Source organism: Cynoglossus semilaevis, chromosome 8 (assembly GCF_000523025.1).
Source record: "Cynoglossus semilaevis isolate Cse_v1.0 chromosome 8, Cse_v1.0, whole genome shotgun sequence".
NCBI classification, from domain to species: Eukaryota; Metazoa; Chordata; class Actinopteri; order Pleuronectiformes; family Cynoglossidae; genus Cynoglossus; species Cynoglossus semilaevis.
In genome coordinates, this window is record NC_024314.1 from 5393218 (window position 1) to 5461513 (window position 68296).

At 40.3% G+C, this 68296-nt stretch overlaps 8 protein-coding genes across 23 annotated transcripts in view; 3 read left to right on the top strand and 5 right to left on the bottom strand.

Moving 5' to 3' along the window:
* LOC103381758 (SH3 and multiple ankyrin repeat domains protein 1-like) overlaps nucleotides 1–17629 on the bottom strand; it is a 46350-nt gene extending 28721 nt beyond the window's left edge. Inside the window, 3 exon segments of the mRNA XM_025057725.1 lie at nucleotides 10386–10545; nucleotides 16975–17067; nucleotides 17523–17629. The gene's annotated coding sequence lies outside the window, so the exon portion shown is untranslated.
* Nucleotides 13040–20083, top strand: LOC103381736 (uncharacterized). Of its 3 annotated transcripts, none has more exons than XM_025057735.1 (10): nucleotides 13040–13285; nucleotides 15451–15553; nucleotides 15872–16089; nucleotides 16465–16500; nucleotides 16627–16845; nucleotides 16950–17228; nucleotides 17553–17831; nucleotides 17903–18106; nucleotides 18203–18322; nucleotides 18399–20083. In XM_025057735.1, exons 3-10 carry the CDS (start codon nucleotides 16044–16046, stop codon nucleotides 18977–18979), a joined length of 1764 nt encoding a protein of 587 aa, XP_024913503.1. In that variant the 5' UTR covers nucleotides 13040–13285; nucleotides 15451–15553; nucleotides 15872–16043; the 3' UTR covers nucleotides 18980–20083. The 3 variants fall into 3 exon arrangements, with proteins under 3 accessions (XP_024913503.1, XP_016889936.1, XP_024913504.1); XM_025057736.1 differs by having other exon boundaries at nucleotides 13041–13285; nucleotides 16465–16505; XM_017034447.2 differs by lacking the exon at nucleotides 15451–15553.
* Nucleotides 20084–22482: 2399 nt separating this feature from the next.
* On the bottom strand, nucleotides 22483–30857 carry LOC103381737 (vesicular glutamate transporter 1-like). The gene is made up of 13 exons (XM_008314244.3): nucleotides 30796–30857; nucleotides 28279–28531; nucleotides 28050–28168; nucleotides 27836–27950; nucleotides 27631–27718; nucleotides 27309–27395; nucleotides 26211–26347; nucleotides 25551–25700; nucleotides 25197–25329; nucleotides 24176–24286; nucleotides 23476–23603; nucleotides 23110–23179; nucleotides 22483–23025 (listed from the first exon to the last, which is right to left on the bottom strand). The coding sequence occupies exons 1-13, from the start codon at nucleotides 30855–30857 to the stop codon at nucleotides 22748–22750; spliced, it is 1731 nt and encodes a 576-aa protein (XP_008312466.1). The 3' UTR covers nucleotides 22483–22747.
* Nucleotides 30858–35176: 4319 nt separating this feature from the next.
* On the bottom strand, nucleotides 35177–43172 carry LOC103381738 (sodium-dependent neutral amino acid transporter B(0)AT2-like). 2 transcript variants are annotated; one of them, XM_008314246.3, is made up of 12 exons: nucleotides 43018–43172; nucleotides 40536–40755; nucleotides 40268–40425; nucleotides 40028–40148; nucleotides 39757–39926; nucleotides 39430–39540; nucleotides 39086–39327; nucleotides 38699–38882; nucleotides 38410–38611; nucleotides 37984–38143; nucleotides 37739–37901; nucleotides 35177–37075 (listed from the first exon to the last, which is right to left on the bottom strand). In XM_008314246.3, exons 2-12 carry the CDS (start codon nucleotides 40753–40755, stop codon nucleotides 36827–36829), a joined length of 1980 nt encoding a protein of 659 aa, XP_008312468.1. In that variant the 5' UTR covers nucleotides 43018–43172; the 3' UTR covers nucleotides 35177–36826. The 2 variants fall into 2 exon arrangements, with proteins under 2 accessions (XP_008312468.1, XP_008312467.1); XM_008314245.3 differs by having other exon boundaries at nucleotides 41610–43085.
* A 633-nt stretch (nucleotides 43173–43805) lies between these two features.
* eps8l1b (EPS8 signaling adaptor L1b) lies at nucleotides 43806–55642 on the top strand. 3 transcript variants are annotated; one of them, XM_008314254.3, is made up of 19 exons: nucleotides 43806–43951; nucleotides 44726–44779; nucleotides 44867–45025; nucleotides 45114–45263; nucleotides 45391–45473; nucleotides 47648–47760; nucleotides 48054–48112; nucleotides 48196–48325; nucleotides 48408–48496; nucleotides 49077–49151; nucleotides 50243–50391; nucleotides 51041–51185; nucleotides 51556–51611; nucleotides 51706–51814; nucleotides 52160–52285; nucleotides 52413–52563; nucleotides 53016–53181; nucleotides 53840–53972; nucleotides 54589–55642. In XM_008314254.3, exons 2-19 carry the CDS (start codon nucleotides 44750–44752, stop codon nucleotides 54673–54675), a joined length of 2010 nt encoding a protein of 669 aa, XP_008312476.1. In that variant the 5' UTR covers nucleotides 43806–43951; nucleotides 44726–44749; the 3' UTR covers nucleotides 54676–55642. The 3 variants fall into 3 exon arrangements, with proteins under 3 accessions (XP_008312476.1, XP_008312475.1, XP_024913064.1); XM_008314253.3 differs by having other exon boundaries at nucleotides 43808–43951; nucleotides 44600–44779; XM_025057296.1 differs by lacking the exons at nucleotides 43806–43951; nucleotides 44726–44779 and having other exon boundaries at nucleotides 44786–45025.
* On the bottom strand, nucleotides 54948–60137 carry luc7l (LUC7-like (S. cerevisiae)). 6 transcript variants are annotated; one of them, XM_025057299.1, is made up of 12 exons: nucleotides 59913–60120; nucleotides 58786–58856; nucleotides 58407–58490; nucleotides 57693–57787; nucleotides 57502–57600; nucleotides 57276–57386; nucleotides 57047–57190; nucleotides 56788–56964; nucleotides 56530–56618; nucleotides 56426–56455; nucleotides 56182–56337; nucleotides 54948–55925 (listed from the first exon to the last, which is right to left on the bottom strand). In XM_025057299.1, exons 3-12 carry the CDS (start codon nucleotides 58414–58416, stop codon nucleotides 55808–55810), a joined length of 1029 nt encoding a protein of 342 aa, XP_024913067.1. In that variant the 5' UTR covers nucleotides 58417–58490; nucleotides 58786–58856; nucleotides 59913–60120; the 3' UTR covers nucleotides 54948–55807. The 6 variants fall into 6 exon arrangements, with proteins under 6 accessions (XP_024913067.1, XP_008312473.1, XP_024913065.1 ...); XM_008314251.3 differs by having other exon boundaries at nucleotides 58383–58490; XM_025057297.1 differs by having other exon boundaries at nucleotides 57693–58490.
* A 1199-nt stretch (nucleotides 60138–61336) lies between these two features.
* On the top strand, nucleotides 61337–64346 carry cox6b1 (cytochrome c oxidase subunit 6B1). The gene is made up of 4 exons (XM_008314255.3): nucleotides 61337–61433; nucleotides 62813–62926; nucleotides 63249–63349; nucleotides 64087–64346. Exons 2-4 carry the CDS (start codon nucleotides 62821–62823, stop codon nucleotides 64138–64140), a joined length of 261 nt encoding a protein of 86 aa, XP_008312477.1. The 5' UTR covers nucleotides 61337–61433; nucleotides 62813–62820; the 3' UTR covers nucleotides 64141–64346.
* Nucleotides 64347–65133: 787 nt separating this feature from the next.
* Nucleotides 65134–68296, bottom strand: part of katnip (katanin interacting protein) — a 13052-nt gene continuing 9889 nt past the window's right edge. For all 6 annotated transcript variants that reach the window (XM_025057293.1, XM_025057292.1, XM_025057295.1 and 3 more), the window contains exons 21-28: nucleotides 68120–68286; nucleotides 67968–68038; nucleotides 67654–67764; nucleotides 67273–67412; nucleotides 67070–67171; nucleotides 66720–66880; nucleotides 66062–66147; nucleotides 65134–65971 (exon numbers count right to left, since the gene is read on the bottom strand). In XM_025057293.1, coding sequence (XP_024913061.1) covers nucleotides 65913–65971; nucleotides 66062–66147; nucleotides 66720–66880; nucleotides 67070–67171; nucleotides 67273–67412; nucleotides 67654–67764; nucleotides 67968–68038; nucleotides 68120–68286 — 897 coding nt within the window. In that variant the 3' untranslated portion in view covers nucleotides 65134–65912. The remainder of the gene's footprint in view (nucleotides 65972–66061; nucleotides 66148–66719; nucleotides 66881–67069; nucleotides 67172–67272; nucleotides 67413–67653; nucleotides 67765–67967; nucleotides 68039–68119; nucleotides 68287–68296) is intronic.

The following is a 68296-nucleotide window of genomic DNA, read 5'->3' on the forward strand; positions in this document are numbered from 1 at the left end:
AGTCATGTGCACTAATTGGTGTGCCAATAAACTAATTGATGGCACTTGTTCTAAACAAGCTGATTACTTTGACAAAGTCCACACTATAGGATTAGGATTATTTCACAGTGATGTATTCAGTACAGGTTTGCATATTACTCAGTAGTGCTGTTGGCATTATAGGTAAAACAAAATCACAATGTGAAAATATTCAATTTAATGTGAAGGTTGCTACAAAAATAAAAAAAGTGAACACAACAAACCTAAATCCATGTCTTTTTCCAACTACCTCCAAGAATACTGAAAAACTATTTAAAAAATTAAATATAATTAACATGGAGGCATATGTTGTATTCTGCTCCGTTTATCTATATAATATGTATGATGGTCTTTAATAGGAAAATATAAAAGCTCATAGTACATCTTCAAGAATCAGGAGGTTAAAAAAAATCTTTTTAATTTCAGCTCCAGCATCTCTGAGCTTCAAATTTGTCTGCATATGTCCCGCCCTGGTTTTTTTGTGGTGAAGTCTGGCTGCAGGACTTTGTCGTCATGCAAGTCTGGACCACAGCCAACATCTGCCTAATCATAGAGAGACGGCGGCTTCTCCCACAGCCTCACTGTCGGTTTGATGCTGTGAATGTAACGTCTGTTTGGAAGTCTAAAAGAATTAGATGGACCTAAACATCCATCCATCCATCTACCCACCCATCCATCCATCCATCACTGCCTAATCCTCTTCAGTGTCACAGGAGGAGGGTGAGGGTGAGGGAGGTGGGGGCAGGCAGAGAGTCTGGAGCCAATCCTAGTATGTTTAGCTCACCAGTCCATCACAAGGCCATAAAAAGAGACAACCATTCAGACTCATGTTCACACCAATACAATCCCTGAATAACAACATGGATCTGAAGGTCAACGGTCAATAAACTACTGAGTAAGTTATAACTGAAACATTGAAAAGGTGATGGTAGCTCTATTTAAAAAGAAGGTCTGCTCATTAGCTGTGTTTCCACTTCAAAACAAAAACAATACTTTGTGAATTCCTCCTCAGTTAGATGTGCAGCTGGAACAAACACAGTAGAGTTCAGAGTAGAGTTTACTGCCTTCCCTGCAGATGAATAAAGGACACGACCAGCAGTGGGTTATTGCTTCTCAGGGCCACAGCCATAAGAGGTCCAGCAGAGTGATAGTGATGGCAAATTATATTTTAGATCAAGGTTCCATGGCAGTATTATTATTGCCTAAAATTTTAAAGAGTGTCACTATAGGCCAGTGGCAACTGAAAGACTAGATATACTGCTTTAAACACACCTAAAATGCCCTCAAGAGCAATAAAAACACAATGAAGTATGGAAACAGTACATTCATTGTAATCATTGAAGCTTATTACAGCGTCTGCTTTTCACATTTGTCTTACAGACCAGTTTTTCCTAACCTTTGTTGAGCCACGGCACATACAGTATATATATCACCAGGAAAACACGAAAAACGGCACACCACCAAGCAAAAATCTCACAAAAAGTAAGTAGTTTAGTTTAAATTAGTAGTAGTTTAAATTTGACCTAATATGTACTCCTGTTTAGTTGTAGACAACACTGATATACTGGCAGGAATTGAAGCAAGACACTAACAATGATCTTCAACAGCTCTGATTATGTTCTTTTACAGTAGTTTTCATAGCCATCTGCTGCCACCTAGCAGAAGAGGTTTAATCGCTCTGCCTGTCATACATGGACGAACAAAGAAAAATTATTTGCAATAAATAAATAGCAGTTTTTGGACCAATTCACAACTAATGATCACTATTGTGCCACAGCACAGTGGTTGGAAATCACACAATTACTGTACATTATTTTTGCCCATAAATGCAAAGTGAGTTACTAATCACTGTTTCAGTCTGTATTATGACTCACCAAGTACTTTAGTGGGTCTGAAAAACAAAATCATCAACAATACTGCCACTCCTCTGACAGAACTGATTAAAATTTTACTAGAGTAAAATACAGTATACAGTATAATTAACATTTTAAATAATGCTTCACATTGACTTCAAACATATTTGGATGTCAGAAAGTAATTCAGTGATTGACTGAATATGAAAGACGTGTACTAGTCGAGGGAAAGATTTTCTGAGAAAAAAAGAAACAACGCATGTGGTGGGGAGGACAGAAGTGTGCAATGAGTTTCCCATGATGCTTTCTGAGTGACAGGGTGGGTCATTTTACCACAACCACAGTGGCTGTCAGAGCAAGTAAAATGTAAAAGGAAAAAAGAAGAAAAAAATGTTTTGTTTTTTTAAAAACACAGCGGTCCCTTGAACATAAAGGATCTTTCCACTAAAATGAGAATAAAAAAACCTTTGATAAGATTTTGTCTATTCACAGGAAACCATTAGTACCTTTCAAATAACATAAAAGAGCTCTCCTCTTAGGTTTCCTTAATCAAAGAAGACAGTCATTGATTCTTATTTTCTTTATATTCATCATCTTTGGTTTTCACTCTCTGATGTGAGCTCAAGTAAATCTCACTTGTTGTTTTGGATATTAACGCCATCACTCAAGTTGACCACGTGTACAAACAGGAGACTGATTAATGAACAAAGTCTCATCAAATATTGAACAACTCAGAGTCTGCAACGGTCCAGATAAAGAGCACAATGAACAGGCTGGGAGGAGGTGGGGGGAGGGGGCAGCAGCCAACTAATTAGGCCATAAAAGAGGAGGAGAGAGAGAATTATAGTTTGCATAATGTAGAGTAATTCGATTGGAGACACAGGTTAGAGGACATCTGTTAAGACCTTAATAAAAAGTCGGACAGGAGCACCAACAGGAGGGCACCAATTACAGGTCAAAGCAGCAAAGCAGTGTGGGTCTAGAATAAACTTTTGTTCTGTTATTTGTATGTTGGTCTCCATCTCTCAGCTTCGGGTCGATGAGTCCAATCAGGAAGCTCTGAGATGTTTGCAATTTGGACCTTTTTTAATTTAAGTAGAAGTAGTTCTGTTTAATACAGAGTTCATTAGCTTAATGAGAAGCACGGAAAGAAAAATCTTTAACTATATCGTGCATCAGGTTTCAAAATTAGCAACATTTGAACAAAATGTTCTTGAAATGCATGAATGTGACTTAAAGTTGTTGACCAGGGCTTTGACCAAAAATACGTATGAATCAACATTAGGTCAAGCAGCATTGGCTAATAAATGTGAAAGGAGTATAGCGTATATAACTCAACGTCATGAAGTTGCCTTTCTTCCTGATCCTTTGAGCTCCTCAGACAAACCGTGGATTGAAATGTTTTAACTTTAATATAACAGCATGAGAAACAGACACCTAAAGATCTGAAGATAGTGAGTTTCTGCTCCCATTGGCAAGCTCATCCACATGTTTAAATTCTTATTATTTACGGGAGAGGTGAGAGAATTTTGCCGCGAGCAGACGGTAGGCAAAAAAAAGTGACGAAATAAAGTGAATGGGAGACAAAGAGTGGGAGACTGATTAATCTTGATAAGGCAGGCAGAGACTGATGCCATGGTTAAAAGATGGATGGATGAAAAAAATATTCTTCAATTCTTTCTACATCTGCGGCATCGTCTTCATGCGTTTTTATGCAGGGAAGAGAAGACGGTGTCTCATTCGGCTGCTTAAGTCCCTGGTGTATCTGTCAACAAAATGTGGCTGCAGGCTGAAATGTCAGGTTTGAGTTTGCTGCACTGCAAATGTGAAAAAAGAAAAAAAGGTGTAAAACAATGTTGCCGGCTGCTTGTAATCTGTCAGACCTAGTTCTCTTGGTTATTTCTCCTGTGACCAACTTCTGTCTGCTCCTCTGAGTTTACAGAGGAGCAAATATGCACAATGAAATTTGTGTTGCTGAATTTATTCTGCCTCATTTTAGTGTTTTACCTCCTGTGACAAACCGACACTGCAGTGCACAGTTTGCTGTGATTGATGCAGTGTTTTGTCTCATGCTGCAGGAGTTTGTCTATTTGCTCTGAACTCAGTGAAGCACAAATATACAATGTACGATCCGAGTAATGCTGTCTACCTCTTGTCAATTCCTGTGTCCGTTTCTTTCAATTCACTCCCTCTCTATGTAGGACAGAGCATGTGTATGTATATTTTCAGTGTATCAGTCCCCGGAAAGTAGAATTGGAGAGCATCCAAGGAACAGATTGTCCCACTTTTATGTCCTGAAAAAGTGGAACGGCCAAGTTCTGTCCTCTATATCTGTGCTTTTTTCACTGGGTCCCCACCCTTCAGCCTCTTTCACTTTCAGTGACAAGACCGTCAGTGACAAGAAGCTGCTGAGAAGACTTGACGCCAATTCTGATACAGGGCCGAGTGAATGAATCACACAATTGAAATGCAAAAGCACTTGTTATGACACATGAATGGGGCCACATAGGACACACTGAATCAGGTGGTGGCAGTCTTACAGGTAACCTGAGGTGAAATAAGTGGACACTGTCCAAGACAAGTCAATTGTGACGGAACATCTATATTCTATAATCTATTCCACATTATTTGGAAAAATCAATTATTTGTGCACACTGTCAGAGTTGGCATTTGTAGGAAATAATTAAATATATGCTTAATGAAGTAGAAAAAAAAACTCCATTGACAGTCACAGGGACCTCCATTCATTTTACTGACAGATAACACCAGCAGAAACACATTAATCCTGTAAAATCTGCCACTTTTCATCTAATGAAGGACAGTGTTTAATCATCTGCATTTTTCGCTAATTTAATAAAAATTGATAGCCCTGGTAATCTGGAACAAAGTGGTTGCTTTGAATAATTACCACGTTTCCTCGTCTCACATCTGGCTCCTTCCATCAACTCTTTCTCAGCTAAAGAGCATCTTTGACAAAAGTGCACCAAGGCTCATTTTAAAGGTTACAAATTGCTCATCTGTGCTTCCGAGCATGTGTGTGCGTGTGTGTTTGCACCTGCTCTCACACTGCATCATCCCATACACACACACACACACACACACACACCAACAAACCCCACTTTGGCTCTGAAAGCTCCACAGAAACACATCTATCATGGAAACACATCTGACAGAAAGCGGCATAAAATGCCAGACCAGTCAGCCTGAGCTTAGTTGGCGGTCTTGTGTCGATCAAATTGGGCTATGTTTCCCCTCAGACTGGATATAATTGGGTCAGGGAGAGTGTGCGCTGGGGGCCTCGCCTGCTCTAAACTTGGATGGATGTGCTGGGATACTTTATTGCAGTACTAGGGTAGTAAGAGAGCAGCCCAGGTGCTTCTATGAGCTTTCCTGTACTTTCCCCAATCGATTTGTAGCCACAGATTTCCTGTGTAACTACATATGCTGAGGTTTGGCAAAGATTTTTATTCTTTTAATGACGGATGCCCTTTCCCCCCTGTTAAGCCTCTCTATTGATCAGCCACAGGGGGGCACAGAGTAAAAGCTCTCCCCGTGGACACAGCCTGGGGTGGAGAGTGTGTTAACATTTGTCATATTAAGTTTGGTTGAAAAACTCCTGGTGCTGCACCCCCCAGATCTCTTCAAAAAAGGGATGTGACCAACGCCAACAGCACTAAACACTATTCAACCAAACCTTAGACGTGGAGGACAAACTAGACTTGACCGTCATTCAAAAAGTAGAAAGAAGCAATGGATGCTAACACAAGAAAATAATGGAGTGAATATGGAAATACTAGGAGATTAGTTCTGAAATTTTAAATGTGCTATTGTCACAGCATCAGATGGCTCAGTTCTCTTGGACCTGAAATATCCCATTATTACAGAGCAGCTACCTGCTAGGAGTGCTGAGAGTTTTGCAATAAATGAAATACATTTATGGTGTAATGGGTGGTCAAAGCCTCGACTGATGCAACAGGGACTTTTTCTGAAAAAATAATGTTGATGCTATTATTATTTTACTGGCTATAAAAGAGTCCATCAACAATAAAACAAATCACCAGTCGGTGCATTAAGCAAAGACTCGCTGTGTTTTGTTTTGGAACTCCTGTTCTATAGTGGCTAAAAGAGGGAATTCTAGACATGAGGGCGGAAAAAACACTTTTATCAAGATCTTTCAAGGGCATCTTGTACCTTTTCACTGGTCTCAAAGCTCCTGGGTAAAGTCTCAGATACAGTGAAAGCAGGCCACAGACAAACTAGTCAGACACACAGTGATGAGTGCAGGCTCAAGACTTCAAGGTGGATTCAACGTCAGCCACAAAAACACTTTCCTTTAGTGACAACTTCACTTACCTTCATCTATCCATTGAGATAAAAGGTGACACTGAGGGACAAAAGTCGACAAGATACTGATAAATGCTGTTAGACACGGCCGACAGGGTGAGAACCATTTCACTGCCACGTCATTGGTCATGACACTTTACTTACCAACCGTGTCATTGAGTCTAATTGGTACCACAATAAAAGGAAAACCTTTCACCCATCACTTAACACTAGGCTACATTTGATTACAGCAGGGCATTATACAGTGGGAGAATATATGCATTCATTCACACTTAATATTTGGAGGAGATTAACATGGAAACATTATATTAGACGTTAACATGGTTCACCTCCAACATCATTATCATCATGACCTTGACAATAATCATGGATTCCTTAACGCCTGTCCAACCTTCAACGGCTCACTGCTCCAGCTTTAATCTCTAACTGTTGGAGCGAAGCCCTCTCTCTGATGTGCCCATTTCTAATCCTGTCCATTCAGGTCCCCTCCAATTAAAACCTTGGCATCTTCAAACTACACCACTTCCAGCTCCTCCCCCAGTCTTATAGACAGCAGCACTGTCTTCATGTTATACTTCAAGGCTGTAACATCTTGTAAACCTCATGTTCTTACTCCACCTGTTACCACTACACACCTCACCTCTGACACCTCTCTCCTCCCACCAGAGCTTTCTGCTTCACCTTTTTAAATTTAGCTGTCTTTGCCCTGCTTCCAGTGGGGCTAGAGTGTCACAGTTTTAGGATTCCCTGCCTGGTACTGGGTTTGACGCCATCCGATCCAAGAGCTGGGCTACATCAGCCAACACAAGTTGGCTGATGTAGTCAGAATGTAAAGTATCATTATAATGGTGGATGTGATGCAGTTGCTGGCTTTTGTTTTCTTGCCTTTCAGCAATCCTCCGGATCTTTCCCCTGAGGGAAATCTCCCTGTATGTAATAATGAAAAGCCTGCAGAGTCGAGGCAAATAGCTCTTCTCTGCTGCTCCATCTTAATGAGCAGAACTCTGTCACTACTCCAAACACCAATTAGAAGTCAATTGGAAAAATCATATTTGAGAAAAGAACTTCAATTTGAACATGAAATTATTTCCTCATCCAATGCCATTACTTAAAAGAGTCAGATATGGCAGTTTAAAGTCCTTAAATTGTGTGTTTCTTCCTGCATCCAATTATTTTTGATTTCTGTGTATTGTATAGTGGCAAATAGTTCAAAACTCCAACAGGACAAACTTCTATTTCTTCTGACTTTTGCAATTCCCTGTTCCCAAACGGACACAGCAGCAGCTCACAGTTCTGTTCCTCCACAGTAGTCAGCGGTCATTTTCTCTCGGCATGTCCTACACTCTCTCCATACCAAACCCCTGAGGATTCCCGGTGCATATAGCATTGTCACACTCGCTGCACATACTGCACTGCTCATAGACTCCTGTGCTTCCTGCAGACATGAGAGGACAGAGCGGGACCAGGGGGACATGACAGCATGTCACAAGACAAGTTTTCATCCCAGCTCCAGCTGGACGTGTCACATCTTTCATCTTTAACTCCACTGTTGCTTGACTGTGTTTGTGCCCTGCTCTAATCCACACGCTCAGTGGCTGTTTGGTATTGATGACGTCCAGCAGCTGTCTTTGTTCCTTTATGATCAATTGTTCTATGTTGGTGAGGAAGCCATTAATCTTGCTGTGCCCACACTGCCCTAAATTGCTCCGTTACCTTATTTTCTTCCTTCACTAAATGAATCCCCCTCGGCGCAATACTCCAATACAAAAATATGCTTCATGGCCACTATTGCTTGTTATGTATTTTGACCGTGTGGGCCGTGTCTTAGGAGACTGTGCAGAGTCAATTATGTTATATGGAAGGTGAAAGTGCGTGCAGCAGATAAACATCAGTGGTGCAGCGTAAAACATAACATTGTGACAAGTGTTTAAACTCAGCCTGAAATTAAACGTGTTAAGGCGTATGTGCGTGCGTGCGTGCGTGTGTGTGTTGATATCGTGGTGGAGAAATATGTGCTGACAAGAAGAAGCTGTTGCTATATTTTGACATGTTTATCAGGTCACGCCAAATATTAGGTAACATCGTCATGTTTGTGTCTATAAAGAGGATCAGCAGGTATCAGAAGGTGGGATTTGTTGGTGAATGTTCAGATGCGATTCGTTGCTGGACCTGTCATGGTCAGAAACCTTCAATACAATAAATCCCCCCAGACGGAGAAGTGTGTCCTGATCTGCCTCTGCCTTTTTTGAGAGTCCCACCTTTATACCAGCTGACACCACAACCGCACAACTGACTTTGACTTGCTGCATCTCTAGCAGCATGTGAAGCGTTGGTGTTAATGAGCTCCTGTCTGTGTGTCTTTACAATAACATGTCAACTCCTCTACTCTGTGAACTAATCCCATAAAATGGAACACAAAGACTGTGTAGAAGAAATGGGATGCAGCTACCGGATACTTGTTACAAACTGTGGCAGAAAGTACATTTAAATTTAAAATTTAGAATTCAAATCACACTTTTAATTTATTAATACTTTTAAAAACTTTTAGTAGGAAATCAATTGTGAATATTAGGATATTCTCTTATAGGAGATAGCTCAATCAGCATGTGTATTCTTTATAAGCTGGGCCTCTGATGTGGGGCGGGTCTCTACTTTTCCATTAAATTATGGAAATGGAGAGATAATGGCACACGGGGACCCATCTAAGAATATCTAAGACTGTTAGCTGGCCTGTTTATGTACAGTAGGTAAAGGCTTACGCAAAGCTAGTTATATGAGCCGGCATATAGCATATCAACGTATTGGCAATTTATCAGTGGTTTGTAAAGAATCTGCAGGATCCGCAGTTCTCATGTTGTTTGTTCACCATTTCTTCCCCAATGTTCTTAGGCTTCAATTGAGGTTCAAGTCAAAAAAGTCAAATATAGTGGGTTTTTCTCCATCTACTCTTAGGTTTTCCTTGTCCCTATCAGAATTACAAAATGTAACCCCAATACTGAAATGGAGATCCAGCCTAACAGGGGCCTCACTATTAAGATTTCAAAGTCTTGTTGTCTTATCATACCTATTTAATGTATCCAGGTTGAGGCTCAGATAGGCTCAGGTAGAGTAGGTAACGTGCTGTTTCCACTGGTTGAGGGAAAAAAAGGTGTCCTTTTGTGAGTTGAGTAAAAAGAAGAATCACTTTTAGTTTGCTCCACTTGTCTGCTAACCTGCACTATGATACAGTTCCATCTTTCCTGCACGATGCCCTCCTTACTCCAGAAATCCCCACATTTTATCTGGGCTAAGGGCCAGTACAGGCGGCTGGATGATCTGCATACAGAAAGATTTAAACCCAGACCATGAGGGTGATGGATAAACTCCCTTCCCCTCTGATCAGTGGCTGATCTTCTGAGGTTTGCGAGGATCTATAACAAGTAAACCTTACCTGTTTTTCCCGTCTTCCAGGCAGTAATTACTGTATACAACAGGACATCAATTAACTTTGTAACCATGGGGGAGCAGTTGTAATACAATAATACAATGTACAGCGGTGAACCATAATGAACATGGAGCAATTAACATGAAACGGGTCTTAACGTCCCCCAGGGGATTCAATTATGGCCGTAGTGTTGGATTCAGCAGAAAAACCTCATTTAAAGAAATTAACTTTTCCACCAGAACTGTCCACCGTGTCTGCTGTGGAATGTTACGTCCAGCAACTCATATGAACAACCACAAGACAAATCTCCATAATCTTTTTTTTATCGCAGCTGCCGTAGCGTAGCTAATGAAGGGTCTGTGTTACAGCAGAGGAGTGCACTCTCACTAATCTGTCCAGAGCTGTTCCGGAGTATTGTAGTCAGTCAGACGAGGTTTTCTTTCCAGGAGCTATGATCTAATTTGTCCATTTTCTTTTCCTATGGCCCCACATTACTTTTTCCTCCTGACCTGCATAAACATCAGACACTAAATGCTGTATTTCCTGCTCTTCACTGCAGCACCCACTTATTTTAAAATCAGACTGTCACCCTCAGATACTTTTTATCAAACCAACATTTTATTCTCTGGGGGTCAAATATTTCTGACGAACACTTTATTATTATCAAAATATTTTCTAAATTTAAAGAAGCATCGACAACAGACAAATCACAGTAGTAGGAGGTAAAGATTTAAAAAAGTAAATACCTCTTTAGTCTGCAGTGGGGTTCATGTTGTTCCTGTTGTTGGATCTGCAGTGACCTCCTTGATGAGACACCCAGAGAGTAGCAACTGAGAACAGGGGGAAAATGTCCCAGTGTTGTAGAGATGGAGATGAGGAAAAATGAACCTGAATCTCTTCTGTCTCCTGCCAAAAAAAAAAAATCACATTTCAATGCCTTCTCGTCTTTACAAATGCATCAGTATGAACCAGCCTGAGCTACTGTTCTTTGCAGCCACTCTTTTCTCCTTTTCATTCACACACACACTTTCACCTACTCTGTGCCCTGGTACAGTACAACCATCTCACTCTCGTTCCCCCTCATTCTCTCTGCTGCACACACACTCTCTCTCTCTCTCTCTCTCTCTCCCTCCCTCTCTTCTCCATTCTCCTTTTCTTTGTAGTTCCTCCTAGCACCAACTCACCATCATCTGCCTGTCACTTTTGCTGCTGCTCAATTATCTCCAATTTTCTTCATTACTACCATTCACTGAGGCATTCCAATTTCTCCACCACATTCCACCATCTCTGTCCTCTGTTCACTGCCTCCTCATTATCTCTGTCACTGCATCCATCACATCCATCCCAGGTCATGGACACCCTCACATTTTTCTCTGTCATACAGAAACTGGCTGGATGGATTCAGGTCACCACACAGTTTGGGCCAGACACAGATCTGTCCATGCTTCTTTTTTCTACTTAGATGAAACTTGGTTCAAATGATGCTCTTTTTACTCAACATTCCCCAAAAGCCAAAAATGTATTCAATAATAAAATACATATATAATTTTTTCATGCCTGTTTATCCAACATTTTTTAGCCCGGCAGTACAGTCAAGCTGACTAACACTGAGTTTGCATAGCTCAACACAAAGAAAATTAAATTTGAAAAAAAAGAAAGATCCAGAAACAAAGTACAATGGTGTAATCAAGACAGGGAGATCTGTTGTCACCACCAATACTATCAACAAATCACTGTACCTGTGGATGAACAGACAACTGTTTCTGAATAAAAACAACACATGCACAATCTTCTGTTGCCTCATCATGCCGTGCTGTTGCATCTAAACAGCCCAGACTGTGAATAAAAAGACCTAACTGAGCCTCGTTGACTCTGTATGCATTATCATGATGAGCAACAAGTGCCTGTTACAGAAATGCAATAAGAAATTAAACCATAAAACGTTTACAAGAACAAAGTGGTACGTTTACAAGAGCAAAACCATAAGGATTAGGAAGTCCCAAGTTGACAAGAATAAAATGATACTTTTACAGGAATAAAGTATTAAAATTAGAGGAATACAGATGTATGACTACAAGAAAAAGAATAGATGTCGTAATTAAAGAGGAATTAAGTAATTTGTGTACCGGAATAAATTAAACCATTCACAGGGAAGTTAAAGAGAATAAATTCATAAGAGTAAAGTTGAAATATTTCATCTCCTCCATCCCCATCTTAGCCTTTTGTCCATTGGGCAGAGCCGCTGTCTCTGAAGCAAACATCATAGCAGGTCTCACTACTGCCCTATAAACCATCATGACAATGTAGTCCATTGGAAAACTAGTATTGAGCAGGAGACCTTGAGTTCAACTCGGCCTGTATAACTTTTTTTCCGCTGTAATTTCCTAGCCTTGGATCAATACTGTACATCTATCTATCTAACTCCACCTGAACACAACTGCCCAATAGGAAACAGTGTCAATCTTGCTTCACTAAAGGAAACAGGGCCAATGAGACCTTATAAATCAGATGCTTTCATATGCACATGTGGTGTCATATATACAGTACATACTGTGGGTGATGAGGTCCTTTATTATTCTGTTTTGGTGGATGTCATTTATGCAGCTGGAGTGTTTGAGTCAGAACAAGTTCTGACGCTGCTTTACAAGGCCTTTCACTGAAACATCCAGAGAAGGGCGGAGAACAAAGTCTGTTGAAACGCATTAATGTATGCAGTAGTGCACTTTACAGAAGAGAAACATGTAAGGGGAGAAAAAAATCCTGCTATCGTCCTGAAGAATAGGATGTGTCACCTTCTGAGAGCTTCAAGTATGTGCTCCAGTGTCACAGCATACACTCAGTGTTGTGTATTCACCACACCGTCGCGTGTACTTGTGCTGCCTATGCTGCCCAAAGTCCTTACTGTGAGGAAGCAGCTTTCCTCCTGCTTTCTGTGTTAATACGTCTGATGTCAATGCCAACTACAGAAAAGTGGGTCATGGGCAGATGGAGGATACAGCGAGAATGATGTCAATGTTTATTCTGCTCAGTTTTTAAGTCAGCCTTTGCTTAACTTTGGGCAAAGTGGTTTCAGGCTGAAAGGTGTAAAAGAGAGACCGGGTGAAAGGAGGGGAAAAAATATTGATTGGTGGATATGAAGCTGTGAAGAACAGACAGAGGGGCTGCTCTGGGTTTCTGCCATGAAAAGTACATTTGTCTCTACATTTAAACAATCAACCCACAGAGTAACAGTGGGTGGTGTTACCTAAATGTGGAGTTTCAAACTCAAGGCCCGGTGGCATTTAAAAAAGTCAATGCAGCAGGACATGACATCATGTATTTTATTACACAGTAAGGGCCAACTCAGAATAACAGGAAGACAGGAGAGAAGCGCAGACAGGAACTGGTCAAGCTGGGGAAATGAACATTTTTATCCGATAACTAGCCAAATGTAAGCCAAATGTTATGAAACATCATGTTTGTCTGCGCCTATAAAGAGGATCAGCATGTATCAGAAGGTGGGAAATGTTGGTCAATGTTTAGATGAGATTCCTTGTTGTCCCTCATTTGTAGACAAGTCTTTCTACAATACAACTGGTGACCCTGACGTGATTGCTTGGGTCTGCGGTCCAGTGGGGTGGACCAGCTGTGCAAAGTGTGCAACAAGGTAGGAACTTTTCCTTCTATTAATGCACATGCTTGTCCATTGCTGGCGTCCAGCCTCACCTGGTTAGCACTGAGGTCCTTGCCAAAAATTGAACAAAAGGCAGTAGGGACGTTGCTCTCACCGACTCGTTAGACTCTGCATGCAGGAACAGCTGCCAAATTAATATAAACATTGCGCTGTGTACTTGTACAAAATTGGAAACATTGGATTAGGCTGCAGCTGTGGAAACTGGCCAGAATGAGAAACTCTCAGTAGGCTCTGACTGTATACTGTATGTTGCAGTGGTGTTTGACTGGACAGAGTGATGTGTGAAAATGAGATATGATACAATGGTGAAGGTGTGTGTGTGAGCCAGCTCGCCGAAACCCCCAGCAGTGTAAAAGAGATAAGAGATAAAAAAAAGAGACGTGTGGTGAATTAGAAGCCGAACTGGAATTGGGTCTTACAACTATGGTTGGAATCAAAGTATGGAGTGACACGCGCTTTAGTATGCAAAAGCTATGTAGGACACGCGTACATGTTGACAGTAGAAACTTAGGCTGATCACCTTTGGGACTACAGGGTCAACCCTGGATTTTATTATAATATGTGAAAAGGAAATTCACTAGAACTTGAGCAAAACCTTCTGAAGAAGCCAAGGAATAAAAGTAAAAGAGAAAAAACACGAGTAAAACAAAAACACAGCGCTGGCAACTCAGATCTAAGTAAGGCTACATAAAGGTTATTCCAGTCGGCAAAGGAGAAGTATAGGGGTCCTATAGCTTATGCACACTTGTATAATGACATGTAAACTCATATAATCACTGCACAGAAAATTTACAATACAATAGTGTCTATATTAGTCTACTTTGGATTGAGTTAAAACAACACTTTTGAAAGAGTTAAATAAGACAGAGTTGAAAGAACACTCTGAGTAGTTGAAATTTAACACACAAGTGTTGAATTCACCTAACACTAGTGTGTAGTGTCAAAAATAAATACTGTCAGAATATTTTTTCAACACTGAATAGTGTTCAAGTTATATTGACACTATGGAGAGTGTTAATTATAACTCAATAGAAAAACATTTTATAGTTGATTTAATTAGAAAAATACCCCTCCCAAAAACAGTATATATATACTTGCCCTGACTAAACTGACTAAGGGCTGTGTTGGAATAAGTGCCAGAATGTTCGTGTGTGGTCTAAAGTGTCTGATATTTGTGTCCGATATCTGTTTCAACAAAGATTAAGGTTCGAATGTGAATTTTTTTTTTTTTTTTTCTGTGTTCAAATAGTAAGCTTACAAGGTTCCGTGAAAGAATAAGTTCATGGCGAAATGCAAAGACAGACCTGCTGCAGGGCAGAGCTGTGCATTAAAGTTAGAGGAAAGTGATGCAGTGCTGGACTCTAGTGGACAATCTATGTACTGTAACTGAAATACCGACGATTCCATTTGTGGTGTGTGAACCAAAAGTTTAGCGTCGTACACTATTTCCCTAGACTTTGAGCTATTTGTTACATAGCTATTTTGAAATGTGTATATCGAAAAATACTTGTTTTTTCTTATTTGAATAAATAACATTTGGCTGTTCCCAATCCATGTTTAAAAATCTATTAAATCATGTATTTTTTACTTCTATATATTAGTTCTAATACGTATTTTGTTAGTATTAGCATGCATTTCTTTTTTTAATAATATTTGAGTGGCTTTAAATCAACACTGTTGAGTCAAATGAAACTGATCAGAATCTTAAGAATAGGACACATTTACCTTAAACATTCTGTGAGTTTTTGTGTATTACATGTGGGCAGCTGACACAAGCACTGTATGTTTGTGCAAAGTGAAACTTTGAGTCAGATGATTTCTGAGAAACAGGAAACTGATCACAGTGACCTGCTCTGCCTTGTCATCTATCTATACAGGCTTGAGATATCTGTGTAATCTTGCTTGGAAATACATTTACAGAAACTAAAGAAGAAGAAGTATATTGGTTAACTTTTCTCTTAAGAAAGGAAGTTCAATTTCATCAACTTAACTTCAATGTCCTCTCATGACCTAATGGCATCAGGACAGAGGATGTTTTTATGTTTTATTGTTTTTTTTTCTTTTTCCTTTCTTTTCTTAATTAAAAAGGTTATTTGTTAAACATACATGTCAAATGGTAATTTTTTTTTAATTTATAGGTTACAAATAAAAACTTTCTTCATTAATCCCGGTTGAGGAAGTTGCTTCCAAGCAAGTCGGCAACAGAAACCATCTAAGTTAAAGGTTTCCATTCAAGTTTGGGTAAATATTTGATTTTAAAAATGTTGTTCATTTTTGAGTGAAGAACAAAGATCATATAAAACCCAACACTATCTGTATTTTTGTATTTAGTCTGCATTAGTTTGAAAACTTTGTTTTTAATGTAATCTAGCGTTAGCACTAAAGAGTATTCAGAAATCTTTTCATAGCCTCACAAATGTTGCATTCTTTATCCGTGTGATGTGATTTTCTCCTTTTTCTTCTCTGTATCAGTGTTACTGTCCTGGACACAGATAATCTTTAGTTCCCTTATTTTCCCTAATGTGTGTTGTGGTTTCACATTCTCTCTCTTCTCTCTAGCTCCATTTCACACGTAACTCTAGCTCTTAGTACTGTTGTTCCTGTACCTTATCTGGCTTCTGTCACCGACTCCCTGTGAGCAACCCGCTCACAAAGAATAAATGATCAGGCTGGTCATCAGTGTGGGTCACTTCTTCTTCTCACCTCAGTTGGACCAATGCCTTGTGTTTGAATGATGATGATGATGATGATGACTATGCGACTGCTGCTGGTAGCAGGTAAGAAGAAATGGATGATTCATATGTAGAAATAGTGACTTTACATTACTTATACTTATACAACTTTACTTATTTCTCATGTTTTAGGGGAAGCAATATTTTGACCGCACATGATGCACTTCTTAATCCTTAGTTATTGTTTAGTAATTTAAGTTAAAAAAAAACTATTTTATGGTATAGGTCCGATGTTTTTCCATGAAATCATTTTACTCGCTGTTGTGGTTTTACACAAGAACCAAAAATCAAAAAAGAAATCTAAATAAAACAAAAAGGAAATTATTATTATATATGTTGTGTCTATTAATGTTTTTTTATTGATATAAGTACATGATTCTTTTTTTTAAGTAATCACTTGTAAATTTTCCCTCATTTCAGCATTTGTGAACCTGGCAAGATGTCAAAGGCTGCAAGGTAATGTGAGTGATAAAAGCAGCTGCTAATAATGTCCATGTACAGCTTCCATTCATTGATTATTAAAAATAAATAAATAAATAAAATAATCTTTTAATAATAATGTTTTTCTTTCTGCCTTTTTAGTTTTAATGTTCCCGGAACTCCATGAAGTCTTCAGTGGAGATTTACTTTACTTGACCTGTTCGCCCGATGCAAATACTTTTATTAAATGGTACTTTAATGGTAAAGAACAGCCCCAGAATGGAACATGGAAAATTTCAGCCGCTTCACATACCCACTCTGGGGACTATGAGTGTGAGCACAACGGGCAAAAAAGCGAAATTCGGTCAATCAAAGTCTTGGGTAAATTTCCTTCTTGTGCTTGCATATTTCTATGTTTATTTTTCTGATGAGTAAAAGTGTTTTTTTTTTTGGTTTTTTTTATGGGTTTCGTTTTGTTTTTGTAGGATCTAGCCCCATGGCCTCACTCACCATCGCCACAGGCCAGCCGGTTATGATGACTGGACAATCAGTTGTGCTGCAGCTGGAAACTGAGGAAAGTCTGATGGATTGGGAGTGTAAGGTCTACAGGAGAGAAAAAAAAGAGATGAAGACCATCAAAGTCCGACACAACAACAACACAGTGATCTTTCAACCTAAAGCTCTGACTGTGCCCGAGACAATCTTCTGGTGCATCAGCAGATCTAATCATGGGAGGAGCAACCAAGTCGTAGTCAGAACCTCAGGTTGGTTTACAAATGCTTATGTCCATTCGTTTTTCAATATTAATTATGCAAATTCGTCACAAATAATCAGGTGTGAAACATACATTTACATTTTGTTATTTATTTTCTGCAATAATAAGTTTAATCTTCTTGTCACATTCAGGAACATTGATTAATCAGGATTCATTTAGATTAATCCACAACTAACCTGTGAATAATCTCTTTACAAATTATGATTCACAACCTTCCTTTGAATATATAGCATCTGTTATTACAAAAACATGAAGGAATATCTCCCCCGTTCCCCACTAACACCTTTCATTGTTTTCCACCATCTTGTCCCAGATAAGGAAGTGTCTCTGGAAATGTATCCGCTGCCTGCTGTGGTTGGAGAGAATGTGATTCTCCGGTGCCTTGTCTGGGGCACAGACCAAATCAGCAATACCGTTTTCTATAAAAATAAAGCTGTTATCTCCAACACGCACAGTTCACAACACGTAATCACTAATGTGACGGAATCAAGCCTGGGAAAATATAAATGTCAAGTCATCTACACACACGTAGCCCGCACCGGTGGACCTCCTTATATTAAAACCTCTGACCCTCAAGAACTGTTATTCGAAGGTATCAAATGTCTCCTCCTGGCCTTTTATTCAAATTTTGTTTTAATCTCTAATGGACAACTTTTTTTCCAGAACATCCTGTCAAAGCTGTTGTGTATGAAAACCAGAGCCTGTCATGTTATTGTCCACTGTGTCCCACTGGTCACATCTACAAATGGTACAACAAGAATGGTCAGCGATGGAAACGTCTGGGTATGACACCAGAATCTAGCGGCACTTATGCATGTCGAGGTGTTTGGAAGACGGGAAGGTCCTTTCTCAGCAGCTCCTACGTCTGTGAGTTTTTAAATCTCCAAATACTGTTTGTACTTCTTAAATGAGAAGTCAGTCTGTGAGAGCAGTGTCACCTGTCATTGTTTCTCCGGTTTTCAGACAGCAAAAGCCACAACAATTTGAACATTGTGCTCATCGTCTGTGGCATTCTTTGCGGCATCCTGATAATTGGAGTAGTTTTGTATCACCATTGGAAGACGAACAGACAGGACCATCCAGGTAAGTAAAAGTCACATTTTGTTCACAAGTTTTTATGTACACAGACTCAACTCAATATACCTGTCTTTCCATCAAGGACCAGAATACGAGGAAGTGGGTCTAAGAATTGTAGAAGCTGGCGAAAACAAATACGAGGCTCTGCAGAGGAAAACAGGCGACAAACAGCAAGCAGAGTACGACATCCTCACCCCAACAGGAAGTGAGAAGAGAGAGGGCAGCAATCAAAGCCCGAAAGAAGATGAGAACAAATACCAGGCACTGCAGAGGAAAACAGGTGACAAACAGCAAGCAGAGTACGACATCCTCACCCCAACAGGTAGTGAGAAGAGAGAGGGCAGCAATCAAAGCCCGAAAGAAGATGAGAACAAATACCAGGCACTGCAGAGGAAAACAGGTGACAAACAGCAAGCAGAGTACGACATCCTCACCCCAACAGGTAGTGAGAAGAGAGAGGGCAGCAATCAAAGCCCGAAAGAAGATGAGAACAAATACCAGGCACTGCAGAGGAAAACAGGTGACAAACAGCAAGCAGAGTACGACATCCTCACCCCAACGAGTAGTGAGAAGAGAGAAGGAGACTACCAAAGCCTGAACACAGAAGAAACAGCAGCAGGGGTGTATCACACCATAGGATTGGGAGAGAAGAACACTGAATAGTAAATGGACATCCTGCGTATCCATGTTTTTAAAATAAAGGGCTAGAGGAATATATTTAGTGCACCAAAGATGTCAAAATAATTTAGTAGGATGACCAACTTTCTAAAAACAAATGGAATCAATCCTAGCAGCCCTGAGGCCAGAGTCAAAAATGGAGATACACAACCATATAGACCCGCGTTCATACCATACCAAGTAATGAAATCTGCTGTAAGGCAAGACCCGTAACCACTCTGGATCAAGCCTGGTGAAAACAGCTAGATTAAAATATTTCATTTTTATATTTGCATATTTGTAATATAAAATTTTATAGTGTCAGGACAAGTTTCTTGCTTTTTGTATTTGCTATTTGCACCAAATCACACATAAATCACAAAATTCAGGTTTTTTAAATATTGTGGAGTATTTTTAGGTATTGGCGGAAAGAAAGCATCTTTAATTTTATTTTTTTTGGGGGGGGGGGGTTGCAGGCTAATGAATATGTTAATGTTTGGTCGTCATTTTGTAAAGCTATTTGTGTTTGTTGGTTATCTGTGTTTAAGTCAAGCATTTCATGAGGCTTAAAGTTTTAAATGATTATAAGAGAATGTAAATTAAATGGTTAAGCCGTGTTTCCTTAATCAGATTTTAAGTGCAGTTCTATTCTTTTTACCAACGTTTGCCTTAGCAATACATTTAACCTAACTTGTTTTTGCATAACAATAATTAATTCTATAAATATAAATCTATTTCTAGTCTTTAATTTGTGTACATTCGCCTTTTGTAAATTAAGTGCTTTGAGTAATAGCCAAAACCAAACGCAAAGAAAGCTAAATATACGACAAAACGTACAATGTAAAAGTAGTGATAGCTTATTGATGCTGCCTAAAACAAATACTTGCGACTTTATTACTGAAATATTCGAACCACACATGGTTTCACTGACAACTTACCTATGAAAAAAGACGTATATTGACTCCTAAACAAGGACAAACAATATTAAAATGTTAGCAACATAAGCTGAAGAAAAAGTCGCAAGTGCAACGAATCACGTAGGCACCAAAACGAGGAAGTAAAACTCGTAAAAAGTCGGATTTCAAAATAAAAGCGGAAGTGTATAAACAACGTGGTGTTTTATTTTTTATTTTTTTGCTTTTTTATACAATACATAATAAATTATTAAGATATATGACAATTAAATATAACCATAGGTGAAGTCCAGGAATTAAAAGGTAGCAGTTAGCAAAACAGTATGCACGGCTACTAGTTGTGACAGAAAAAAAGAGTATCAAGTACTTTTAGTCTACTTCAGTAATTATTATTAAAATTGGATGTGTAACTTTGCCCCAACATGGATATTGCTTTAATCTCTCTAATACTTAATTTTCCATTGCCATTGTGAGTGCAGAGCTGCAATCGTTACACTGCAGTATTATTAGGCATTGTGATGAATATGTCTCCCTTACGTTTTCTAAACTCACTCCCTCACCGACAGATGAAAGCCAGATAATCCCATTGATTTTCAGATATAATGACGCTGAGCCCCTGAGCTTTAGTGCTCTTTACTGGCAGGGCTGAGTGCCAAGCCCCCGAATCTCCCCTTAGTTTGGATGTACTGTAGTCAAAATCAATTTTTCTTATTTATTTTCATGCTCCTACACTTGCAATATGAAACTCTTATGTCTATCACTAATGGTGTCGGGATTCATAGAAATGTTGGTTAAACAAGATTTAGACGGTTTGGTAATTTAAAATGTGTCAAAAATATCAGATAATCATTTACATGAGGATTAAGGGTGAGGGGGAGTGACAGTATCTGAGGGACAGCTTGATATTCATAGTAGAGTCAGGAAAAGAAGATGAAGGGTAGAAGGGTGAAGGGTAGAGAGGGCAGCAATCAAAGCCTGAAAGACGATGAGAACAAATACCAGGCCCTGCAGAGGAAAACAGGCGACAAACAGCAAGCAGAGTACGACATCCTCACCTGATCATCTGATATTGAGACCTCTGTATGAAACAGCAATAAGAAGAAGTCACATGAAGAAAATGAAGAAGAAGAAGAAGAAGAAGAAGAAGAAGAAGAAGAAGAAGAAGAAGAAGAAGAAGCAGAAGAAGAAAATATGAAAATAAAACTCTAATGATAACTTCTGGTAATTTCATTACTTAATTATGGAATTACTTAATTATGGAATCCAAATACAATAATACATAATACTAGGTTTTATTACACAATTCTTCCACATGTACATGATTTTTTTTACATAAATAATTAGTGAAAGAAAACAAAACAATGAAGAAATGTCATCAAATACGACACACACAAAAAAACCTTATGTTGTACTTTTCCGCATATTAAAACTGAAATATTTTATATTTGACCTTAACATAGGCAGGACAGGAATAATACATGAGAATTCCTTTTATAAGGAAACCTGCCGGCTTCGGTTTGGAATACATCAGATATGGATCTGATTCTGGTGAGGTTTTAAAAAATCTGATTTGTACTGATTACAAATCACAGGGTCACACAAAAATGGCAAAAAAAAAGTTACTTTTGCCTGTAATGTTGCCTTAGTCTCTTCTGCACCAGTGCATCTACTGCATGAGGGTAACGCGGTTAAACTCTCAGGGTCTTTTTGAAGATCGTTCACAAAGCAGCCGTTGTTGTCAGATTAGCTCTCACTGCTTTTACCGCATATCAACAACAGTCACTGACGTATGTGTAAGAAGAAACATAACACTAGCTCGCTTGCCTTTGGGGTAATGTGGGACGGGGTGGCAGGGGAGGGGGCGGTTGGCCTTTAGTGCGGCACAGAGCAACTGGACCTAGCGTGAGTGCGCCCTTGAGTAAGGTGCTTCCCCTAAAGGGCCGATGGCAAGTGGTGTACGGCATCAGAGGAACAAAATCCAAGACAACAAGCTTTATCCACCAAAGCAGACAAACAGAGATGTCATTCAGATGTTCAGATGTTCCTGAGCAATCTGGCTGATTTCATTACCATGGCCAAGTCAACATAGATCCAAAGCTCATCTGTTTGTCATCCTCACTAAGGTGTTTGACACTTTACTTTACTTTACTCTTCCCTGTAGGCAAATCAATTTGTGTTTGTTTGTCGTGATGACAGACACAAGTAAAAGTCAAATTTGTCTACATCTGGCCACTTCCACTGATTAGATGTAGTACCATTATTTACCCCTAGTGGTCACTGTTGTTGACATCTTACTTTATAACTTTCTAATGTATGGACAAAGGATCAGCTCCAGCTCCATGGAATCTTTACCAGAATTAACAAACATTTCCTGTGACCAGAGGGCATGTACAACATTTAGAACGTTGAATGACAACCAAGAGGTGTACAATTTAAATTAAATCCTGTTATTTATTGTATGTACAGTTGTATATGTGATTACTCTACATATGAATACACACCAAGAACACCACGACTAAAACGCTCCTCCACACTGAGACTAACAAACAGCTCTAGAACTTTTGTCCTGTATAATCATATATATATATATATATATNCTGTCACACAGCGAGTCACACTCATATTACATCTACGTTTGTCTGCATTTCCACACTGCAGTCTCCTGATATTCAGTCCAGTTGTGATGATATAGTAATAGGCCTAAAGTAATGCAAAAAACACCAAACAAAAACTGTCCGTTCCCACCTCCAGCTGTGAAAGCTTCACTTTGACAGTTCTCCATGACATCAGTGTGAAACTTCACACTGTTGATGTGCAGGGTTTGTCCCACTTTAGATACCTAAAGAAGGATCTGCTGGTCTTATGTCAAATCCCGCTCCCCTTCTCCTCCATATAGGTAATTATTGGTTCCGACAGGTTGTACATACTCCTCAGTTTTGTCCCAGTCTGAGACCCATCCTCCTCCACCTCCATTGGGATCTCCCCCCTGGTTCATCGCTCCGTAGCCTGCACCTCCACTTGTGCGGTACAGCTCCTCTGTCTCATTTGCAAGTTCGTCTTCATCCAGGATGCCACACTTCTCGTCACTCAGCTGCTCAGGCTCGGCCCAAGCCTGCTTTTCTCCAGATGCAAAAAGTCCTGCAGCAGAATGATTGCAACAGAGCTGTCTACTAAACACGACACTTTGAAATATAATATCAACACTGGACAGAATATACCAACCATAGAAGATCACACCTCCATAATGTACAATGGAAGCTATTAGGAACACTCCCTGCCATTCTTCCCGAGTCTATGGATAAAGAATGAGTAAAAGATAAATGGTTAGAAATGTGAAAAAACAATGTGTTTGATTTCACATTTTGGTTTTTAAATATTTTAAACCCTGCAGTAAATCTGAGGTTTGTACTTTTCTGAGTACAAGTTAAAGCAGAAAATCACGCGGGCGATGCATCCTGGGTTGCATGTTGCTAAGCTAGAAAGTGATAATGTATGACAGTTTGAATGTTTTAAAACAGCACTGCATTACTGAGGCAAAGGGGAACAGTCCAACTGTGGTCTGCCTAGTTCAGTACATAAATGACTCACCTTGTGCTTCGTCATGGCCCCGACTATCAGAGGGCACACCATACCAGACAAGGTGCCCACACCATTGGAGATGCCCATGAGGATACTAGCATACCTTGGCGCTATGTCCAGGTGGTTCACATTGAAGCCTTTGAGAAGGAGCAAGTTTAAAATGCAAGGGTGAATCAAAATGTACAACGACATGTCTACATCTTTTGTCATGTGCTGAGGTGTGCTAATATAATTAAATGCCAGGTTTTTAGTCAAATTAGTTTAGTTCTGCAACAACTTCGATGCTAGCTTTGTCTGATTTTGTTTCTCAAAATTGAAAGATTTTTTTTAAAGGAACTGGATTTCAGCCCTTAGACTATGCAAAGCAGCACGATGTGACCGTTTATCAGAAAGAAGGAAGTAACCGAAGACTGAAATCCAGGATGTGTTATTTTTATGATATTTTTTCCCTTTGCTATAAAACCTTTTGGACTTGTATGTAGCCTTGATTATTAATTTAAGCTAAGTTTTTTATGCTTTAGTGCTTTGCAGCTGGATTAAGTCACAGTCCAGCCAGCATTTGTATGTGGGACACTGGTTGATAGAAGGTTAAAAGTTGAATCAGTCTGGGTTTAGCCACACGTATGTAATAAAGAGCAACAAGGAGACGGAAGCTACATATACATATAAGTGGCTCAGTTAGAGATTGTGATGAATGTCATGCTTTCACCTGAGATAGCAAAGCCAGAGAAGCCCACGGCCAGGACCAGGAATGTAATGGCTACACCCTTGGTGTGTGAGAAGCCCACCACCAGCAGTAGAGTGGCCTCCATCCCAAAACCTGACAGAGAGATGAGAAATGTTTACTTTACTGGGTTTATTTTTGTTTGTTAACAAATGTCCTGCCCTCAAACAGTGCAGGAAACAGAGAAACCAACAAACGGATATGTTGCTTGGACACTGGTGTTTCACTTCTCTACTGAGGTTAAAAAAAGACCCGTAGATGCAGATCTTCTGCGTCGCGGTGACTTATCATCTCTCTAATGCACGACACATTTCTCACTCTGAGAAATGTATCTGCGAAAATGTTTGACTTCCACTAAATTCATAATAAACCCTCGACTTAAGAAGCAAACATTTTAATATTGCCATGATGCAAATTAGCCGAAGGGTTTGTTAATTAGAATCCAAGAACACTTTGTTTTGAACAGTTCAGCCTTTCTTATGTATTTTACATCAGATGAGAAAAATGTGGGGAAAATGATTTGGTCTTTAAAATGTTGCGGTACCTTAATTTAGTGAAAATAGAAAGGGAGAATTTACAATTTAGTTTAAGAAAAAAAGGTCTTCATAAGTGTTGATTCAGTCCCAGGTGATTTTGTCTGAAAAAAGCCATAGAAATTAAAACAAGAAAGAACTCACTTTCTCACAAATGACAAAATAAGGAATTCATAAGATTGCAACACTGTTTTAAAGAAACAGTGTTTTTAACACCAGGTCTGTGACCCTTTAGGGATCCACAGAGGCACCACAGAGGGGTTGTAACTTTTTTCATGTTCTGCATGTTGAAATAAAATAAAATAAAATAAAAGCATGAATATATACACATGCATAAATATATATTTACATACTTTCATTTATATATTTATCTACATACTGTTTCTCTTGGTTAGCATTAAATGTTTGTGCAGTTGCTGCTGTGTTTACTATGCAATGTTTGTGGTTTCTTTTTCTGCTCGACACATTCTCACCTCCGCAGTTCATGAGTTTCCTGACGTTAGTGGTTGTCATGATGTGATTGGAACGAAGATAGTCAGCAATTTGGCCGCCAATAGGCACAATTATGGTCATGACCAGATGGGGAAGTGCAGAGACTATGCCAACCTGATGATGACAAACAAAAAATAAAGTCTCTTTGTGCAGAATATTACAAATAATTTACCTTCTAGTACCAAAAACAGAGAAGACTTTGTTATGCAATACCTACTGTACACAGTCACTGCTTTCAGTAAACGCAGAAAGCAGTGACCGTGTAGCATCATGTAATTTAATTATCTAGGGCAGAGTTAACCATCATTCCACTGCCAGTGTTTGGTTTTTGTTACCTTGCTGATCTCGAAACCAAAGACCTCCTCGAAGTACGCTGGCTGGCTGATGAGGAGCAAGTAGAAGGTCCAGCTTCTGCAGAAGTTGGCAACAATTATGGCATAGACAGGCATGGAGGAGAAGAAGGCCTTCCACGGGGTGTTGAATTTCTAACAAAATAAAAAAAAAGGTTTACATTGCAAACTGTATGACCCCTACAACACAGAAATGCTGGTGTGGCCTAATGATGGGACACAGAACCGAGTTCACTTGGCCCACATGTATTTCCATCCTAAAGCAAATTGAACTCCTTGTCAGTGTGATACAGCTCACCACTGCACACAACCAAATGTGACCTCTGTTTTAACCTATCACAAAAGTGAATAGGGGGCAGCAGTGAGTAGGGACGGTGACATGAACAGAGCACCTCAGTGGTAACTTGGCAGGTGATGGACTCGAGCTTGAAACTATCTGGACCTAAGTCCACTTCCTTAACCACTAAGCCAGCACTGCCATAAAGGTTCCAGAGAAATTTAGGGACAGCTTTTTGAGACATGGACATAGACTCTGAGTAGATTTCGAGCATGCGGGCCACTACAGTTCTTAAATAGGTCTCTCTTTGTTAGCCTAGCGTGCAGTTTTCAACAATGTAGACGCATTCAACATTGATGAATACTTACAGACACTGAATGTTGGGCCGACTCTCCGATGCTTTCCTCGATGTATTTTCTCTCCTCCTCTGTGATGGTAGGATGAGCTGCTGGACTTTCATAGGACACCAGGACCCAGAAGCAGTACCACATGATCCCAAAAGTTCCTGGTGAAGAGAAAGAAAGATGGGAAAGGAAGTGTGTAGAAAAAAATAGTCTAAAACCTGGAATAATATCTAAGCCTTTATTTATATATGTGTATGTATATGTATAAGTATAAGTCGGGGTCTTCAATATGTTGCTTGCATGCTAGCAGCAAACAGAAGAATGCAGTAATTTCAGGACAGAAAGGCACCTATGAAATAAAATGTATTATTATTATTATTATTAAAAAATAACTAGACATGCCCCAACAGGTAACAATGTTATATATAAATGTTGGACAATCGTCATGACTTGTAAACGCAGCATACATGCTGGGCAGTAGCAAACTTAGCTGTTTTAGCTTTTAAAATAATAATAATAATAATAATAATAATAATAATAATAAAATGTTTATGTATACTTTTTAATACAATTTCATCATGCTGTCACTGTAATAAAGTTTATCTATCTACCTATTCATTTTACCAATACGGTTTGCACTACATATATTTACATTTTATACATTTTTTTTGCATTTTGTTATAGCTTAATATGTTCAGGTTGTGCTTCTTCTCACTACGTCATTGTTCTTTGTTGTTTCTGTATGTGATGCTGCTGCTACACTGTCATTTCCCAGCCTGGGATCAATAAAGTATATCTATCTATCTATATCTATCTAATCCCATTTAATATCATCTTGTGTGTGCAACACATGCTGTTGCAAATTCAACCAAAACCGAGAGTTGTAAGGACTTTCTTGCCTACACGTGGCACACAAATATTATTCAATTAAATCTCGTGCTGCTTTATACCCATTGAGCCCAAATGTCACATTCGCACTTGCACAATCTTTTGTTACTTCTGCTTTTGTTCATGTTCACACCCATGTTCTGTCCACAACTTTTACAAAAATATACAGACCTAAATTGTTTGGTTTTTTTTTTTTTTTGTCTTCTGGTGGACTACAGGTCAAAGGTGACTCACCGTAGACATAGAAGACCGATGACCATCCTGAGTACTGGACCAGGATTCCAGCCAAAGGCATGGCAACCACAGCACCAGCATAAGAACCTAGAGAAAGAAAATCATCGTAACTTATTTTTTAAAATATTGTAGGCCAGAGTCTCATTCACTCAGATCATAGATATACCTCCTTTTTTTTCACACCACCACAGGCTTACCGAAACTTAGAATTCAGTAACAGTAACGGTAGTAGACTCTGGTAGAAATTTGGTGTGGTTGCTCTAGAACACCACAACACCAATGAGTAAAACGTGTCAGAAAGACATTTCTGAGAAAAACTGACCACAGAACGCTGTTGTGGCCAAACGACTTCTTTCCAGTGGTGGCGCCCACTTTGCCCAAATACCATGGCAGGCAGGATATGAGACCCCCTGTGGAGGAAAGTAGAAATTACACTTCCACCTTTTCCTCTTCATTATTTTCTATGATATTGTTTATACATTTGATTCTGTTTCAGATGGAGTTATAGAAAAGACAAAGTGGAGCACCTCCACCAGTCCTTGAAACACCCTGACAAGTATGACGCAGCCAAAGTGCATGCGGGCCGCCGCGGGTATCAGCATGTTCAGGAAAGATGTGGCCACTATAGCAAAACCAAAGACTCTAGAGGAGGGAAGAGGAATAGACAGGATGGGCTGTTAGGATACGCAGAAGAAGAGTGTGTGTTAGTGACACTGAGAAGACAGCGGTGAAACAACACACCTGTTTGCTGCAAACTTTTGACAAATGAACCCTCCTGGAATTTGGGTGACTATGTATCCCCAGAAGAAAGATCCGTGGATCATTCCTACCGTTTCTGGATCCCAGTCAAATTGAGCTTTCTGTGGGAAAAGACAACAGGGTGAAGGAAATACTGACACGATATCAGGAGACGTCTTTCACCAAACCCATGAGGACGTCTGCTGCCACAGTCCAGAAGATCTTCACTCACCACTATCACCTCCTTGTTGTCTCTGAAGACTTTGTGGCTGTTGACCATACTGACGATGGCCACGCCCAGGTTACATCTGATTCCAAAGGAGATGCAGAAGCCAATGCCAGAGAGAATGGCGATGATGTAGCGTCTGGGCAGACCGAAGCACGTGCAGTCCACCACGGGCATCTCCTTCTCCTCCACCTGCTCCGGCCGACCCTCCGCCGACAGCTCGATGGTCTCGCCATTCTCCTGCTTCTTCTCAAGAACTCTGGTGAAAAAAAAGAGAGACTCTGCAGGGTTAATTTAACAACAACAAAAAACACCACTCCAGCTGATTACACCTAACAAGGTACATGTGTGAAATCTTTGACAACAAAATAAGAAAGAAAACATATATATACATATATAAGTCTATATGTATATACATATAGACGTGTATATTATTGATTAGCTTTATTTTACAACCAACATTTTTCTTTGATGTTTAGCTCTTTTGTCTGTGACCTTCCTGCAGATGCTTAAAAAGACACGGACACTGAAGTATCGAGTGACAAACGCATTTTTGTTCCGGGGAATTCAGCTAAAAATGTCCGACATTGATCAAACTGAGAAATAACGGTGAGGCAATAATAAAACATAGAGCGAGTACAGTCTCCCTATTAGTTACTGTAAGCAGTCGATCTTCAAGACTGATCAAGTATTAATGATTCCTCTCCCTGAATTATTAATACCCCTGGCTCTCTGACTATTTTTGTCTCCCCCCTCTGTCTCCTCTCTGTCGTCAGCCTCATACCTTACACGTTATAAACCATCGTCATCTCCCTGTGACTCAGAGCTCCACATCTCAGCACATCTCTGTCCTCTTCAGCAACACTTCACCATTTTCACCCTAGTGAGTCGTTCCCTGACTTGACACGACCGCCTCTCAATTAATGGACAATCCGTTGTAATCCCTGTGTGTCACCTGACCTTTGCCCTGGTCACACTACACGTTACAGGTCTGAGTGTCCACTCTGAGCAAGGAAACAACAATGTGTTTCTTTGTCTTTGTCACAGGTCAAAGGTCGAGGGGTGAAGGTGGTTCAATCTCTGCAGAGGTGCAGCCACTCTCACAGTAAACAAATTAGCCAGTGTGCTAATGTACATTAGCCACATGTCTAATATATTTACCTACTTCAAAACAAATCAGCCAGGTTTTAGTGTTGAAGCACAGACATCAATGGTCCAAGACTAAAGTTGCTCAAAAAATTAGAAACATTTAGACAATTGATGTATTACGTCTGTGGATAATATGTAGTAGTATGTCCCTGTCCCCACAGTGTGTATGACGCCACTGTCCATGTGTAAGTAAAAGTTGCGTGCATGTCTCAGCAGCAGGAAGCAGTGCTGGCACTGAGCAAACATGGCAGCTGTGACAGTACACACCATGGAGTACCTGGGCACAAACTGCTGGTTCTTTAATATACATGAGATAGAATGACAGCTGTGAGGGCTGAAGGGGCACGGGGGTGGGGGGTGGGGAGAACAAGGGGCGGGGGTTGACCAAGGTGTGCAGCCTACAGGGATTTACATGGGCCGACAGCTTGGCCGGGCAGAGTCTATTCCTGGAGAGGATTTAAGTGTTTAGACGCTACATCAAATCCCAGGAGAGGAAGAGGAGTCCATCAATACCTTTTTACTTCCAGATACCAATCAGAGACCTGATTACCTCACACACGCAGTCCTGCAAGGTGTGCCACACACTCTTCTTCAAGCAGTGGAATTCCAGAGACGTCAACAGGAAAAAGCTAAACTTTTCCAGACTGGCTCACATTCAGACCTGAGGGTTTGAGTCGTCAAACGCAGAATAGTTTTGAATAAGAGTTCTACTGCCCCACAGTGGCAGGTGTCACACAGCTAACAGGACACACAGCTCAAACACACTCTTTGTACATTAAGAAGTGTGGAGAACATCAGCTGAAGGTCCAGAGTCTCCACACGACCTCAACATAAAGTCGTCGACACGGCGTCTGTAACACGACAACCTCACAGCGGTGCAAAAATAAATAAATAAATAAATAAATGAAGTGTTGCAGGAGCTGAATGTATTTATTGATTCCTGGGCTTCATCTTACACTGATAGAGCAGTTTGGATCCAGAATGAAATTTAATTCTGTTTATTTGTGCCTCAGAGGAAAAGGAGAAAGGAGACGCACATTCACAGTCTCATCAAAGAGTTTTCTGTATTATTATGTATTTTCTTTAAAAACCAGTTTTTCTGCATAAAAGTGATGAATAATCTATTGAGTTTTGTCATGTGATAGAGTGAGCAGCCTGAGTGAAGCAGAGGTTTAAAGAAGAGTCAGAAGTGAACAGTAGTCGAGACCCTCCGAAATAAATGAAGTGAATCCGGTTTTAGCAAAACTGCTCTTGACACCGTCCTTCAAAAAACACAAAATGACTCTTTTTGACATGAATGGCTTTGAATTCATCTTCAGCATTATTATCTCTGGTAAGCTCTTGTTGTGTAGTTGTCGTAGAGATCTTACATACCCATATATTTTGCCCAGAGTTTTGGCGGCCACGGCCTTAAACCTGTCCGGCCGGATCTCCATCCTCACGACTCCAGGATCCGACCAAAGTGCTGTCCCTCCTGAGCGCACAGCCTCCTTCTCCTCTCCTTCCCCCGCCTCGTGCTCCTCACACACACATAAATTTTGAAAAAGGAAAAACAACCCTGCTTTTCACCCAAAGCCCCTTCCTGTGGGTCTGTATTCAGAGACGTTGATTTTCCAGTGAGATAAAAACTGTCTTCAGCCTCCTGTTCTGTAGAAGCACCTGAACAAACATGTTCGGAGCCACCGTGGCAGAGTTCCTGAGGATCCTCATCAACTTCTCCACACCCACTGGTGTCCACTCAAGCCCACGTTTGGATCTGGAGGAAACTTTGGACAGAATTCATGGCAAGTAGGCGCTGTCTCTGTCCGTGGTTCTGAAAACAGATTACTGCTGCCTACGCGTTAATCTCTCCTAGTGTGAGTGTGTGTGTGTGTGTGTGTGTGTGTGTGTGTGCGTGTGTGAGTGGAAGGTGGCATGTCACTTCCTTCCTCTCAGCCCGGTGTTTTAAGTAGTGACTATTCGAGCAGCAGCTATTCTTGGAGCCCAGGAGCCGTGAATGGAGGCAGTCAGAGTAAACTCTGTCCAATCGAAGATTGCCGGCTCTATGGAACCAGGGCGGGGCAGGATGATCCCAGGACACTGCTAATGTTTCTGTGCAGGATGCAGCTCATCTGAGCCCTCAGATCAATATGTAAATAAATAAATATTAAAGGGATAGGGCTGTCCATCTGTAAAAACTTTGATTCAGATTAAACACAAAGTAGCTGTAGATTAATTACAATTGAAATTGGTCATGTTTAATCATAATGAATCAATGCAAATTGTCTCTCCTACGACTTTTGTTTCTGCATATGGCAGAAACAAAACGACAAATAACAGCAGGCAGATGTTTGTGTTTTTGTTTGTGTCTAATCCAAATGATGGAATTATTAAAATGGAAAAATGTCAAGAAAACTATATCAAAAGTTGAACTCAAATCATACCAGAAATATGTAACAATATATTTCATATTTATTCATAATATGTAACAATATTAAATTGTTTTAGGCTAGGAAGTAATAGTAAAGTTTGTTTTTAAAATTGAGGTCAGTGTTTCAAAATATGTGGAGTTTTGTTGGACGTGTTCAGATCAAAGGATGATGGAAAACATGAAGTGATCAAAGAACTAACGCAGTTCAGAGAATGTGCGACCACTGCCATCCACCACTTATGATGAGGATGAGGTTTGACTGAAACCAAACACTGTCAATATGGTGATTGCATATATTTATTGTTTTACACAGGATTTAATATTAAATCCCAGGATTAACAGACATTATTTAATGTCAGAATGAACGCTATGGTGAAAAGTGCAAACTTTTGAACAGATGCGTAGAAATGACAAACATGGGATGCACACAGAGACGTGGTGTTTGACTGAAGATGGTGCAGGAACACAGGTGAGAGATAACCAAGAACAGGTGAACGATCAGGTGAAGGTGATAAAAGTTATCTACAAGTGTCAAAGCCTTAACTATAGGTGCTGATTATCAGATACAGCTCTTCTCCAGATCCTGAGCTGATATGGTTCTGAGAGCGTGAGAGGAGAGGAAGCGAGGAGGGAAGGGCATGGCAGAGAGAGGGGGGGACAGACTGGGAGGGACAGAGATGGTGGACGCACTGGCCGACAGTGAGCCATAACCTGCCTTGCGTACGTCTATGGCGCTGGAGTTAGCAGAGGGATGAAAAAACACAGAGGGAGCGTCCATGGGGTCAGTGGTTAAATCTGCAGGCAGAAAGGTGAGAACGATGAGAAGAAAACATGTCATTTACCTTTGGTGTTGTTTTGTATTTATTTTTATTTTTATAAACAAGACCAGAGGATAGAACTTAACAAGAGTGAGATAACATTTAGCCTATGTGTGTGTGTGTGTGTGTGTGTATACACATGTCAAGATAAAAATAATTTATTTATATGACTGAAGCAAATAAAAAGTGAACTCAGTTTAATGTTTTACACCCCCCAATCACCATGCATTAGATTCTACCGCAGCCAATCAGAATCCTTCTACCTGTGTCATCGTGGAGCTGTGTGTGCAGGTACTGGTTTTTGGTGTAGAACTTGTTGTAGATGCAGTAAACTGCGGCCATCAGAGTGATGGTTCCCAAGGCTGCGGCGATGAACAGACCCACTTTGGCAGTGTCATTGTCCACATCTGTGGAGACAGACAGCGACAGTGACCAACAGAGGGCGCCTTATGTGGATGGTAACATTTTACACTTTCAAACATCTCCCGTTGTCAGTCATCCAGGTCATTTCTTTGTAAGATGTTGAGAAGTTGTTAATGAGCGTAAGAACAGAGAAAATAAACACTGTCCTCTGTACTTAAGGACTGTACGGCCTATGACGTCACTACCATACAGAGAAGAAGCAAAAAGACCTACATGCTCGCTGTGAATCCACGGGGTTGGTCTGGTCCTTTCTGAGGAGGTCCCTCAGGTGTGTTGGAGGAGCACGAGGTTCTGCTGCTGGAGCATGATGGACCTTGAGCTTCTGCTCAGCCGTCACCGTGTTCTGGGAGCTGCCCAGTGGGAACACCAGGAGGAGACAGAGAGCTGCCAGGCTTGCCATGTGGTTCCTCCACTGCTACAGCCACTGAACACAAACAAGAAACAAGTACTAAACATCACTGTTTGTACGTGTATTTGAACTGGAGCAGTGAAAAGAAGTTCAGTTGTTTATCTTTATCTCTTTATCCTAGTCTCTCTCTCCTCCCCCTCGTTCCATGTCCTCTCCTCTCTGCTTTCTCCCTAACTTTTCCAGCTCCCTTTTACTGTAGTACATGACTGTGGTCATACTGTACATCAACAAAGAAAGATGATTTTATTCTGATTCTAAACATGGTCGATCTACATATAGCGTTAGGTGTCCTCCTTTGCCACATTATCAAAATAAAACCTTATAATTATATTTTAACAAATCCAAAAATACATTTTTAAATTCCCAGCACATCTTCACACCACTGTACTTTTAGTAATGAATGTAGTTTTAACCTGTATCCTTTGCTAAAAAGGAAGACATTTTCCAGTCATCTTTTTATAACAAACATGTCAAACAGTCCTATTCCTGGTGACAAATTCACCTTATTTTAACTAAACGTTTTCTGAACAAATATTACCCATAATCCCCTACCTAGTTATGCAAACACTTGTGAAATTAGTAAAAAAAAAAGATTTTTCATTTCACCTGATGTTGAGGTCGGGGTGTTGTGTTTCTTCGTGCTGGGTGTTGGCCAGTGTCCTCCGTGTGTGTGTGTGAGGTGATGCTGCAGTCAAGACGACTCAACTCCCCAGAGTTTCAACTGTTTCCAATGGGAACACAGACAAAGGCCTCACACACACACAATAGAAATGAGCCAACACAAGCAGACTCTGAACTTGAACACACTCATTAATCACCAGTTTAGTCTCTTCATATAATAAAAAATATGGACAAATGTTGAACGGTCCTTTAATAGTTGTAACGTAAGGTAACAGAAGGTGCTGCTAACACAATCTACTGACATAATCGAGTATTACATCGGATCAAATGACCGTTGTAAAATAAACAATTGTAAAACAATCACAACAGAGCCCCCTGTTGACAGACTAGAGGTACTGCTTTTATTTTCCAACTACCGCAGATAGACGGCTGTCTTAGCTAACCGTTGTGGGCGGTGGGGCATAATGAGTGTTGGATTTTCAAATTCAGATACCTTTCTACAGTATGTGTCACTTTTATTGTAGTAATATGGCACAAATCTAGGATCTTACCTCTGCTACTAGTCTGTCAGAGCTAAATGTGGGTCAAAGGCTGGTGTTTTTGGAACAATCTGCAGAGAAACAACTCTCAAGGACATGGAAAACAAAGACATGTACTGAGTTGTACATGTACCTGTGTTGTAAACAGACTGAAGTGAAGCGCCATCAAGTTCCTAGCCTTTCCTCTGGATTTCATGGCCTTGAACATCGGTGCCTGAGGTCACCTTCACGCACTCACTCACTCTGCTGACCAACATCAGAGCAGGGATCAAGATGTTGTCTATAATAAAAGAAAACTTTGATGCTGCTGCTGAGTCTTCTCACCTTGAGAGAGGCTTCAGCTTCTCAGCAGGTCCCTCACAGCTGTTCAGGTCACCATGGCTTCTTATCAATTGATGTTGTGTCTGGTGATGTACCAAACCTCTTCTGCACGTCACCTGTAAGAGATGCTGAAACAAAGCCACTTACATCATAAACATGTCAGCATTCAGACACTGAGGCTTTCTGTTGGATGGAGCACAGACATGCCGTCTAAATACAATGAAATGCTTTAATTAAAAATGACAATATATTACATAAGACGTGAAATTATATCACATTTGCTTTTTTCACCATTAATTTATACAGATTCTTTAAAAAAAAGTTAGAAAAAGTTAGAAACGGTCACTTGTGAAAATGCAGGAATGATCTCAACTTCAGCTTCAGTCAAATGCATTCAAATCTAAAGGCACTTGATGCAGAAACAGTCAAAAGCACTCACAGCAACTTACAACCCAGCCAGCCATTCTATGTGGAGCCACAGGCAAAGACGACAACAACCAGTAGTAACCACACCTGAATGGGAGAGGCTAAAAGATAACAGATGAAGCTACAGTTCAGCTATTCACAAGCTAACCTCAAGTTAGTTTAGCCATTTTCTGCCTTGGCTAATTTTTTGGCTAATTTTTGGTAACTTATCTTCTTTTGCAATACTGGCTACTTTTTGACAAATTCTTATAAAACTAACTTTAAATGGTTAAGGGTTTTAGGGCTATGTCATTTTCTGTATATTTATGCATTAAAGGAAGTACTCGATTGACAAGACAAACGCATGCTAAATGTTTTTTCAGATTTAAAAAACCAGCTGGCTGAATAAGGTCACAACATTTCAACAACAATAAATCCAAAATGTACAAAATAGAAACATCCTTTACAAAAATGTCTTTCACAAATTAAAAAAAGAAACACACCAAACAAGAAAGCAATAGTAAAGAACATGAGGCCAAAAATATATTTACAAGTGGAACACTTAAATATGTTATATGGTTAAAACAACATCAATCTGATGAAAGACATTTGGAAACAACAGCTCTCACGTTTCCTCTTAAAGCCAACTGATCGAAAAGTAATAATCCAAAATAATAAGATCTGATTCATTCATATGTCACAGACGGGGAAAGCTTCCCTGTGGTTCACTGTACACTTATTTACAAACACGTAAAATTCCACCTCAGCGTTCACAGTAGTCACATGACAGCTGTTATGCCGATTATGTCTGGCATAGAAGGAACCAACTGTTTATCAGTGGACATTTGTATCGGTATATATTGGTCTGTGTAAACCTTTGGTAGTAACGGAGTAAATAGTTCCTGGTGTAACAGCAGTGTATTCCTTATGTAATTGTGATTATTTTTCCAGTGGAAATAAAAGATTTCTGGCTCTGACTGTTGATGTTCTGACAACCTCCAGCCTCTTTTACTACTTACAGCCAAGGCACTATGAATCACGCTGCTGGTTCTCAAAGTGTGGTGCTGACTTGTAAACATTTGAGCTCAAGTACTTTGTATGTACAATGTGTGTCTGGCTGATTAAAAGTCTAACAATCGGAGAACTGGAATAAATAATTGTTGTTGTGCACTGTGCTCAGTTAAATTAAACTGGTTTAATACTGATTTAAATAGGACTGACTTGCTGTACTGATATTAAAACCTGTCCAAATATTGATAAACTTGTCTGCAACGTTCGAGGACAGACAGCAAAATATTTTTCTAAATATTCAGTTTTTCTGATTGTTCATTATGAATAAAAAGATTTTTACATAGTAGAAAAAAAAACAAACGTTTGTCTCCCACGTTGTAGTGTCTTGGAGGATGAAAGTATCTGTGAGACACAGCTGTGCTTCAGTCATGGCTCAGGACAGGTGTGATCAGGTCAAGGAGGCGGAACTACCGTCCCTCTGGTCCAGTTCTGTCATGTCGGTCATCGGGGTGTCACACTTGTCGTCTGTGCTGACGATGCTGTACTGACCGGCTTCTGTGTCTCTGGACAACCGTCTGCTCCTCTCTTTCAGGAGAGCGTGGACCAGACCCACGGGGACGGGCATCATGGCAAAGACGATGAGTAAGGAGAGGACGGTCAGAGCCCAGCCGGGGTACTCCAGAGGCTCCTCAGAGGCCTGGGGTAACACAGAGCACAAAACAAAGACACAGAACCATTTAGCAAACTCCTAATACGTTCAGAAGTGTCTGTACATGGTCGGTTGTTTACATATAAATACATATTTATATCTACATATATGTAAATACATATACACACCTATGTTCCTATGTACAGGAAAATAAACAATATGAAAAAGGTGGTTAACAACATAGGAGTTGAGAGAGAGTTACTTTTTTCCACTGAGCCTCTGCTATTTTATACCCTTAGGTGAGTGTGACGTGTCAGGAGCAGCTACAAACAGCTGAGAGATGAAGAGCTTCGGGCAACAGGCAGCACAGAGGAGGAAACCTCCAGCTCCTCTTCTCTTCATTGAACCAGAGTTGTGTCACTCCCTGTGTAACCTTTTACTCTGCTTTTGCACAGAATCTCTTTAAGCCTTTGTTCACAGCAACAGTGTTTCCTACAACAGTTGTTAGTCAAGAAGCAACATGTCTTGTGGCTGCGCTCCCTGAAGCTGTTCAACGTTTGAGCAGCCTGAGAATGTTCTGTTCAGATTGCAATGCACAAACCAGCACAAAGAGAATCAACAACAGATGTCTGTAGTGTTATATTAATGCAGGGTTAAGTCATATTATAAGTGCTTGTTGTTTTTTTATGCACAACTTAAAACTCCACATACCAGCTCTTGGTTCCATGCCATATAAGTTGGTCGTTGGATGAACATGCGTATGCCGGTTGCCCCCAGTAAACCCAGCATGGCAAGCAGGCAGATGTATTTCCACAGATATTTGTAAATCACGTGAGGACGCCAACCTAGCATTGACTCAATGTCGTCAAGGAACCTTTAAAAACAGGACGAGTCATGGTTCAGATGCTGACTGATGACAGTTGACAAAATTAATAATTGATAATAATAAACTCCACCTGTCTGCTCCGTAAAGCCACGCCACACTGAACGTCTCAAAAACCACCACAATGATGAGGGGCAGCGTGGCAGAGTAATCGTCGAACATCGTGACAAAGTAGTTCCCGCAGTTCTGTGTGAAGAGCAGGCCAATCACAAAGCCGATGACGCAGAGGAAAACTGGAAAAGGACAGATCATCGTGAAGATGACGGATTTGATATTTAGAAATAGGATTTCATGAAAAGATCAAACAAGAAACACACCACATAAAACACACAGCCAAAAATAATTGAAAATACATTTTTAAAAATTCTCAAGTACAAAATGAGACCATTACCTATATCTAGTTACAGGCCGGATTTGGACTATTTGCTGCATGTGAACCGTGGGTTGGGAGTGCAAAACCCCTGCTTTAAATATTCTTAAGGGTAGAAAAAGCATTTACTTGTCAATTTGGTCTTGTTGTTGGCCAGGGTCTTGAAGCGGTCAGTGAGGGGCGCCAGGATGCCTTCCAAAGTTCCAAACATGGTGCTGAGTCCAAGGTTGAGCAGCATCAAGAAGAACAGCGCTGACCAGAAGGGGCTGCCAGGGAGCAGAGCCATGGCCTCTGTAAAGGCGATGAAAGCCAGACCTGTGCCCTCCACACCCTGGGCATAAGAGCAAGATTAGGATTAGAAAGAATGAAATTCATACAATGGGGAGGTTTTTGTTTTATTTGTGATTCCTCTGCTGACCTTCTGCATCTCCTTTTCCAGATCACAGTCTGTTAAATTTCCAGGAATGTGATGTCCATTCCCCTTAAACCAGGCTCTGTAATCTGCTATATCCACAGAGCTGGGGTTGGTGTAGTCAAAGGTTGGGATCCAGGTGGCGTCGATGGGACTGCTACGAATCATCTCCGACAGATCCTTCAGATTACTGTAAATACAGGAGAACACACAGCAATCATGTATATTAAATAGTACAGATGAGGCGGGATCAAGAGTCTGGGTAATGTTCTGATGTCTCGTTGTGTCATTTTCAAAGTAAAACTACAATATTTAATTTTCAATCCTCCGGCTTCTCCACTAGAAGTACGATAACCACCTGCAGGTCCAAATAACTCAACATACTTCACCTACCTGGACACACAGTCCATGACTTTTCTTTTGGCACGGAAGCCCAGCACAGCAAAGACCACCAGAGTGGCCAGCACAGATGTGAGGAAGTTGATGAAAGAGACCGTGAATGCATCACGGTGGCAGTTATTATTCCTGGGGTTATAAGAGGAATAGGCAATAATGGAGCCAAAGCCCAGACCCAGGGCAAAGAAAACCTGAGTGGCCGCCTGTCGCAGCACCTGGACCAGACCCTCCATCTTAATCTACAAACAAACGAAAATAAAAAATGTAAAAAAACCAATGTACTGTTTATATTTTTGCATTTATCCCCTTCAAAGTCATTAAGAGACTCAGTTTGCAGGTACCTTAGGATAGAACATGTAGGAGATGCCCTCCAAGGCTCCGTCCAGCAGAAGCCCTCGAACCAGAAAGCAAAAGAGGACAACGTAGGGGAAGATGGAGGAGAAATACATCACCTGAATGAGTGAGAGAAATGATGACTTTTACAATTCTTATCAACAACAACACTGTCAATGTTTTTAAAAAGTGGCAAATGTGGTGTAGTACACTGATTAACCACAGCAACATTGGAGCGGTAGTTTAATTCATTTTAGACACAGAACAGGAACCCATTACGAGTATTTAGTAAAGCAACACCCACAAAGAGGAGACACAACCCAGAACACAGTTACCTTGACAGAGGTCTTGATGCCCTTGAACATTCCCAGGCACACGATGGTCCAGGCTGCCAGAAGGCAGCAGGTGATATAAGGGTTGAATGTGCCGGTGTCATTGATGGAGTCTGTTATATCCAAAGCTTTGCGGTACCAGAAGTAGGACGTTGGTGAGCTCTTCTCACATTCTTTTAATGTGAATTCAGATAGAAAAAAATAAACATCAAGTCATTTCACATCTGCTTCCTGTGTGTCACAAGTTTAAATTCTGGGCGTGTTCAGTGTTTACCTGTTGCGTTTCCCGGCGCTGGACATTGTTCCCAAGGTAAAGGATACTGGAAAGAGTTGCCCAGATAGAAGAGACTCCATGCCAGGATCACATTGTAGTAGAGAGCCACAAAGAAACACACCTTTGAGGACAAGATGATCATGTTCATTCAACACATTTACCAATACAATTTGTCACAAATAAAGTCACAATCTGTACTCATTTCAGATGTAAATACTTTTTTTTATTTCTCTTTCTTACCACACAGCTGGAGTAGCCGATCCCTGCCAGCCTGGGGGAGATGTACCTCCACACACCAATGCTGCCTTGTCGAATGGCCTGACCGGCTGCGAGCTCCAGGAAGAAAAGGGGAATTCCCACGACCAACATTAGCACCACATAAATGAGGAGGAACGCTCCTGAGTAGAACAAGGAGCAGCATTTAGGTAAAATATATATATACCTTTATAAAATGTAGACTTGATGATTTTTCTGTTATGACTTTACTCTCTTTAAGTAGCATTCTCACCTCCTCCATTCTGATGACACAGGTATGGAAACCTCCAGACGTTGCCCAGCCCAACACTGAATCCCACCTGGGCCAAAAAGTATTCTATTTTGCTGTTCCAGCCAGCACGGGCAGGAGGTTCGGAGGAGCCGTCCTGGCTCTCCTCACCATTCTGGACATTCAGTTCTGACACTGCGGCTCCTGTCATGTCATCTTCAGTTGGCAGCGGTTGTTTCTCCATCTGTATTTAAAGATCCTTTACTAACATCCTTTACTATGTGATGTTTCAAAAATACTCCATTACTGGCTGACATCAGAAATATATTGGTGTTAATACACTCAAAGCATCTTTGTCATATGTCACATTTTCTCTTTTAGGACATTTGTCATATTTTTTCATATTTCCACAAGAGCGTTAAATCATTAACTTGAGAACATTTTTTTAAAATGTCAGCTGCGTCCACAATGTGGAAATAATGAGGCTCTAAAATGTCTTGGTTTTGTCCACAAACCTACGCCCTGGATTCCTCACTTCTTTGTGACAGTGAAGTAACATCTTTTGTGGATATGATTGATATATATGAGTTGATCAAGGACAGAGAATTTATCTAGAATGTATTGTAACGTGTATAAAGGTATACTGTTGCGTGTATAAGTTAATTAAAGTATACAGTATAATTATGTAGATGAGGTTATTAAACAAGTGCATAGGTAAGGAAGGAAGGAGGGAAAGTGAACTACTTGTTATATATATATATAAATCTGATATGGAAACAGCTAAATGACCCTTCCAGCTGTAATCTATCAAAATTACGTCTGATATATTAAAAAACAACAAATAAAATAACAGAATAAAAAGCAGAGGTGACATCATTTTGTCCCAGGTTGTTAATTACAGACTAGAGATTTTGTTAGTTATAAAGGCGACAATTTATTTCCTAAATAAACTGAATCATAAATAAAAAGTGATATCAAATTGTGGCGCGTTCAACAAGTAGCATATCACATTTTAAGCAACACTAAAAGCACATTCCGCACCGACTGTTTTTGGCGGAACTAAAGTAACACTTGAGGAAATAAACACTTAAAGCAAACCTGTGACATGGACGAAGTGAAATGCTGAACAAAGAATTCGTGGGTGAAGCAGGGGATCCGGATAAGGATGAGACAGGGGACCCCAGCGATGGACGCTTATTCTTCTCCCGAGGAACACGTGTAACCGTGGCTACTACTGTGTTATCATCCACCCGAGGGATAACTTTGCTGTTTATCGAACAAAAGATAGAAGAAGATCTTCTAGCGAAACCCGGTACTAAAATTATAGCGTGTTCTAAATAATATATTGTAACGATTGATAAGATCGGTCGTTTCAAAGCAGCTTGCGCTTCATTGGTGTAATATCGGGCTGGTCTCTTCCGCGTGATGCAATAACAACAATGCGTTCAGTTACAGCTGGGAAAAAAGAAGCCTACGTCTCTCTCCCACACAAAAGCCCCACGGGATATCTTCATAGTATATATTTTTAAAGTACCGTCACATATATAAAATAATGTGGATACCTCCTAAGAAGGTCATACAGGCAATGCAATTTAATAACCTCTATTACAACTATTTTACACTCATTTCTACAATAACTTTTCTCTTAGTTTACTGGCAACCGGAAAATGGTTAAAATAAAAAGTAGTGGGATTTTGGTTAGTCTAAAATATAACAAGCAGGCTAAAATAAAAAAAAAACCCAATGGCATTACATTAAGGTTTTGCGTTGCTTGGAAACAGTGACGATGACAACTACGGTGCTCTGGATGGGGCTCATCCTGTTTAGTACGAGCGCGCGAAACGTCAGTGAACGCCGCAGCGCTTCATACCTAAACTCTGACTAACAAGTACGGTTGTCTTGACTTATACGCAATACTCAACATGCAGTCAAAATGTACGAATCCGCTATTTATGATGTGTATGTATGAGTTCAATATACTATTACATCAGAGCAATTAAACTGTTTATACTCGATTTAGCTTAGATATTAACTACATTCAAGTAACACGTGACAAAACAAGTCCCCAGTAGCCTTGTGGTTTTTCATAAATTTCAAAGTTTGATTTACAGCTATTACATATCTCCGATTAAAGGTAACAAGGAAAAAAGTAAATAAAATATGAGCTGATGCAATAGTCAGAATCTGACATCAGTCTTATTCACCCATCACGTTCTTAAACATCACAGTAGTAACACACGTTTTACATTTTCTTAAACAGACTTCTTTAATAAAATCGTGTATTTTTTAGTCTTCAGTCTCATGGTTTCGGCCTGTGACATTGACGTGAGCACAAACACGCGCACGCTCACCACGATCTCCCTCACACACGCTGTCTGCCACGTATGCCACGTATTGTAGGCAAATAAATCACACGCACATCAGAAGATGTCCTCACAGACGGCTGGACTAGTGCTACACGAACACCAACTATCACCTGTGAGAATGGAAGAACCGACCAAAATACCTTTCTGTCACAGCAGCAGGAGCTAGGGAGAAAGTGTCCACGCGTCCTTAAAGCAAAGTCAAGTGTGAACAATCTCCCGTGGACACTTCACCTGACTCCGCCTTTCTCCTCTATTGGTGGACAAAACGAAGACTGCCTGTCCTCCCCAAAATAAACACTGTTGTGAAATGTGAAACCACACTTTCATAGACCACCTCCAGAACATTATCTAAACCTATCTACACGTGTTTTGGGGATAAAATGTTCAAAAGCATCATTGTGAGGACATTTTGACAAGTTAAGGATAGTTAAGAAAATGTATGGACCTGTACTTCTCAGTTTAAGGATTTAGGCGCAGACTTTATGGGAAAAGTTTAAAGAAAACTATAACTCCAACGTGTTAATATATATATGGCATCACATTAACATGTTATACCCACATTACCCTAAAGTAAAACATGTTCACATGACCTAACTTCTATTTGACACCATAGCAGACACAATACTTACAAAATACTACGCTCATACATTTAAAAGTAAACAAAGTAATGTGAAGTAAAGAAAAAATACTTAGTATTAGTTAGTATTATTTGGTAGCTTACAAACCATTTTGGTTACCTACACTTGTTTTTTAAATGTGGTATATAAATATGTTCAAAGTTTACAACTTTCAACTTCAAATATGCTCCATAGGTTCCGTTCTGTTAACTTGTAGGTGTGCACAGGAAGGGGTGATGAGTAAATATTTTATCTGTAAGGTGGGGTGGTATAGTGGGCGGGACCAGACAAGGTGCTACACCAGTGCTGTGTGAAAGCGCTCAGTTCTTTCAGTGTGTGACGCACCTGCAGCAGCAGCTCAGCTCAGATCAGCTCAGGGTTTTGGTGTCACTTCCAACTCCACTCATACTGGAGGCAACAACAGGAATACAGCAGAAGAAGACGTTCGTCCTCGCTGGTAAGTGGATCCTATATTCATTTGTCCATCTCTGCATTTGCCCTGACCAGAAAAACTAAAATGAAAAAAGAGAGAATTTTAAAAGAGATTTTTTTTTATTTGAATTTTGCCTTTAATTTATTATAATGGCACATGTGCTTTTTTAAAACCTGTTGTGAGGCAGTGATGTACAGAAAGTGTTTTCTTGCAAATAAACATTTTTAAAGATTTGAAGAATTTAAAGTTATTTCTGCAGAAATTCTAAAAATGAACCTAAGATACCTTTTACGATTTACCTTAGGATCTTATAATGTGCCATATTTCACTTCTTTGTAAAGGAGGGCAGGGTTTCTAAACTTTTTATTATTATACAAATTGGCACTAAAGAGTCAAGACTGAGACACTACGTCATCAAAAAGGTTTTGACGAAACTAGATGACGTTTAGTCTCTGTAGATACCGGGGATTCCAGTGTCAATGGTCATTGAGGAACAGCCAGGTTTTGATTGGTTGAGGTTCATTTCACTGTCGTCAGACTGGTCGGGCGGTTCATTCAGGCAGCTTACTCCCAGCAGAGTGTGACACAGGTCACTGTAGTCTGAAACGAGAGCAGGGAAAACTTGAATAAGAGTCATGTTTTCATAGTGCTGTTTCCAACGTTCTGTTTCAGTACTCCTAACAGTACTACATGCACTCTCTGTAGTGGTGTACTGTAAGGTACTGTTACTGCGCCCACTGTGCTGTGGCTGCACCTACGACATTTCCTGATACCATCTCTCCACCTGTGATCTCACAGGTCACGGAAGCAGTGGACGATAAAATGACAAACCTTTCAAGATATCTGGTCAACGTGAGTTTCATCATCTCACCTTGAATGCAACAAAGGACATCAGGAAGACATGTATTTATTTCCTTACCTGCTACTCTCTCCTCGCAGCACCTCATGACGTTCTCACTCCAGGATGGGGATGTGCAGGGTGTGGAGGAGGCGCAGGCTCGACTCTCCTTCTTGGCTGAGAGCAACAAGCTGTGGAGCCAACAGATGTTCCTGGATGTTGGAACAGAGGCCATTCAGCTTCGAGACATCCAGAGTCAGGTGAGACCTGCAGACGTGATGTTGGACAGTAAACACTCACAGGTGTCTCTTTAGTGTGACCTGAAACCACTTTGATCTCCACCTACAGGATGAGCTTGAGAGCTACACCCTAAAATCCATCCTGCGCTGCGACACCATCAACACGGTGAAACACTTCTCATCGCTGCTCATGTTGATCTGCAAAAGTGAAGATCAGAAGAAGCCGGACATTCACTTCTTCAACTGTGAGCGTGTGATGGTGAGAAACAGCAATAAAACCTGAGACTAGTCTGAGACTGAGAGTCTTTTTCCCGCCTCAGGAGTCACTGTGAAATCTGTGCAGCTCTGGGCTTTTGTCCAAGTGATTGTTGTTCTCATTCTCACAGGCGGAGGAAATTCGTGATGACATTGCACGCACTGTTTCAGGTTCCTCCAAACTTGAGGTCATCAGCCCCTCAGATGCCACCAGGTACATTTTTATATCTCTAACTCTTTAAGTTGTTTTATTACTGACTCTTAAAATGAAACACAATCTTCTTAGAGTCAAGACAACAGAGACAACAGAACAAAGTGTCTCATGGTTGGACATGTACATATAGTGTTGCAGTAGACTGTCATGCAGCCAAAACCCAGGACAGAAATACTTCATGCCCCAGGGACATCCCAGGTTTTTTTTCTATGACAACTAAATATTCCAACTGCTTAAAATGATACTTCTAAAAATAAAACAGTCAGAATTCAATTCAGGTATTTCACTTGGTAACAAACTTGTGCTCAGATGGAAATGTGATTAAATGTGAGTAAGTCATGAAGTTTAAATGCTGAGTTAGTTCACATGGTCTTTTATTTTTACACGCATTAATACTAATGACTTAACACATCTTAAAATGCTTAAAGTGTTGGGGGAAGAGGTTGAATATATACAGTACAGTATATACAATATATACATGTTTCTTTTTGTTTGCCTGAGCATTGATACTAAATACCAAGAGACTAAAAATGGAAAACAGCTCTGGCTATAATGCATTAATATGCTCTGTTGCTTTACACGACCCAGGGCAAAATTTCAGTCCAGGATCCAGTGGTTGGAGCAGTGATTATGGTGAAGCTCCCATTAGAAGTGTGTACAGTAACTTACTTACTATTGTTTTGCAAGGTGAACTAGCGAGGCAATAATAAAAGTGAATATGGAACAGAGGGACATTGTTTACAGTCTGAATACAAATTGCAGTTAGCTAAAATAAAATAAACACTGCAAAGGCAGAGTATTAATTAGAGGTAGGACGTTTCCATTCAGATGCAGTTCAGGTGCCAGTGGTGTGTCGTCACTCCTATCCACACCTTTGGGATGTACCATCTAAATACATCAGGGAGGGTGTGGCTGACTTCACTTTAAAACAGACTTTGGTCAATAATTAAAGGAACCGCCGACACGACATCATTAGTGGCGTCATAAATGCATCCAATCAGACCTAGATCATGTCTACCTGACATCCCAGGGCTGGAGTTCTAACACGCAAAATCTACTAATGTATCAATTTATGTGTTAGGCCAAAACAAGACGCAAATGGCAGAATCCAAAAAACGTAAAAAAGTGCAATACTGAACGTCTACTATGGACCAAAGGTTTTTATACAACAAAGACAGTAAGTGTTTTGTTCTATTCTACTCTATTCTGTTTGGTCAAACCTTTACAAAGGCCAAGATTGGTCCCTGCACTGGACTCAGCCACGCCTCTGTCAAGGACTCTGCTTTCTTGCCTTTGTTTTTCTTTTATGTAAACCCCTTTAATGTTCCATTTCAAGTCAAAGCAGCCAGCTATAACCACTAAGCTGTGTGAGAGTGGGCAGGTGCGAGAGAGAGGGAGAGAGAAAGAAAGAGAGAGAGAGACAGAGAGAGAGAGAGAGAGGGGGGGGGGGGGGGGGGGGGTGAGGAGGGAGTTGAGATTGTAAACAGCTGAGACAGGGAGAGAGGACTAGTTCTACTGGTTCCTACATAACTGCACAAGGTGTGACAGAGATAACCAGGCCATTGTGGCAGGAAGCAGAGAGAGAGAGAGCAGGTGGAGAGGGATGACAGTGGCACAGAGCCGGCTCTGAGCCTCACAGATTCACCTGGAGGATCTTCACCTGTGGTAAGACACACAGACAGACAGACAGACAGACACCGATGGAGTGTTTTTACCTTGGCATCAACTCTGTAACCAAACTTCACTGCCGTGAGTCACAGCTTCAGGGCATTTGCTGGATGTTTTGTTTATTCTGGAGAAGGGCAAACAGACAAGTTTTGTAAATGTTTTGAATGCACGCATTTAAATTATTGCTGTTTTTAGCCTGGGAACTAACTGATGGGTTATCAACAACAAGTTTAAAATAGAAGGAGAATCGAGATGAGAATTCTGAGGCAGAGCTGTGAGTAAGCACTTCCCCACTGTTTACTGTACTTTACTGAAATAAGGGCTTTAGGATTGAATTTCAGAGACGCCACATTGTCTTCTGACACAGTCTGCCTGGACTCTGTCTGAGGTTGGACAGATTTCTGTGCAAAGTCTGTGTTCATCTCCTGCTGCTGCCTTCAAATCTGGAGATACAACGTCGTGTGTCGAGTGCAGCGGAAGTTAAACTTTCTTACTCTTCCCTGTAGGCCACCTCAAAGTGAAGGAGACATGATCGACCCCTGCGGAATCCCGAGTCACCCCGTCGCACATGCTCCCAACCCACCACCATCCAACCCTCCACCTTACCCAGGCCCCAGAGGTAAGTAAAGAAGACTCAGTTTCAAACCAATTCTACTGATTGATAGTTCAATTCCTTGTCCGGAAGGAGTGTTGAGAGATGTGACAGGAGAGGAAGTTGAGAGGTAGGAAAGAAGAGAAGACCGACACAGCTGAGGTGAAAGGATCATGAGAACAGAGATTGCTTTGTCAGTGTTTGTGCATGAGGGAGGGGGACTGCAGGGGGGAATGGGGGAGAGGAATTCCAAATGCAAACAGCGGGGCCATGAATGAACATGGATCCGCTGAAGAATCCTCCGCTCTTCTCTTCTGCAGCGGTCAATGTGGTCAACGGTGGACCTGACATCGCTTTCCTGCGAGCGGAGAGAGAAGTGGTACGCCTCTTCATCACCTTCATCTTCTTCACTCCATGGCTTCACTTCTGGCTTTGACAGAACATGTTTTTCCCTTTTCTCAGGGCATCCTCAACCACTGTTTTGACGACATCGAGAACTTCATGGCCAAGCTGCAGCAGACAGCAGAGGCTGCAACGGTGCTGAACCAGAGGAAGAAGAAAAAGAAGAAAAGTAAAAAGCAAAGTGCTGAAGGTAAAAAGACGGGAGGTGTGTGTGTGTGTGTGTTGGTAACAGAGTGGACTGTACTTGAATTGTCTTTGATTGTGTGTAACAGAAGATTTATTGACTGCAAAGGCCCGTCCCCCACCAGAGGAGGAGTTCATCGATATCTTCCAGAAATTTAAATACTGCTTCAGTCTACTGGTGTGTACACAGTCATTATTTGTTTCATTGTCATTGCAGTCTGCAGTTATAAAGAAGACTTAATAAGCCTGGAATTGTTTCTATGTCACTGTTGTTTTAAGGATCCTTGAATTTCTAGACCTGTAACTGTACAGCTCTGGTGTTCAAAAACTGAAAGATGCATTTACCATTGGATTAGAAACCAAGCAGTTTAAATCAAAACGGATTTGCAAAATATCCTGTAGTTGCCAAAAAAAATAAATTGCTATAACCTGTGGCTAATATATATATATATATATATATATATAAAATCTAAAAGGTATCAGCTAGAATCTAAAAACAAAATACCATAGTATCTCCAACTAGCTGAAAAGTAAATGTAGCTATAAGAGCCAAAAATACCACAAAAATGTAATATTGTTAGCCCTGAATGTTATCCAAAAACTCTAAACCATAACCAAAACAGTGTATAGTTAAAGTCTGCCATTAATTGGTAAAATGACTTCAAATTTTAAGTTATAGCTTTACAGACAGAAATGTAAGAAACATTAGCTAAGATGCTGGTAATGTTTGTAACTAACCCTGTGTTAATTCTTCACAGGCTCGTCTGAAATCAACCATCACCAACCCTTCGTCAGAGGAACTGGTTCACCACGTCTTTAAACCACTCGACATGGTGAGTCACTGCAGTATCAAACACATGGCCTTCAACAAGGTCTGAGGGGACATCAGTGAGGACAACACAAGGACAAACACCTGTTGTCGTCAGTGTTAAACACTAGGTCCCGTCTTTTTACTGCAGCGTAAATAAAAACCATGATGGTGTGACATGACGACAGTCCCTAAAATAAATCAGGAGTCTGGTGTGTCCCGTGACTCACCCTGTTCTTTATGGAGGCACTAGTGCTGGCTTTATGTAATGGATGTTATAGGACAAGGTAGTAAGCGTGTGTCACGTCCAAATAATGGAAAAGTTGTCCACGTGGTTGGGTAATGTTTTCAGAAACAACACGTCCTCCTGAGTATTGACTCAGGGTGGGTCACTGGTGCCTGATAACCAGGTGGAACTGAATGATAAATAATATTTATTTGGTTAATGGTTTATAGTTTGAAAGGGAAACATGTACTTTTTTTGACATTTCTTGGTAAATACTCAGTCTGAGGTCAATCCTGGTGGTTTTATTTTAGCGGTAAATGATGGATGTCTTTAAGTTATTGCTGGCCTTCTTGACTATTTTTTAGTATTTGTTGTACACCATTACTTGGCTGGATTTTAAGTTATTTGCTGTTTTTGCTAACTTTCACCTTTTGTTTATTTGTTGTTGTTTTTCACTGTTATTTTTTCTAGTAACGCAAACCTCTGGCTACTTTTGAAAATTATGTTATTCATTAGATTTTCCTTTCAGTCGGCGTAAGTGCGAACATAAAGCGAATAAGCAGTTTTTAACTTATGTATAGGTGCTTTATCAGGCCTGGAATTCCAGGTGTCACTGCTGATATTTGATAAACCAATAAAGGCTTTTGTCACAATTGTTCAGACGTGAATCAGTCCAGGGTAAAATGGGTGTGTATGATTTGTGTGTATTGGCGTTTGTAAATAGAAACAAAGACTTAACACGCCTAACACTTTGCGCAGCCGTGTTATATCTGGTGTGTGTATGTTTCCTTTGAAACAGAAATTTAAAAAAAGTTTGTGTTAAAAAACTTGCCAATTTGACATTGTCAATTTTACAAGTTTTTTTTTCTAATTTTTTGGGTTGCTCAAAGATGGTGAAAACAACAGGAGGACCAGCTATGGGGGCCTCAGTGTCAAGTCCAGCTATGACCGACTCTGCTGTGTCCCTACTACAAGACAACCTGAACCTGGAAGAGAGGCAGCTGTGGACGTCCCTGGGTCCCAACTGGACACACTCGCAGTCAGTACCGACTCACACCACCAGTTTGTTTTCTTTTTTCCCCAACCTGAACTATATCCCATATATGTAGATGTATATGTATGTGTGTGTTTTAATGTGTTTTTCCTACATAAATAAAAGACCTGAGCATCTCTTTAATCACAATTCAGGTCAAGTATTTAAGGAGGTATTGACAGGAGACCAAGCTAGTACTCACCAGAGCTTAAAGTATGTAAGGCTGCCAAAGTTCATACAACAACTGATGTTATTCCTGGCCGTTTTCTCTATGAAATGTATTTATCGCCATTATCAATAGTTGGAGCTGTGACCCAATTTTTATTACAGGTTTTGGCAGTGACCAGCAGGATGTGAGTGGTTTTTGTTTTTAGTGAGTGAACATGTTTGAGGTTTGAGAGTTTGTCCAAAAGGCAGACCTCAGGTTTTACCACGTCATACTGTGGGAAATGACCTCACCACATCTACAGCCAAGGTCAAGTTATATCTCCCAAATAATCTGAATCTTGTTATTCTTGGTTTTTAACTGGCTTTTAAAATCATTATGGTTTTAAAAAAAACATTTTGAAATGTATTGACCATAAAATATTCATGTGTAAATATTTTTATAATGATAGCTTAAAAACTAAAGTCTAAAGCCTTTTTGTTTCCTCAGCTCTCAGCTCAGGGGGCCCATCGCACCGTACAGCCCTGTGTTCTTGGACGGTTGGAAACCGGAAGCCCTGAGGCCAGACGGGCAGGTTTGGGAAGATCCAGTCGAGTCACAGTACAAACATGAAGCCCTCCAAGAAAAACTAGAGGTACAGAATACCTGCTTTTGAAATAGTTGGTTTTACAATGTCAAGGCAGCAGAGAACAAAAGAGCAGTTGGAAAATGACTCACGTTAAAGGAGCTGTGAGGCGGCACTTTCTCTTAACAACTGCTGTTCTGAGATATAAATTTGAACATGCCAACGTTTGACTTTTGCAAATGCACTATATTGGCAACCTAACAAAACCAGATGTTCTCAGCTAGAACTGAACATTTTGGGTGGTGAATATGATCATTGTTATACAAAGACACTCTGAATCTTCCTCAAAAACGTAGCTGCTACGCATCTGGTGGAACTGTCCTTGTCATGTTCCCTCATCCATCTTTGTTTATCTCTTATTTCTCTCCTACTTTTGCAGCAGCAGCAGCCTCCTCAGCCTGTAGGGCCTCCCGACACGGACCTCACTGACGAAACGTAATTCAATCTCACAAATTAAAAAAAGAACTCTGCTCTGTTGTTTTCACTGTCTTAATTGCATGATTCCTCTTGTTTTTACACTGTTTCTCAGAGATGGCAGCCCACTCTCACCACTACCTGACAGACTCTACACCTGCAGTTACGCCTTTATAGCCAGGAATAGCAGTGAGCTGTCAGTGCAGCAGGGGGAGACACTGGAGGTAAGGAAAATAATAATAATATTGATGAAATATTAATAATAATAATTCATTTCCATTTAAAAAATAAATCTAATGGGGAGGTTTTGGTTTTTACTGTTGAACTGTGCAAGCAACCGGAACAGTGGCTCAGAGACAGTCTGGACACTGTCTCAGTGTAAACAAGAAGACAATTTATGGGATTCAGTGGAGAAAATTCCACTCCTTCATAACTGCATGATTTTTGAAAGTTTTTTGTTTATATAAAGTTAAAAGTTTGACTAGTAGTTTCGTAAAATGTTTATGTCTTAGAACAACACAATAGTTTTGATTGACAGTGACAGTGACAGTGGCTCCTGTGTCTGACAGGTGGTAGAATCGTCCAAGCGCTGGTGGAAGTGTCGTAACCGCTTCAACCAGGTTGGTTTTGTCCCCTTCAACATCCTGGAGCCCATGGCCCACGTAGACAGCCCCGTCAACAGCAAACCTCCAAATGTGAGACAGACTACATTCATGTTCACACACACATACACATCAACCTTGTCAGCTCAAAGGAGTGGGTTCACCTGTGCATACCTAAGTGAATTCCTCTGTCTTCTCTCTCTGCTCCACATTCCTGCAGATCCCAGCTCCTCCTCCTCTCACCAAGACTTTTTCTCTGGTCCCTCCCAGTCCTCCTTCTCTGCCTCAGGCTCCGTCACACTCCCAACAGCGTCCGCTCAGCTTACCTGCATACAGCCAACACGTAGCAGCTGCAGAAGACACAGATAAAGGTATCTCTAATTATATAGTAAACAGTGTCTGGTACAGTCAAAGTATGAGAGAACTACAGAGGAAAAGGTGGAGAGGAAATATACAACAAAGTGTAATCTAATAGTCGTATGTGTATAGTAATGATCAGAATATTAGTATAATGATAGCATTACTTTTTATACACTGCAGAAATGTTATTATTTTTATGATACTTATACCAAATAGTACAGCAATTAAACTTGGACAAATATTTAAACAATTAATACTCAGGCAAGCCATTTACCCAGAGGTCATCCACAGGTCAAATTTGGCAAAGCCACAATATTGGCAATGATTATTTTTAAAACATGTGTTTGCTGCTGTTTTTTTTTTTTCAAACACATTGTACATAAAGTTTACTTGTTGGTTAATGCTTTAGACTAGGATATAGTAATGCAGCGGATTTTTTCCTGCTGCTTTTTGTTTTCCTCAGTCATGATGGTGAACGATGAGCTTCTGCAGAGGCTAACCAACGGGAAGACCAACCTACACAAACCCCTGGTCATCCCTCGATCTTCGGAGACGTCTGTTCCTCTGGACTATCATTCTCCTCCAGCAGAGGTGGCCGAGTGGCTCAGAGGGAAAGGCTTCAACGAAATGTGAGTGGGTCAGACCAGAGCAAACCACTAATTGTCTGTACACTGAATCTCCGAGGACCAATGGCCTGCCTCCATTGGCTGTTGATATTCAATGTATTGTACAATAATTATAATTTTTTTTTTCAGTTCCTCGAAATGAGTGTATGTGTAACTTTTCAACTATAGCAAGAAAAGTACAACATTTTAGCTCTCTGTGTTTTTAAAATCAATTAATAACTATATTATTTAAAGTAAAACAACTTCAACTAAGCTAGTTTTGCTTGGTTTGTGTTTTTGTGCTTTAGCATAGCAAGCTAATGTTGCTGTTTTGTGCAAATTCCTAACCACATTTTATCTTTTGAGTGCTTGAATTCATTACCGAGTATTACTTAGTGTAGTTATTGTTGTTTAATTTTAAATATATGTTTAACAAGGCAAAGGCAATATAGATTCTAGGTAGCTTTAATCGCATTCAAAAGTTTACACATCACCAAGTGTGTATTACAGTATTTACTTACGTGAAGTTTATCAAGGTTTAAAATGCGTCTAATAAAACATTCCACAGAAACAAATATTTCAAAGCTAATCAGAATGTCCCACAAATATTACTAAACTAAACTAATAAACAGATTATTACACAGTAAAAATTGATAGAATTAAGCCTTTTTTTCACCTTCAGGACGGTGTCATGTTTGGGAGTACTGACGGGAGCTCAGCTTTTCTCGCTTCACAAGGAGGAGCTACGAAGAGTTGTGCCAGCTGAGGGCGCCAGAGTCTACAGTCAGCTCGCCGTGCAGAAAGCACTGCTTGAGGTAGAGTCAAAGAACAGAAGTTTAAACCTTAGTTTTCTAATAAAGCTCAACACTAGCTAAACGAAGGACTATCGTAAGCACAGTAGCACCTGGTTTCTACACACTTCTAGTAGCAAGGGTAAACGTGATGTAAATATAAACCAGGAATATGTAATGTTAGAAAACGTCATGCAAATTGTTGCCGCCGATACCCATTTGTTCGCTGTGTGGGCGGTCCAACGGCTTGAAGTTTAATCTGCTGTGCATTCCGGGTGGTTACAAGCGGAACAAGAACAACTGTTGCCCTCTATTGGCTAATAATAATATTTAAAAAAAACATCTCTACGTCAACGATTTCCAATTAAATGATATTTCTCTATAGTTCATTATGATCATTAACTCAGTGTCTGGAACCGTAAACACATTAATACCCAACGTAGTCACCTTTTATTTATTTTTAAAAATCCGTGAAAGTAATTTCATGCACATGGGTGGTGATTAAGAATCTAGTGACTAGCGACATCTAATGACATAACATAATGAATGAATGGCAATTCTAATGTAAGGTGTTTACAACTTTATTCTTTTGAACGCATAACATGCAAAACTATTTTTAATTGAATGTATTCCTCTTTAGGACGCTCGGAGAGCCACAGAGCTGGAGGCCGTGATGGAGAAGCAGAAGCAGAAGGTTGACCTGAAACTGGAGAGCAGCACGTTGTGAAGTGCAGGCGTTTCTGACATGAAGGACTTGACTGTCACTGGATTCTTGTATTATAATCATTTCACATAATAAAGACATGATTGTCAATGGACAATAAATAGACTGTCTAAACAGACATATCTACTTAACCAAGCCTTTATCACAGACAGGCTCTGAGCAAATGTATTAGAGTAAATCATTTAACTATACTGACATGAGATTTAATTTATTAACTAAATAAATCATTGTTCCTTTAACTGACACATGATAAAAAAAAAACATGACACAGAATATGGTTCTTTTTTTTTTATTTAATTTTAAAAGAAAGAGTTCTAGCAGAAATTCAAAAAACAGTTTTTGATTGGGCCCATTTTTTTTGCAGAAGTTTGGACTCAAGGTGTAAATACCCCCCCCACCAAAGGTACATTTTCAGTTGTCCTCAAACGACTGGTCAACATGCCAACAGGTACAATTTACCAATATTCATTTGAATCAAAGTCTAACAAATGTCAAATTACAAACTAAAAACAATCATCGACTTACACCGGCCGCACAGAACTCCATCACTGATAATCGGGAGGGGGGGACAAGAAGAGACGGTGTGATTCTAATGGCACCAAATTAAAAACTTACTTGTGTATTTACTGACTAAGCATTGACTGAGTGTCAGCCAAATGGAGACTAAACATGGGACAAACATTAATGAAACCACACTCAAAGCAAGGAAAAATAACACGATTTTGAAGACGTTCATAATATCAATGAGTTCAAAACATATTTACAGACACATTCTGTATCAAGACACTGTCTGCTGATCAAAGAATTTGAACAGGTTCTTTTTTTGTACTCTAATCCAGCAGATTTTTAGATTTGTTCGCTCAATCTATTGGAATAGTTTAAGGGATTTTTATAAAGAGACACAGGATGCGTTGGCTAGACGGCCAAAAAAAAAAAAAAAAAATTACAAAGGTGGGTTTTCAAAATTCAACTACAAATAAACAACTGACCCGAGCATCCAAATGCAGTCACACGCATCTGGAGGCCGAAGCAGCAAATCCATACAATATGTTGAGGTCTGTGTGAAAGCAAAGGAACCAGGGGCGGACGTGAGAACAGAAATGATGAACCATCAGAGTTGAACAGAGCTCTGTCTTCAAAGGTCCATGTCCCTGTCGTCCACTCGTCTGGAGTCTGATCTGCCATTTATGCCGTCCCTCCTGTCTCGCTCACGTGACTTGTCCCTGGATGAGTGCTCCCTGTCCCTGGAAGACCTGAGTGGGAAAAGTGCCCCAGAGTTTCTTAATATGACAGCTGTTACTTAGCGCAGGTTTAAAAACTCTGCTCTGTCTATGGTAGGACAATAACATTGCCAACTTTAGTCCTCTTGATGTCATACTCTTGCTACAGCCCATTAGCCTATAAGCTAATAAAGGCTAACTTGGTCATGATGAAGTCCTCTCACTGAATTATTAAAGTACTTTTTTTAAGACAGTAACACTTCAGTAATGAATTGACTTGAGTATTTACTTATGCCTGGAGCTCTGCTCATGGCTGTGACGGTGGCCTCGGCTACGAGAACGACTGCGGTGTCTCCTCCTTCTATCCCTGGAGCGTGAGCGTGAACGACGCCGGTCTCGTGATGAGGAGCGCGAGCGTCGCCTCCTTCGGTCACGGGAACGAGACCTAATGGAAGTGACAGTGATTATTTAGCAAAAGAATCTCTCCACTGGAGAAACAGATATAAATGTATAAAACAATCGACCTGGACTACCTTTTATGCTCTCTGCTTCGTGACCTGGTCCTACAGAAGAAGAAAAGGTCAAACATATACCTTCAATAATCGGTCGATTTCACTACTTCAACACCTGAACCCACCTCTTCTTCATTCGTTCTTCTTTCTCCCTTTCTTCTCTTCTCTTTAATCGCTCCTGGTTCCTTTTCTCCTGTTTATCCACAACAGTTTTCTGGAAAGAATAGATGGCCGGTGACAATTGAGACACTAAATTCTCAAACCGTGGGTATGCGTGAAGATTGTGGTAATTTGCGTCTACGAACATTACCATGCAAAGAATGGAATTTTTTTCAACTTGTACTAGTGCATAGAGGTGTGTAAAAAAGTGGACTAATTAATACCTTAAGTTGGTCCAGTTTCTCTCTGATCTGGATAAAGCCCAGGTGGAGCTTCCCACCAAAATGATCTGCCAAACGTCGGTCGTTGTCATGGAGCCCCAGGTAAGCAGAGCAAACCTCACACACCCTCAGCTTCTGCTGCTGAAAGCTGGAGGCTGGCATCGAGTTTCTGTACTCTTCCTGGTGAACAAATGTCACAGGATTAGAAAATGTAAATCACTGCTTCAATTAAACAACTTTGCTTGAGTCAATTCTTTGTTACCTCTGCATCCTTCTTCTTTGTGCGAACCTTCTCCACTTCTTGCAGAACCTTTTGGGCCTCATCCACATTTCCTTCAGCTCCAAGCTGCTCAGCCTTGGCCAGCAGCTTCCCTATTTCTTCATTCAGCTCATGGACTTTCTCTGCCTACGGCGCAGCATAGAAAGGAACCAAGTCAATGAGACACACTGAATGGTGTGTTAGAAGACTCTTTTATGATTTATTTCCTCACCTTTGCTGCCACCTCAGCACTGATCTCCTCTTGAGTCTCAGCAAGTCGCTTCTTTGCCAGTTCTGTTCTTCGGTCACAGTCGGCAATGAATGACTCCAGGTGATCCACCGCCTTTTAAAGTGAGAAAATGTGACTTGATTGGGAGACTTAAATATTTTTTAAAAAGTCAATCAATTTGACTGAAGAACCTGGATACGTGCTCAGGATGTAAAAGCAATTCACTTACATCAAGCTCAAAGAACAAGTCTCTCTCCTTGGAGGCAATTTCGTAGTCTGCCCTCAGGGCCAGGTCATGGATTTTGGTGCACTCTCCGAGGTCCATACGCTGTGACCCAAACACAAGCACATATGACATTACCGTGATAAACTGTTAAATAGATACTGTAAAATAAAATGTTGGGGCCACAGTGCACTCACGGTTCCAGACAGAATGTCATGTGGACAGCAGTTGAGCAGATGACTTTTGCAGACTCTGTCATCAGTGAACTTCACCCTCTGTCGTGTCTCATCCCCTGAAACAATCCAATGGCCACCAGTAAGACAGACATCACATACGGTACTTGTCAGCACAAGCGAGGCATCCAGTACCACTAAATAATAGTGTCTGAACATAAAACAGGTGGTCAGGAACTTTATTAACTCAGAATAGTTGACTGTTTTAAATAAATACTATAATTTCATACTCAGGACTTTTTAACTTGTGTATTATATGCATGTTTGTACTATGTTTCTTTGATGTTATCAGGAAACATGACATGACTTTGCATCATTGCAGATGTTCATCTCATTCTTGATGATTTGCTATCTTTTCTTTATTAAATTTAATCAGACTACAGAGTACATTTATTTACTATTGTCAGTCATTTAAATTTCCATTAAATAACCTAACCAGAGCTACCTTTTCACATATAATGGAGTGTAAACACATATACTGTAAATATATATATATATATATATATAAATAGGCTGCTTTTAAAACTGCAACAACAAAAGTAAACATTCCGGTCGACCAAGCTCAGAAAAATACAACATGGATCAAGCAAACAAAAGGAGAAAAGAAATCAAATTAAAAAAAAATAACAAGGGAAAAAATGTTGTTATACACACTGCGATCTGCACCACATACTGTACCCTTCTGCATCTTCAAGACCTCAGCTGCAGAATTTTAAACCCGCTGTAGAAAAGTATAAATGGGAACAGTGTTCTTGCCCATACCTGTAGTAAGAAGTTGGGAGTCATACACAAGTCAGAGTGTAAACGATGTTTTCAATTTTTTTTGTTTCCACTGATTGCTAAAATTGCCTTCTGAAAACAGACGTCAGCTGGAAAAACTGAGAACTGCTGGTTTAGATTCAGCGCGACCAGACGTCTTAGCTCAGTCTGTATATAACTACTCCAAATTCTCTAGTGCCACTGAAGGTTTTCACAAACAGGCTACAGTTACTTCCGGAAGGCAAACAAATTGTTTGGATATTCATCATAACAGCTTTAAAAATTATGTGTGACTCACGGCTCGATGAACATGAGGCTTTTCTGCAACTCCCTTGCAGATTGATGTAGGCTGGCAAAGATACACTGAACCTTAATGAATAAAATAAAGGGGCCACAATTGTTCAGTTTGTATGCAACAAATGAATGGGAAGAATTCATTGTCAAACTCATCACACATACAACCACAAATTCACAACACAAATTTCACACTTACTGTCTAGATCCAATTACTTGTTAAATCATATTCCAGAGGGCTGCATTAATTAACCAACTTTGACTTTATTTGAAATATTTGCATCCAATTAGCTTCAAGTCTACAAAAAACAGGATTTGTGTAATCGTGGATCTAAAATAAAATGTAAAGATGAACATTCTATATTTAAAATAGCTGAAGCAAAAAAGGGGTTCGATGTATATTTAAAAATTTGCAAACTGTTCAAATACAGAAAGGAATTCATGTGAGGAACAAATGTCTCACCATTTTTTCATTTCCTTATTTGCAATGTCAACATAGATCTTTAAAAACGTGTCTGCAAAAATCTTGATCTTCTCTTGAAGTTTCAAATCCACTTTACAGTTTTAAATTTAGGTGTAGGCCTAAAAGATAACGAATTCACCTTTCACATTGCATGTTTTATAATAAATAAGCACAATTCAATAAAACAAGGACGACAACACGAACCAAATATTCCTTCGGTCTGCCATGCTGATAACTCCAATGGCAACCACCATAATCGTTTACTTAAATATTTAAAGAACAGCGACAAACTGTTATATCATCTCGATAAAAAATAAAATAACCTTTTTTAGATGTGTGCTGTCCATCGGGAGCGAGCGCCATGATGCTTAAGGCATCGCAGCTAAAAGAAGCTACTTTAGCTTGAAGCAAACACATTAGCTACGTCTCGAGTCAGTGGAAGCAAAACAACAAATATTTAAAGTCGATATTGCCAAGTTGGATGCAAATCCAACTCCTTAAAATAGGTCGTTCGTGTTATATGAAGTTTACTAAACTATTATATTATCACACAGCCCCTGCACAGCACATCCATTCATGCAGTTCTGTCCATCACACGCCAACAGCAGCCTCAGCAGCGGCTCCATCTTGGCTACAGCTAGCTCAAGCTAGCGTTCTACGCTACTCACCATCCCTAGCTGTTCCCATCAACTGGTCCAGCAAAGCTCGCATTTGAGCCTGGGCAGACATTGTGTTACTCCTCCGTCGGCAGCTCTAGATAACAATTAGTCGTCAGAAAGCAGCTCCTTGGTGCTTAAATTATGTTATTTGTAATCGAACTCGCGCAAGCATCACCAAAGCTTCCACTTCGTAAATTCGACGACTTCCGTTTCACAAAGCGGAAGTGACGGGCGGGACAACGTAGTTTGAAGTTCTTCCTCTTCTTCTAGTGTTTTCTTATAATGCTGGCAAACAACACTTTGGTGCGCTGTCGCCGCCCCAACTTTTAAACGTTGAGGGTCATGGTGAATTTAAACAAATAATTACAGTAATAAAACGTGTTTCTCAAAAGTCGTACGTTAGAGACATCACACTCCGATGTTATTTGAGGTTATATAATTCACATGTTTTAGCACCAGCTTGCTAAAAAGGGTAGCGAAAGTAAGAAGAGGACGTAAGTAAGAAGGTTTCTGTCTCCCTCCTGTGTCCAACAACAGACACTACAGATTTATTTCGGCTGCCGCGCAGGCATACGTATGTGGTCCATGGATAGGCGGGAGCCTCTCACGTATTCCGAAGTACAGCGCACAACTTTACCGCTGTTGCGCGTCATGCCGTGACCCAGACGCACGGATATTTGACTGGCTCCTGTCTTCCTGAATTACTTAAAGAGAATGGAAATAGGTCCTTGTAAGGAAATATTTAACTGATGATGAGACACTCATACCAATCTCGTAAACAGGAGGATAGAAACCGGATCCGCTAGCAAGATACGTGAATATGGATGAGGACGGGAGTCGCTCTCGAGGGCGGCGCACTTGGAGCGCGCAGATCCGTGGTTACGATGAGAACACAGACCATGGAAAACGCCTGTGACTAGTGTTGTGCAGATAATCTCATGTGATACTGTTATTGTTTGGGGATTTTAAGCGTCCTGGTGAGATCCAGCAGCTTAACCCTTGACAAGCTCGTCAAGTTATCACTTTCTGCACCTGATGTGTCAGATCGCCTTAGTATCCACGTGTGTTAGAGCGGTCAGTGTGTGGCACTAACTGCCCTAATCCACTCCTGGACAGGGCTGTTCTTAGTTTTGTCGAGGCACAAAAAAGCGTATTAGCACACGCTCGCACTGAAAGTGATAACACAACGAAGCTTCCGCATTGAGCAAAGACCAGAACAAATAAAATAAAAAATAAATGAACAGCATTCTCTCTCCATTCATTCATTTATCACACTCCAGGGAAACACATTTGTGCAAAGTTGTCAGTGTAAAGGTCCTGTCTGAGTTGTGAAAGCATGTGTCTGAGTTTCAATGTGACCTGAGTCCGCCATACCGTGATGATCACACTGCACGACTGCAATATCTACACACACACTCACTTACACACACACTCTCTCTCACACACACAGAGGCTGTTGACATGATACACACACTCACCACCCGGTATAAAAGTCACTTTGAGAGATCGAGGCAGCAGCTGCGATTCAAGGTAATGTTAAACTTAAATATGAATTATTTATACATTCTTATAAAATAAAAACCTTATTAATCCTCAAATAATCCAGTGTATATCTAATACCAGATACGGTCAACGCTGTCGGTATAATAGGAAGTCACGATCCTTAAAACTGGAACAGATTCGACGTAGACTTAAATGCGAACATATTATTTTTTATGATTCTGAACATTATTAATTTAAAAAACAAAGTCTACATTATCATGTAATGTATTGGAGATGACAAATGTAAGGACAAATATACGATAGAAATATAATATTTCTCCTCGTATATCAAGAGGAAATGATCGTATAGGCCTGCAGCTAACCATAAGAATACTGCCACAGGCTGTTTACTATTTGTTTAACGCAGATTATGGGTTAAAACGGATTGTTTGCTTCTGAAGACATATTTTTAGTGCGTGAAAAAAACTATCATGTAATACATTTGTAGCTAAGTATGCATAACGTGTTATTCACGTAAAACATGTTTTAAATAGTCGGTGAGCGGTTGACTGCGGGACAAGTTTCTCGAGGCCCATTGAATATTCGATATCCGTGAGTAAAGGTACCGAGTGTAGGATTTGGTGGCATCTACTGGTAGAGTTACACGTGGCTGAAAACCCCATAATTCACCGTCACAGTCAAAAAATGCAGGGAAATTCATCACAGCATTTAATAATCTTTAAAAGACAAGTCGTATTTACTTTGTCCATTGTAGGTTACCATAAAAACGAAACATAAAATACTAAAATTTGGGTAAAATTACCTTTTTTTGTTTTGTGATAGTTTTTCATGCTTTACTGCCAACGGTGGATCATTATTTCTAAATTGCTAACAAGCTGTTAGCAACACCCAAAGATAAGTCACCTATAAAAACTGATAGGAGTTTGTCAATATATAGCAGTACTAACACAACAAACACACACATTATCATAATAATGACCTCACGACTGAATCACAGATATTTGTATTGTAAACTGCCTAAAAATAGCTAATAATTAGCCATAAAGCTGTTTTAACATTAGCTCACAGCAGCTTTAATGGAAACTAGTCCATGAAAAAATATAAATATATTGTCTTTTATCCTTTGTGGTTGATTAGTTATTACTTATCACCCCACAACTTAAAGTTAGCTGGATTAACTGTAGCCAAAAATAGCTAAAAATATTTAAGAAATTAAGCAAAATGGGCAGATTTGAAGTTACCAGGTATAACTAACACAGTGCTAGTTGGCCAAAAGTTAGGGATATGATAAGATAACCTCAGACATTGTGTAAAATATGGCTGAATGTATTTGACAGACTCATAAAGTTCACTCCTACACAGGACTGTACACTGTGGTAATGATTTACTTGTCTTTGTTTATACAGAGGCCACAATGGCAGAAGACATTAAGGCCAAACTGGAGAACTATAAAACGGCTCCATTTGATGCCCGATTCCCCAACCAGAACCAGACCAGAAACTGCTGGTCCAACTACCTGGGTAAGTCGGACCGCTGGGCAAGGTCAAGGTCAAGGGCAAAAGTCAGACTTGTTAACACACTTGTAAAACATACAGTGTAAACTTCATACAGAAAGATGGTAGAAGTAGAACTCTTCTACTTTCTACCATTGTGACCATGCACATATACTGTGACCCAGAAGATTAAATAGTTATTGTCAGGTTGACAGTTAAATGAAGACGGTAGTCCATATGAGCATCACAGTCGTCGTCCGTCAGAGGGGGATTCCAGTCAGAGTTTTTAATGTGCTTTTTAATGGTCTGTTTTAAAAACAATTCATTATTTTTGTTTGTCTATTAATAGACTATCATCGCTGCCAGAAAGCACTGGAGGCCAAAGGACAGGACATCACGCCCTGTGACTGGTACATGAGGGTCTACAAGTCCATCTGCCCCACATCCTGGGTAAGGATTCCAGCTCTCCTTCTGTCATTATAACTCTGCATATGAACACACGGGAGAATCAGACTTCTTAAACAACACATTTTAGTTCGGATATAAATATCTTTAAAAAAATGCAGGAGCTAAGAGAAATAAAAGTGGACCTAAAATCAAACTCTTCTGTGAGAAGAAACAGAAAAATTATATAAAGATACCAACTATCCCCCCTGGGACCCACACTGTCCTAATACAGACTGAGTTTGATACGACTGGCTCAAAACAACTTTATCCTCACATTCCTGTCTGTCTCTGTACAGCATTGAGAATCAAAACAAAAGTTTTTCTTTTTTTTTTTTGTTGACATGATACACTACAACAGTTAGTCATTACTCAGATAGTCCAGAAATCTGTACTGTTGTGAAATGTGCTAAAAAAGTCCCCTCTTTGTAAACAAAAAAAAAAGTATTCACCTTTTCCCCTTCAAATCCAGAATTTGGTGTGAGAACGGTTTCTTTTTAAATACAGGCTCACCTTTCTTGGTTGTATTATTTTGGCCTAAACATCTGGACATCTCCAAGAATATTCATGACATCATCTGTAAATGTGTTGTCCTGAAAAAGGTGTGCTCTCTGATAATCATTGAGAAAAGTTTAATAAGCACATTTTTAATTCACACTAAATCACAGCATTTTTAACATGATTTCGCATTAAGATCATAACCACACTGAGTCGATTTCGCTCTCCGACTTCACTCCTCTCAGATCCAGAAATGGGACGAACAGAGAGATGAAGGAACCTTCCCTGGAAAAATCTAAGCCGATTAACAAGCTTTAACTTTTACAATGGAATGTTTTTGTCTGTGGTGGTGGTGACCAGGTGCCTGCACCACCACCAGCTTTCCACTGTAGGTGCTCTTGAGTCCCATGAGTACTAAACTGAAATGGAACAGTCATTCCCCTCTACTGTCATGAAATGTTTATCAAGACTGTATTAAAATATCAGGTTCTATTTATCAAGCTCACCTGTCTCCTGTGGTTTTATTAACCTCTTATCCCTCTCCCATAAGGACAACTGTGTGAAGACAGAATAAACAAGGTGTGTGTGTGTGTGTGAGGTCAGGTGAGAACAGAGTAAAAACACAGCCTGTCGTAAACAACTGCCACTGTCAGTCAGCCGTGTGTGTGTTTGTATAAGAAATAATTCCATATTTGTGCGTACATACATGTATATCCACTTTATAATTCTAATCAAAGAAACGTACATCACATATATACAGAGTCAGTACAGATTATAAAAATAAAAATGACATATTTCAAATACACTAATTGTGACACATACAGTAGAGGTCTGACATCAACAGAGCAGGACTGAGAAACAACAAAAATAAATACATAAAACTGCATTTTTACAGTATTTACAACTGCTCCGGATAAATATAAGGAGTACATGGAGCGTGTATTGGAGTTTATTGAATCAGTGAGAACATCATTGAAACGTATTTGTTTAATTTTTACAGGCGTTAAAAGGCGTTTATTGTTGAAAATATTTTCATGCAACAGTAAATATTGAATAAACATCACAACACTAAGTACTACAGTGAAAGTTAGGCCACGTTTGTCCCTTTTTAAAAGTTGATGCTTCTCAATTGAGGTAAGTTTATAGTGGTTTGCATACAAGAAGTTGCCTTCAACTCAATCACGTTGCAGTCTTCACAGCTTCCACCTTTCTAGACTCCAGAGTCTACAGAGTTCTGCCCGTGGGACAGACCTGTTTTGTTGAACAAGCCCGTATTTTCAGGACAGAGAAACATGGGCTACCTACTAGATGGTGCCATTTTTCAGATGGGGTTAAATCATAAGAAAACAAAAACCGCTGGGACAACCAAGTCTTCTTGTTTTTAAACAGTGACCTGTGTTCAGGACAGTGACGTGAGCAAAAACAGCCCTTTATCGACTTTAAAGTCTTATCGTTACTATAGCAACTTCAATAAAGGTCACTTGTAAAGCAAGATTATTTCCCTCACTGATGCTGATGACTCTGTCAATCGTGATGCTGGACAACTGCTTCATCCATCAATAGAAACTGTCACTCAGTCATTTCCCAACCGTAAATTTAAAATGCACTTTCTAACAGGTATAACTATAAATCAGAGTCTGCATAGCTTTGTTGGTTTGTGCACTGATTGTAGTGTCAACTGGACAAAGGTCAAACAACTTCCGTGGTGTCCTGAAGTCACAGCACGGTCGTGGCCTTAAAGCACTTTTTAATAGTTGAACAATTTTACAAGCGCGATTAAAATATGCAGCACAACAGTCACAGGCAGCAGCCACAGATAATGTAGTGTTGAGTACGAGGCACCATAACTGGGGCTAATGAAACGCAGCCTCACAGGGTCAGCCCTGGCACAGTACGGTGTTTTAGAGACAACAGTTTTGTGTGTGCGTGAGTTTGTTCACAGCTAGTTATAAAATTGTGACACACCTGTAATGTGCATTTTGTGTGTGTGAAAAACCACTGTGCGTAGTCTTCTGTTTGGCTGGTTTAGGTCCTCAACTACATCACTCAGAAATGTATCCTCATGGTTCAGTCAGTATCTCCTCGCTCCATGTTTCCCACCATCAGTAATGCAGGTCTTGGGTCGCAGAGCTGCAGGCAACGACAAAAAGCTTTTTTGTTAATTTTTAAATGTTGAGATTTTAGCACTGACTTCAAGTGCAGGAGGATCCAGCCACTCACCTGGATCTGCCGTCTGCTTCTTCTTATTGTGGCGAACAATCTGGTTCTCGTTGATCATCTGCACGTCTTGGTCTTCTACACAATTACTGTGAGAGGACAGAGAGAGGAAAACACAACAGACGCTTTTAGAAGGACCTGACCCTGAGGGACTCCGACTGATGACAGAGCAGGTTTGACAGCACAGGCGGAGGACACAATGGTCAAGAGAGGACAGAGTCAAGGAGACGAAACTGGAGTAACAGCAGTCAAGCAAGTGTTGAGGAGGATGATGGATGGCTGGAGGACACCTGAGGACAGGCTTCAGTACAAATATCGACCACTGGGAGGCGCTAACACCTTATAAGGAACTGTGCTACTCACTGTGGGTGGAGTTGGCTGCCAAGGGGGCTGAAGTGAAGAGGAGCAAATCCTTGTTCAAAATTATTATATCTTCTGTCTCCTGACATGACACTACATGACCTCACTTCTGCAGAGTGTTATTGCAGGGGCAAAAGGATTCAAATATTCTTTAGAGGGGGAACTGTACTGATTTGTGATTTTCTTTCCTTTGTTTGATGAGAACAAGAGATTTGTAAGAATTAACAATTTAGTTAATGAAGTTCAGTGGAGTTTTGAGGCCAAAACTGGGTGTACAATAGTATGAGTTTTTTGTGAGTACCTGAGTACCGTGTTCCTCTCCCGGTGAACGATGTAAGCGTTGTCTGTGAAGAGGATGGTGTGGTAGGGAATGACTGGGTCACAGGTGGGCAGGATGCCTCTGGACACCAGGCTCACACAGTCCAAGATGCCATTATAGACCAGGAGATCATCTACCAGCAGCTGGACACAAGCGACATTCAGACTTTACTGCTTAACTGTCTACTATTTAGACATAATAAACACTGGTTTAGAAAAATATTTATGCATGTCCTAAAGAAAAAAAAATACAGGAAATAGACACCCTATTATAATCTCTCTAGTTTGATTTTTTTATAAGTCAGTTATTAGTTTCTTTCCTTAGCTGCTCACCCCAAACTCCTTGACTCCCCTCTGTGGAGTCTTTGAGTAGTTCCACAGTTTGATCATGGACACTGTCATTGGCTGATCAAAGATGACGTACACTCGATTTACCTACAGTGAAAGTAAAAACCAAAAGATCACTGCCAACGCTGAACAGTGTTCTAACAGATGATGTCATACAAACACACACACACACACACACAGTTCCTCGCCAGTCCAGGCAGAACTGGTGCCAACCACATGTGTCTTCCATCCTGGGTGCTGTTGACTTGGTCTATTAATTTGTCTGGCGTCCTAACGTCACCGCTCACATTGTCCAGTACATTCACACTGTCTGGGAAAGCAGCAATGTCTGGAGGACGCAGATTTAAGGATGATAAAGAACACCAACTCATTCATACGGGAAAAATAAATAAACTTTTCTGAGGCTCACCTGTAAGCTTCAGGTGAACGCCAGAAAACGTTCTACTTCTTAAATGTTCAATTTCAGTGCTTATTCTTAATCAATTGACAAAAAACTGCATTCACAAATTCTAACAGCAGAGTTTTTGGAGGACTGGAAAAGGAAAGTCACAGGAAGAGAGGAAGGATACTGTTGTCACTGAGGCTGATCCTCTCCTGGTTCTGGTCGTAAAACTCCAGGCCGTTCAGTCCGATGTAGTACGGGTCGCCCCAGGTCGTAAAGAGCTGCAGCTGGAAAATGACTGATGTGTTGAGGTTAAGAAGCAAAGTGTTTGGTTTTTTAATTACGATATTTTATTTTGGAAATGTAAGGGTGTTTTCTCATGCTCATGTCTGCCATCCAATACAAACCACCAGCAGACATGTGCTGCCATATAACAGAATATAAAAGAATCCAAATGACTACATGGTTGATAGGTGGTGTTTTAAATATAAAAAAAGATACATCCACAAGGCATGAGAGGAGCTTCGTAGTCCATACTGGCCTCCTCCAGCTTCTTGGAGTTTCCTCTGAAACTGAAGAAAATAAAATCATCAATGAACAGAGAGGTCAAACTCAAAGACTCTTCTCTCAAAACATGACGCCACAGCTCCTACTTGTGGCAGTCGTCGGTGATCCTGTTGTACATGGGCGTCTGAAGGTAATCCACGAAGAGAATCTCCTGTGCAAAGTCAAAGTGACAGTTTCCAGGACCTTTTCTGATCAGGAACCCGTCCGTTGGTGAGATGGCCACGTCGTCCAGGAACAAATGGATCAGCTTCACCTGAATGGAT

What these genes read in the sequence shown, in the direction of transcription:
- LOC103381736 (XM_025057735.1), top strand. Translation starts at nt 16,044, where the DNA reads ATGATGATGATGATGATGATGACTATGCGACTGCTGCTGGTAGCAG. An exon ending in AAGATGTCAAAGGCTGCAAG is followed by an intron (nt 16,501 to 16,626) that starts GTAATGTGAGTG and finishes CTGCCTTTTTAG; the next exon opens with TTTTAATGTTCCCGGAACTC. An exon ending in AGTCGTAGTCAGAACCTCAG is followed by an intron (nt 17,229 to 17,552) that starts GTTGGTTTACAA and finishes ATCTTGTCCCAG; the next exon opens with ATAAGGAAGTGTCTCTGGAA.
- LOC103381737 (XM_008314244.3), bottom strand. Translation starts at nt 30,857, where the DNA reads ATGGAGATCCGGCCGGACAGGTTTAAGGCCGTGGCCGCCAAAACTCTG. An exon ending in ACTCTGGGCAAAATATATGG is followed by an intron (nt 28,532 to 30,795) that starts GTATGTAAGATC and finishes TTTTTTCACCAG; the next exon opens with AGTTCTTGAGAAGAAGCAGG. An exon ending in CTCTGGCTTTGCTATCTCAG is followed by an intron (nt 23,604 to 24,175) that starts GTGAAAGCATGA and finishes TCCTTCTCAAAG; the next exon opens with GCTTCAATGTGAACCACCTG.
- LOC103381738 (XM_008314245.3), bottom strand. An exon ending in TGGAAAAGGAGATGCAGAAG is followed by an intron (nt 38,612 to 38,698) that starts GTCAGCAGAGGA and finishes TCTTATGCCCAG; the next exon opens with GGTGTGGAGGGCACAGGTCT. An exon ending in TGGCTTTACGGAGCAGACAG is followed by an intron (nt 37,902 to 37,983) that starts GTGGAGTTTATT and finishes CTGTTTTTAAAG; the next exon opens with GTTCCTTGACGACATTGAGT.
- eps8l1b (XM_025057296.1), top strand. Translation starts at nt 44,804, where the DNA reads ATGCAACAAAGGACATCAGGAAGACATGTATTTATTTCCTTACCTGCT. An exon ending in AATACTGCTTCAGTCTACTG is followed by an intron (nt 48,497 to 49,076) that starts GTGTGTACACAG and finishes AATTCTTCACAG; the next exon opens with GCTCGTCTGAAATCAACCAT. An exon ending in CCCTCCAAGAAAAACTAGAG is followed by an intron (nt 51,186 to 51,555) that starts GTACAGAATACC and finishes CTACTTTTGCAG; the next exon opens with CAGCAGCAGCCTCCTCAGCC.
- luc7l (XM_025057297.1), bottom strand. Translation starts at nt 57,887, where the DNA reads ATGTTCAGACACTATTATTTAGTGGTACTGGATGCCTCGCTTGTGCTG. An exon ending in AGAAACTGGACCAACTTAAG is followed by an intron (nt 56,619 to 56,787) that starts GTATTAATTAGT and finishes TATTCTTTCCAG; the next exon opens with AAAACTGTTGTGGATAAACA. An exon ending in CGAAGCAGAGAGCATAAAAG is followed by an intron (nt 56,338 to 56,425) that starts GTAGTCCAGGTC and finishes CACTTCCATTAG; the next exon opens with GTCTCGTTCCCGTGACCGAA.
- cox6b1 (XM_008314255.3), top strand. Translation starts at nt 62,821, where the DNA reads ATGGCAGAAGACATTAAGGCCAAACTGGAGAACTATAAAACGGCTCCA. An exon ending in CTGCTGGTCCAACTACCTGG is followed by an intron (nt 62,927 to 63,248) that starts GTAAGTCGGACC and finishes GTCTATTAATAG; the next exon opens with ACTATCATCGCTGCCAGAAA. An exon ending in CCATCTGCCCCACATCCTGG is followed by an intron (nt 63,350 to 64,086) that starts GTAAGGATTCCA and finishes CACTCCTCTCAG; the next exon opens with ATCCAGAAATGGGACGAACA.